The 69,579-nt window shown below is 39.1% G+C and overlaps 2 protein-coding genes across 5 annotated transcripts in view; both read left to right on the forward strand.

Annotated features, from left to right (window-relative positions):
• The first annotated feature begins 11,127 nt into the window (after positions 1 to 11,127).
• On the forward strand, positions 11,128 to 50,896 carry TTK (TTK protein kinase). 2 transcript variants are annotated; one of them, XM_024757442.1, is made up of 21 exons: positions 11,128 to 11,266; positions 13,608 to 13,830; positions 14,201 to 14,307; positions 16,493 to 16,636; positions 17,311 to 17,422; positions 17,586 to 17,658; positions 17,749 to 17,843; positions 19,726 to 19,813; positions 20,894 to 21,014; positions 25,105 to 25,277; positions 32,170 to 32,306; positions 33,671 to 33,797; positions 37,126 to 37,218; positions 40,647 to 40,804; positions 40,938 to 41,089; positions 42,456 to 42,580; positions 44,143 to 44,223; positions 47,275 to 47,451; positions 47,958 to 48,042; positions 48,345 to 48,442; positions 50,468 to 50,896. In XM_024757442.1, exons 1-21 carry the CDS (start codon positions 11,128 to 11,130, stop codon positions 50,552 to 50,554), a joined length of 2,595 nt encoding a protein of 864 aa, XP_024613210.1. In that variant the 3' UTR covers positions 50,555 to 50,896. The 2 variants fall into 2 exon arrangements, with proteins under 2 accessions (XP_024613210.1, XP_024613211.1); XM_024757443.1 differs by having other exon boundaries at positions 25,105 to 25,229.
• Positions 50,897 to 68,929: 18,033 nt separating this feature from the next.
• Positions 68,930 to 69,579, forward strand: part of BCKDHB (branched chain keto acid dehydrogenase E1 subunit beta) — a 231,325-nt gene continuing 230,675 nt past the window's right edge. For all 3 annotated transcript variants that reach the window (XM_024757453.1, XM_024757455.1, XM_024757454.1), the window contains exon 1: positions 68,930 to 69,152. In XM_024757453.1, the coding sequence (XP_024613221.1) occupies positions 68,948 to 69,152 (205 nt within the window). In that variant the 5' untranslated portion in view covers positions 68,930 to 68,947. The remainder of the gene's footprint in view (positions 69,153 to 69,579) is intronic.

The following is a 69,579-nucleotide window of genomic DNA, read 5'->3' on the forward strand; positions in this document are numbered from 1 at the left end:
TTTTTTGCAGTACGCGGACCTCTCACTGTTGCGGCTTCTCCCGTTGCGGAGCACAGGCTCTGGACACGCAGGCTCAGCGGCCATGGCTCACGGGCCCAGCCGCTCCGTGGCATGTGGGATCTTCCCGGACCGGGGCACAAACCCGTGTCCCCTGCATCGGCAGGCGGACTCTCAACCACTGCGCCACCCAGGGAAGCCCCATATGGTATATCTTAAAGAAATAACTACCAAATGTATCTTATGGTAAAATAGGTTGAATAGTACCTAAGCATAAGAATGTTGTGAAGTTTAAATGAGGTCAACCATGTAAAGTAGTATGACTACTCAGTGAATGTTGTTTGCTACTGTTCTTGTTATTACAGAAGCTGACTCTGACTCAGGTTCAATCCTCAAAGAATCAGCAGTGCAGTAGAGAGACAAGTAAGAAGATGAGTATAATAAAGGGTAATAAGTGATGACAAATGACTCTTCCTTTACTAACTATGTGACCTTGTAATCTGAGTTAATCTCAGTGCCTCAGCCTCTGGCACCCAATAAATATAGCAATAATAATGATACTAATCTCAACAATACCACTGATGACAAATTACAACAGAAGTATGATGGGGTGCGATGGAAACAGTAGTATCTCCTAACCTAGACTGGGGATGTCAGTGGCTTACTAGAAAAGGTAATAGCTAAGATATATGTCATGAATACATGTTAACTAATTCATGTATTCATTCAACAAACATTCAATGAGTTTCTACTTTGTTTATCAGGCACTCCCCCATCATTTTTTGAGAATCAAATCAAGAGTGATTTCTCCATCACATTTCAGCCTTCTAATAATTTTTATTTTTCTTTTAAATAATTGACATTAGTCAATTTCATATCTGGGGCTAACAGGCATTCTTTAAAGAAAAATGTCTTTGTAAATTGGACACTGTTGTCCAGAGCATATATAGAATTAGATTGCAGGGGGTTGGCAGTAAATAGGGCCTAAACGGTCATAAAAGTAACCCAAGTTTTAAAGTCAAGCTAGAAAGTGAAAGGAATATTATGCTCTCATGCCCTACTGAGAAGATCATTTTACCAAGAAACTAAATCAAGTCTGTAAGTAATAAGGTCTATCTGGTAGAGCTGGTCTGCAAACTCACAAATTTTAATTGTCAAAGATGAGTTAGATTCAGCAACACTTTTTAAAAATAGATTCAGCAACATTTTTTTAAATTTTTATTTATTTATTTTTGTCTGCACTGGGTCTTTGTTGCTGTGCACAGGCTTTCTCTAATTGTGGCAAGTGGGAGCTACTCTTCGTTGTGGTGCAGGATCTTCTCATTGCAGTGGCTTCTCTTGTTGTGGAGCTTGGGTTCTAGGTGCACGGGCTCAGTAGTTGTGGCGCACGGGCTTAGTTGTTCCGCAGCAAGTGGGATCTTCCCGGACCAGGCTCGAACCCGTGTCCCCTGCATTGCCAGGCAGATTCCTAACATTGCGCCACCAGGGAAGCCCTCAGCAACGTTTCTTATATTACTAGTAAGATTTTGGTCCAGAATAATACAAAAGATGTCCAAATAAAGGATGATATATGAATTAGTGTTGGGCACAAAATCCTCAAAACTGTGAAATAACTGGTTTCTTGGTAAATCTGTGGTGGTATGCATTCATTTATTCTTTTTTGATCTAGAATAAGTAAGAATAAGACCAAAGGAAAACAACATAGTTTGAGCACATTTTATTAGATCCTAACTAGTAGGTTGCTTATTTTACTGATAGAATTTTCCTTTGGCACTTTGTCTGCAACAGATCATAGATTTTTTTTTTTTTTTTTTTTGCGGTACGTGGGCCTCTCACTGTTGTGGCCTCTCCCGTTGCGGAGCACAGGCTCCGGACGCGCAGGCCCAGAGGCCATGGCTCACGGGCCCAGCCGCTCTGCGGCATGTGGGATCTTCCTGGACTAGGGCATGAACCCGTGTCCCCTGCATCAGCAGGCGGACTCTCAACCACTGCGCCACCAGGGAAGCCCCAGATCATAGATTTTAAGAGCAACTAAGGAGATAAATACTATGTTATAATGGAAAACATCCTGGTCCAGGAATCAGGAGACCTCAGTTCTATTTTTATTTCTGGCCCTAACGTGTGTGGGCATGGGCAAATCACTGGTCTCTTTAAGGTTCTCCTTACCTGTTAAATGAAGATAATGCATTCCCTATCTTCTTCATATAATTGTCGTGTGGGTCAAATGAGTTAATGACTATTAAAGTATAGTTAAAGCATGGCATTTTTATTTTTTGGCCAGTGAAAATAGTATAACACCATAATGATGGATATATGCCATTATGCATGTCTAAACCCATAGAATGTATAATACCAAGAATGAACCCTAAGGTGTCTATGGACTTTGGGTGATTATGATGTGTTAACATGGGTTCATCAGTTGTAACAAGCATACCACTCTAGTGGGAGAAGTTGATAATAGAGAAATCTATACATATGTGGGCCCAGGGGGTATATGGGAAATCTCTCTAACCCAAAACTGCTCTAAAACAAAATGAAGTCTTAAAAAAGGAAAAAAAAAAAATTTGTACTTAATTCCAAAGTCCAGGAGGATGGAGTCAGTATTAGATTTAACTTTATTTAGAAAAATATTTTTACATGCCCAAATGTCATGTAATAATTCATGTTGATTATATGTTTTTGCCACTGAAAGAAGAGTAAAACTGAGTGTCTTGTCTTGGCCAAAAAAAAAAAAAAAGCATGGCATTTTAACCACTGAAGTTGTTACCCATAAATTTACTTTAAAGAGAGTAAGTTCTTCAGTGGATATTGAAAAGATTTTTAAAAAGCTTTGTGGGGCTTTCCTGGTGACGCAGTGGTTAAGAATCCATCTGCCAATGCAGGGGACACGGGTTCGAGCCCTGGTCTGGGAAGATCCCACATGCCGCAGAACAACTAAGGCCGTGAGCCACAGCTACTGAGCCTGCGCTCTAGAGCCCACGTGCCACAACTACTGAAGCCCGCATGCCTAGAGCCCATGCTCTGCAACAAGAGAAATCACCTCAATGAGAAGCCCGTGCACCACAATGAAGAGTAGTCCCTGCTCGCCGCAACCAAAGAAAGCCCACATGCAGCAACGAAGACCCAACACTGCCAAAAATAAATAAATACATAAAATGTATTTTTAAAAAAGCTATTGTGATATATCTTTTCATTAATAATTGAATTAAGTAACCATATATAGTGTTCTGAATTTTACTTTGTAAATACAAAAAGGAAATAACCATCGTTATTTCTTCCCATGGGGAAAAATATGGATATTCTATAGTGTATTCTCATGTTGAAAAAACCAACCCCAATACCAAGGTAATTTAAAAGGATTATATAGATTTGGCCACCACAAGTGTAATTTAGATAACTTAGCATTGTTAACTGTTTTTATTGTTCTTAAAAAGAATAACATGAACTATATTCTCTAATCTTTGATTAGATATTTGTTAACATTTTCTCTCTCACAGAGGGATATACTGGGAAAAGACAATATAAGTTTTCTTTAGAATTTTTATCTGTCCCCTCACAACAAATACTTTTCTCCCGAACCTCTGTGAGAAAAGGAAGTTTTACAGTGGAAAACTGGCAGATAGCACCTTAACAAAATGATCATGTTAATATGACCAGTAATGGGACAGACTGATGCCATATGCCTTCTGAAGTGAGGCACTGAAAAGGCCACTGCATATGTAATACTCCATGGCAATGTGTCTCTAGAAGGGCAAGTGGCTCCATGGCTCCTTTTCACTAGGCTCTCAGGCGAACTATTAGGTTGAGTCATAAAACGAAGTGTGGGTGAAAGTTTTAGCAGTGGGCATGAGCAAAATGTACTGACAGCAAGTATTTCTGGGAGACTGTGTGTCCCCTCAGAAAACCAGCATTCATATAGAAACAGTTCTCAGCTGCTGGAGAAGCGGTAGTATGCTACCCCTACATTTCTGCACGGGGCCCATAGCAAAATGTCCATGGGGCTCTGGAGCCAATTCAAATATTTCTGTCTCAGGATGGCCAGAGCCAGGGCCCTGCCCCAAGCGATCATGCTTCTCATCTCCCAACAAAAGCTCACTGATGAGGTCCGTCCTGGTGGTTTTGAACAAGACACCACTTAATCAAGAAATGTATCCCAGGCCAGTGCCTCTCAAACTTTAACTGGTACACAGGCCCCTGGGGATCTTCCAATTCAGTATGTTGGGCGTGGCACCCAAGATTTTGCATTTCTAAGGAGTTCCTAGGTGATGCTGATGTTGGTCTGCAGACCACACTTTTGAGGGTCCTACACATCCCATTTCTGTCCCCACAAACAAAGTGATGACCAGTGATTACTGGTAAAACAGGCCTAATGTAGCCAACTTTTATCAATTGTCATGAAATTAAAATTGTTCTGGCTGAAAGACTTGCATTCAAGTTTTCTTGAATAGCATTTTAACTATAAATTAAACTGATTTTATGCTTATCACTAATGAATATATATAAAACTCTGTAACAGTCTGCTGTATGGCAGATCTTTTCTCCAAATTAGATTGAGGATTTCATTCTGAAAATGGCAGATGGTGGAAAACATTAACATTCTAAATTCTCTTAAGACCTATCTGGACCACATAGCATGGAGCAAAAATTGGGCTTGTTGGGGCTTCCCTGGTGGCGCAGTGGTTGAGAGTCCGCCTGCCGATGCAGGGGACACGGGTTCGTGCCCCGGTCCGGGAAGATCCCACATGCTGCGGAGTGGCTGGGCCCATGAGCAATGGCCACTGGGCCTGCGCGTCTGGAGCCTGTGCTCTGCAACGGGAGAGGCCACAACAGTGAGAGGCCCGCGTACTGCAAAAAAAAAAAAAAAGAAAAGGGCTTGTTATGCTAAAATATTAATTTTATCATTTACTTTTAGTTTGAGCAGTTTGCAAACTGATAGCTCTTGGGCCCAAGTCGATCTATAGATGTGTTTTGTGTGGCATATATAGTTCTTGTTTGTTGCTGTTGTTTGTTTGTCATAGTATTTTACCGTTGGAACCTCATCCATAAAAATACTTCAGAAATATTAACCTTCTTTTGATCTGTTGATATGCTAAACTTTCTTTACTAAAGAAAAAATTTAAAAACACGAAAACACTTGACTCTCCATATAATTGTTATGACTATATTGTTAATTGATTACATTCAAAGAAATCCAGAGCAGAATAATGTGAGAAAAGAAATAGCAATGCTGTTTACAAAAAAAAAATCTATGAATTCAATGAAACACAAAAGGATATTGATAATAAAACGAACTAGTTAAAGGAAGTAATTAAATTCAAATACTAAATATGGAAAATGAAATCCATGCACTGAGGTTGATATCTTTAATTGACAAAATATGCTCCCACTTTAATAATTAAGAAAATTATACATTACAATTTTCAATGATCTTGTGGTGATTGCCACATTAAAGCCCCATGAATCATTCTTCCCAGTATCTGTGCCCTTGTGGATCCCCTTCCGAATCAACTCTGGATTTGACCATGTGTCAGCATTGGCCCATGGGGACATCAGCAGACATGATACAAACAGATGCTTGGTAAGTGTTTTTATGTTGAGGCTTTAGATCGCCAAATAGTACAATTTACTTGAAATGTCACAAATATCTCTAACTGCCAAGTCAGAATCATAATAATAATCACTAAGAGACTCTGCATCTAGATATTTGGCTACTTAAGGAAAATTAGAAGGTTAGCAAAACCTAATGGATTATGTTCATTCCTAGTCACCGTGGTAGGCCAACCATACCCAGGCATTCATGCTCTTAGACCTGGGCTTGCCACTCACCATTCTTAGAATGATGCTATGGTCCCATGAAGGGGCCCATTTAGCTTCTTTTAAGATGAAAGACCGCATGTAAAGAGAAGCTAGTCATCTCGGCCTCCAAGTGAGCCCTGTCACAAGCCTGTGGGCTTTATAGCTGCATTTATAAATGCAGAGACCAAAAGATTTCTTCTACCTCCTTCTCTCTCACTTGTAGGTTAATTAAGTTACTTACGTGGAACAAACCTGTAAATTAAAATATTCTTAATAAACTTATACAAACCTGTAAATTAAAATATTTGTAATAAACAAAACATTGCTGTATTCCATATTCTAAAATGTGAACATAATTATATGTATTAAAATTGTTTGAGTGCCCAGGGAGTGTGGAGAGTGAGGATAAATAAATGAGTAAAGTTAAAGCCAAAGCGTAGTCTATCACATCCAAGATTTTTTTTAAAAGGAGCTAAAAAATGATGACTCACGATAAAAGCAATTTTTATTTTTTGAGTTATTTATTTATTTATTATATCTTTATTGGAGTATAATTGCTTTACAATGTTGTGTTAGTTTCTGTTGTACAACAAAGTGAATCAGCTATAAGTATACATATATCCCCATATCCCCTCCCTCTTGAGCTTCCCTCCCACCCTCCCTATCCCACCCGTCTAGGTCATCACAAAGCACCGAGCTGATCTTCCTGTGCTATGCAGCAGCTTCCCACTAGCCATCCATTTTACATTTGGTAGTGTACATATGTCAATGCTACTCTCTCACTTCGTCCCAGCTTCCCCTTCCCCTCCTGTGTCCTCAAGTCCATTTTCTACATCTGCATCTTTATTCCTGCCATGCCACTAGGTTCATCAGTACCGTTTTTTAGATTCCATATATATGTGTTAGCATACGGTATTTGTTTTTCTCTTTCTGACTTACTTCACTCTGTATGACAGACTCTAGGTCCATCCACCTCACTACAAATAACTCAATTTCGTTTCTTTTTATAGCTGAGTAATATTCCATTGTATATATGTATCACCAGTTTTGAGCAATTTAATTATGTGCCTACATGTAATTTTTGTAAAGTTTCTTGTGATTGGGGTTCGTTAAGATTCTTCAGTCTGTTGGTTTATAGCTTTTACCATATTTGGACAATTTTTGGCCATATTTCCTTCAAACACATTCTTTAGTTCTCCTACCTTTCCTTTGAAAATTCCAAATTTTAAGACATTTTTTATTTTGGAGTAATTTTTGATTACACAAGTGCTGCAAAAATGCAGGGAGTTGATGTGCACTCTTCTCTCACCTTCCCTATTATTAAGATCATATGTACTGTGGTACCTTTGTCAAAATTAAGAAACTAACGCTGGTACATCACTATTAACTAACCCTCTATTACTTGGGTTTCATCAGTTTTTCCATTAATGTTCACTTTTTGTTCCAGGATCCAATCCATGATACTACCTTGCTTTTATTTGTCAAGTCTTAGTCTCTTCTGGTCTGTGACTGGGGATATTAATTTTAATAATATATTTTAACACAATATATCAAAACATCATTTAAAACTGATCAATATTTTAAAAATTATCAATAATGTATTTTACATTATTTTTTCATACTAAGTCTTCAAAATCGAGTGTGTATACTTACAACAGAAATTAAACTCAGACACTTTCATTGGAAGTACTTCATCTGCATTTAGAGCTCACAAAATTTAGTTGAAAAAGTAGATTCACATTCTCCAGTTGTTCCAATATACTTAAAATTCTTCCAATAATTGCACTATCCGTTTTTAAATTTAAATTAACTAATTAAGAAATTCAGTTCTTCAGTTGCAGTAGCCACAGTTCAAGTGCACGATTGCCCTATGTGGCTAATAGCTACCATATTAAATAGTGCAGTTCTAGACCACTGTAAGGACTTTTGACTTTTATTCTGAGCTCTGAAGGGTTTTGAGCAAAGGAATGACATGATCTCATTGAAGATTACTCAGCTGTGCTGGAGAACAAATTGAGGTGAGGGCAGAAGCAAAGAGACCAGCCAGGAGGCTACTGCAATAAGCCAGGTGAGTGAGGAAGGTGCTCGGTACTAGGGCAGTAGCAGTAGAGGTGGAGAAAGGTGGTAGGATTCCAGGACTACCTTGTTGGACCTGACACAATCTGCTTACAGATTAGATGTGGGGTCAGGAATGACACCAAGATTTTGGGCTTAAAAATGGAACAAGGAATGTCTTTTACAGAGAAGATTTTGTAGGAAGTATATTGGGAGTGGGGAGATCAGGGGATGTTTTGAACATTTTGAGTTTAAAATACCTATGAGACAGTTAAGTGGAGACGTTAAGTAGACAGTGGATATTTGAGTCTGGGGTTCAGGAGAGACAGTTCTGCTGGGGTTGTACATTTGGGAATCATTAACACATAGATAGTATTTTATTTTATAAAATATTTATTTATTTTTGGCTGCGTCAGGTGTTGGTCTTGGTTGCGGCACGTGGGACCTTTCGTTGGGGTCCCCCAGCTCTCCAGCTGTAGCGCACTTGTGGCACACAGGCTTAGTTGCCCCGCAGCCTGTGGGATCTTAGTTCCTGCCCAGGGATCAAACCCACATCCCCTGCATTGGAAGGCAGATTCTTAACCTCTGGACCACCAGGGAAGTCCCCAACGATGGTATTTTAAAAGGTAAGATTTGAGGACTTCCCTGGTGGTCTAGTGGTTAAGACTCCCCTGCTTCCAATGCAGGGGGCACAGGTTCGATCTCTGGTGAGGGAAGTTCCGCATGCCACAGAGTGCGGCACCCCCCAAAAAAAGAAAAAAGTAAGATTGGAAGAGCTCACCAAAGGAGTGAGTGTACAGAAAGAAGAGTTAGTAGCAGAATTTTCAGGAAAATGCAATTTTCAAAATGCGTTTCAAAATGCAAGTTTTGAGATCAGGCCCCAAAGAGATCAACAAGAATTGGTGGAATAGTATATTCCTCCAATTAAAAGCAGTGTTAGGCTCAATGATGCAAAGGTAGTGATTAGCCAACCAGGTATAGCAAATCATTTTGCTGTGCTGAAGCAAAAATACAGAGCCAGAAGGTATGGAAAGATGTATTCGGTGAGGAAGGGCTTTCAGGCTGACCGGGGGGCTAGTCAGAGCTGGGAATGCGAGGGTTCTAAGGACAGCTTTGGAGTTAACAAGCGACAGCTGCAGTTAGTTTCCTACACGTACACAAAACTAACCAACCTGTCCTGCCACAGAGCATATGTCATAATGCCGGTACAACAGGCATCTCGTTTCGCAAATGAAGAGAAGCACTGCCTTGGACCACAAAGCCACTTAGCCGCAGAGCTTCGCCCTCGCGTAATTACCAGGGAGGTGCCCTTCCCCCGAGGGCACTTGAGCTCTAAAGTGGGACAGGCCCGGAGGGAGGGGGGCTAACAAGGTGAGTTCAGAAATAGCAATAGTGATGGGCGTGTGAGTTTTGCGCAGAATTCTGACAAAGGGGAGGGCCTTGGCTTGAAGACGAGGCATACGGTCATTTAAGTATAGTGGAAGAACTAAGGCTAGTGGAAGCTCAAGGACAAAAAGCACTGAGATTCTTGAGTTGGCGCTGTGAACGATCCTTCCTGGCCGCATCCTCCCTAAGTCGGGCAGTGAGGAGCCTGAAGAACCGAGGAGTGAGGGGGCGGTGGCGGGGAAGGGCCGACTGACACGGCCCCTTTTAGGTCCTGATGCTGGGAGCAGCGTCCGCACTCCTATTTTCCTTGCACCGGGTCACTCTGCCCGGGAGTGGCTACCTCTCGGGCAAAACTATGGCCTGGTTAAACGGGAAGGTGCAGGAAAGCCAGTCTACCGGCGCCCCGGGGACACCCGCCGACAGCCAGCATCCCTTTGACTCCCGGCGCCGAGCGGGCAGAGTCAGACCGGAAGACCCCGCGGGGCTGGGCTCGTGGGCCGCAGTAGAAGGGGCGGTGCCAGGGAACACGAACCAATCACGGCAGACGTGTTCACGTAGCTAGCACTGGCCAATAGGCGGCCGCGGCGGCCGCGGCGGGGAAATTCAAAAGTGTTTGCGGAGAGGGGCTGGGATTCCACCTTTTGTTCTCAACTCAGCTTTGCGGCGGAGAGTCCGACCTTGCCGGCGCACGGAGGGACGGCGGCGGCCGGTGTGTGAGCTCTTTAGCCGCGCCGCGCGGGCCGGTGAGCGGTGGGGGCGAGGCGGGGAGGGCTCACAGCCTGGCAGAAGACGTAGGGTGCGGCTCAACGGGCTGGAGGGGGAGGGGCGGGCTCTCTGCCCCTCCAATCCTCCCGGTAGTGCCGGAGATTTTTTTTTGTTGAGAACCCGGGAAACGAGAGGTAGATGTGGACTTGGCTGGAGAGAGGGCCTGGCAGGGCATCTGGGGAGATTCCCTCTCTTGTCTGGTGTTTTAGAACAGGGAGAGGAGATGGTGGCCGTGATTCTGACAGTTACCTTTGGAACCTGGCTTCAAGGGGTGATACTTAGCTGCCCGCTTTATCCCCCTTTTTCATTGTTACGCTCGAGATCTGGGGCGCCATTGGTATCAGTGGCCCTGGGTTACTGGATTGATGGGTTTGAGAATCACAAAGATGAGACTGACAGGAAGAAAGACTGCGGACACTTTGCGGACTAAACATCAACACCATGCAGATGAGCAAGTGCTCAGTACTGTACTAATACAGTAGATTCTTGGTATTAGAATGATTAAGGAAGCACGTCATGTTTCTGCCAGATATGCACAAGAACAAGCTGCTGATACCCCATTTATCAATAAAGGGCAGTGATGTTGTATGTATCATGCTTTGAAAGCACTTGCAATGTGCAGGTTTTTCAGTAAATATGCTTTACTGACATAAAGCAGATGAATAAATGAATGGTTATTCTCACTACCAAAAGGGTTTTTTTATGCCTATATGTCACTACCAGAATCCAAGCAAACATACCATCACATTTTTTTTTAAACGACTGAATTTGCAGATGGCCCAGAGAAAATAATTCTGGAAAAAGAGTGAAAGGAAGGCAGAGAAGAAAAATGGAAAGTTTGAAAGGGGGCAGCAACTTCTGTGTTGTGCAATGGCTTCATTGACGTTCTGGTGGAAAGAAGAGGTGGACTTACGTGTTGGAATCCTTGCTGGGCAGATTACAAAGACATGCTGTTGTTTTTATGCACATAGCTTCATAAATACTACCCTGATAATATCTGTGTGGAGATATTCATATTTATAACGCTTTAGTCTCCTGGGTTCTAAAAGGCTAGTTGCAACATTTTTTTCTTTAATGCTAGTAAAAATAGGAATTCTGAATAGTTCGATTTTTTTTTTTTCCTTAGAAATGGAGGCTGAGGATTTAAGTGGCAGAGAATTGACAATTGATTCCATAATGAACAAAGTGAGAGATATTAAAAATAAATTTAAAAACGAAGACCTTACTGATGAGCTAAGCTTGAATAAAGTCTCTGCTGATACTACAGGTGAGTTCCCTTGTTTTGAATACCTCTGCGGTAAAGGAAGGAAGTGTTAACCACTGGGTGTTCACATGGTGTACTTTCCTCAGTAATTGACGCTCACCAGTTAGAGCACAAACATTTTATGTTTTAACCCTTTTGTGTGGAAATATTCCCACAATTTTCCACTTCCTTAAGAAAGGACACTTAACATCACATATTACAGTGTGCTCAGAGGTAATTTTCATAACTCTTCCATTATTGGCAGCTCTCATTTCTGCTGATATGCCTGCCATCAATAGGTATGCCTTTTTTTTTTCCATTCCTTTTTTTGCTGCAAACTGAGAAAACCTCACCAATCTCAATAAAAGGATGTACAGGTTTAAGGTTAAACACTCAGTATTTGATTTGAAGAATCTTCCTGTTACTCTCCTGGCCTTTTCTATTCTCCCTTGCTCACAGCAGCTTCCTTGCTATGCCTCATGTGTGCTGGACCAGCTCCTATCCCAGTGCCTTCGTCCTTGCTCTCTGCCTGGAACACCGCTCCCCAGCTACCTGCCCACTCTTACCTCCTTCAAGTCTTTGTTCAAATGTCATCTCATCGAGGCCTTCCCTAACCCACCTATTTAAAATAGCAACCTGTGGGGTTGGGTGTGTGTCCCCTGTTTCCTTTCCCTGTATTATTTTTCTCTATAGCACTAATCACTTTATATCTCATTTACTCATGTGTTTATTGTCTCTCTCCTCCACTAGAAAGTGAGCTCTCTGAGGGTGTGGCTTTTATCTGTTGTGTTGTGTCTGCAGAACTAAGACTGGTGCCTAGCAAGTAGTAGGTACTTAAATGTTTATTGAATGATGAATGAGTGAAAGTGCCCAAAGTTTAATGAACTAGTGCCCTAGTTTTATGAAAAGTATTAGCTCAGAAGCCGAATTCTTTACTATATTTCAGATTGTTGAGATTTTTGAAAAGTGACCTTTGGATAAGTTTGTTGTATCTGTACTAATCATTAAGTGGAGGAGGGATTGAAAGCAAATGGAAGAACCTATAACTAGTCATGATGGCAGGTCATATGCACCTGAAACCACTTAGAAACTGATCATTTTGGTGTTAAGCAAATTCTTAATATGGTGATATTCTATCACCACACTTTGTGTATTTAAACAGTGGTAACAAAGCTTGTACGCCAAGGTAGATAAGTCCTTATTTAAAATCTTTAGTTGCTCAAAACTGTGAATACTTAACATATATTGATAATTGGGATGTAAGACATGATACTGAGGAAGATTAAAACCGTGGTTTCTAGATGAGAAGAATTTAGTATCTACTATGCTACATTGTAACATATGTTTGACATCGAATGAATACTAACCCAATAAGACAGGATGCTTTAAGGTTTTAACAGAGGGAGAATGGGGTATGAGAAATACGTCTTCAAAGACCTTTTTTTAGACACCTTGAAGGCTAACTTGTTAGGAAGGCGATGGGAGGTAAAACTGAAAATGAAGTTAAGATCAGACCAAATTAAATTTAAGGGTAAAAACAAAGTTATGAATCTGTTTTTTTGGTTTTTGGTTTTTTTTTTTTAGTAAAAAGCAGAAACAGTAATTTTGTTTGTAAAAGCAAATAATTAACCCTTGTTGAAGGTAACTGAAACTAATAGAAGGAACGATAGTTTCTCTGAGAAATCTAAATTTAATAATGTTTAATAAGGACTAAAACATCCTGAACAGGACAACTAGTAACACTAAAGAAGGTTAAAAATAGATTAACAACATGAAAATTTTGGAGAAATGTGGGTAAATTGGAGGGAGAGGAAAATGACCATACTAGTTGCTTATCTTTTGTAAATTGGTTTTGTTTGATCGGTTTAAAACTAAGTTTGAGGAATATGGATATAATGTTGGATCAGTAAGGTTGTAAAGGTTATGTTAGGACTAGGGCAGTAAGTTTCTAAATTTTTAATGAATAGGCATGAAGAATTTTCCAAGAAAGTTGGTACTGGTGGTGGTGAGAGGTTTTCTCTGCATCGTTAGGATGCTAAGATAGAATTATGCTGCTAGAGCATACAATATTCTTAGACTGCATATGGTTTTCTAAAGCTCCTCATAGACATTTATTTCCAAGTTTTTTTTTCCTTCAAAATATATAGCTTTTTGTAGTACAGTATACCATCATAAAAATATATATACAGTAAATAAGTTTGCTTATATTTACATGAGTTGTTAAAGTTTTAAAAAAGTATTTTAGGGAGTTTGTGTATGTTCATACTGAGAGTATCAGTGATTAACTGTAATTTGAAAGAAAAGTGCAATTTGGCATTTGTTTTATGTCTTTCCTCTGTTGTGGTATATTTTGTCCCCTGTTCAGATAACTCGGGAACTGTTAACCAAATTATGATGATGGCAAACAACCCAGAGGACTGGTTGAACTTGTTGCTCAAACTAGAGAAAAACAGTGTCCCTTTAAATGATGCCCTTTTAAATAAATTGATTGGTCGTTACAATCAAGCAATTGAAGCACTTCCTCCAGATAAATATGGCCAAAATGAGAGTTTTGCTAGAATTCAAGTGAGATTTGCTGAATTAAAAGCGTAAGTATTACCATTTTAACTGCATTTAGCTAACTACATTACATAACACATAACTACATCACCACAAGGTAAAATGAAAACATGTTGTCAGAATTACTTGTAAGAAATTTAATATTTTTTCACGAAATCCTTTTGTTTATAATTAACAAGTGAGTAATGTAAACCTTCTTTATCTTTACTATGTGCATATTTCCACAAAGTTACGTCCTCTAGACTCTGCCTAAAAAGATTGTAAAAATTAACTTATTTAATTTTACATACAGAAAAAAGAACAATATGCTGTGTCTTTTGGAAAATAGAATGAGGAGTTATCAAACTTAGGCAAATGTGTCCCTTTTCTTGAAACTTGACTCTGAAATCTTTATTTCAGTATTCAAGAGCCAGATGACGCACGCGACTACTTTCAGATGGCCAGAGCAAACTGCAAGAAGTTTGCTTTCGTGCATATATCTTTTGCACAGTTTGAACTATCACAAGGTAATCTGAAAATGTCAAGTCCGCGTTTTGAGTAGAAGATAACTTCCTACTGTAACGTACATTCGAATATTAAATCATGTGTATGAAATAGAAGTATGAGGCGAAACGTCAGATGAGAATATGGGGGAAGAATGCTACCTAAGTGTACCTGTGGAGAATATTTGTCATACTGGCCCTTCCACTTGTGAGGAGTAACCCAGGAAGATAAGCATGAACATCACGTGTGTGCTATTAGATTCAGGAAACATCTAAAGGAAAGTGGCTTCTTTACTGAGTATTTCTGGGATGAGGATATAAGATATTTAAACCAGAGCTTAGATAAGTTTATCTTGTGCCATGGTGTCATAGCACCAAAATATACAGCAGAATATAATTGTAGCATTAATTGGTAGTTCAATTAAAAAAAAGTAAACTGCTGTAGAAGCTTTTATTTCCTGCTCACTTGGTTCTACCTAGTCTGGACATTTTAGATAGAACAAGGGCAGTCTCTTCCTCAGACATTTTTAGCCTGGCCATTAGCCTTTTCTCTTCATTTTCTGGGGCCTTTGGATCTATCCTGCTGGCCCTCTGGCCACGTTTTCCTGTTTTTCCATTTGCCTTGTTGCTGCTCCAACCCTGATCCCATTTCCCACCAGTAATACACATATTATCACCATTTTTTCTTTTTGGCTCAGCCAGAATCCTTGTAGTCATGTCCAAAGCGGGGCTAACTCCTTAGAGAGTGTTCACCAAGACCGAGGTTGGAGAAAAGCACTGTATAAACTCAAATCCTGAACTTCTACTTATGCAGATGACTTCTGAGTCCTAGTTATCTGAATCATCTTCTCTGATCTATCCTGTGCACTATCAGGTGACTTAAAAAAAAAATCGTCCCTTTCCTGCCTAGGAGAACTGCCTCACTGCTCGTTAGAGTATGGCCAGGCCTTTAAGATCATCTGTCTCTCCTTCATTCTACTTTAAAAAATTTTTGAGGTGTTATGGCCTATCCACAGCAGCTATAAACTTATATCTTTAGAATACAAATTTTGAAAATCTCAAATTATATTATCTGTAAATAAGAAATAAACCTCATTGGTACCACCGGGATGTAGTAGTAACCTCAAGGTCCAAATTGTGATTATTTTGAACAAGGTTGATGAATAGGCTTTCAGGAAAAATGCAAAATTCCCAAAGTCCTATGTGCTTTTGGTGTGTATGTGTATTTTTGTAGGGGTGGAGGACATTCCATAGTTTTTATCGGATTCTCAAAGGGGTCTATGACCTTAGTAAGCTCCCTAGTTACTAGTTCCTGTCCAAGCCTTTCTTCTTTTGCTATCCTGAAATGCTCAATATATGAAATCTCAGTACTCTGAGTAAATACAGTCTTAGTCTCTATCAAATATGTTTATGTTCTTAAATTTTGTAAACTGTGAGAAGGTAGAGGCTGACTCTTAACCATTTTTACACCCAAATGCCAAGTGCATAGTATAGCCTAGTGGCTCCCCAAAATGCTAACGCATTTCATAACATACATGACGTATACATTTAATATTTATAAATGAAATTCTAAACTAAATGTATTGGGTAAGTTTGCAGTTGAAAGAAAATTTGTTTGGTAATTTATCTGTAGTCAAAAGGTGATTTTGGTAGTTTCTCAGTTATTTTGCATTTTGGGGGTGGTGTAGCTAAGTCTGGTAGCTAAAGATTAATCTTTATTGTTACATTTTTTTCACATGAATCCTTTTGATGGGAATTCCCTTTAGCAAAAGATGTCAACCTTAATGACTAAATGTTATAAATGATAACTATTATGCTGTGTTGTAACAGATTGATGCTCTTGAGACTGTTGCAACATCTAAGGCTTAGTTTTCCCTTTTACTAAATTCTCTCAAGTTTCTGTTTGAGTTGACCTTTGCTGCCCCCATTTTGTAACTGCTTTGCTAACATTTCTTTTACTTGTGAAAATGGACCGTGGCAATAAACCAATACATAATCACATCAGTTACATCTTACACAAGTAAACTGTTTGACATGACTTGTTATCAGAAGTGAGAAATTGCTTATTTTTTTATGAGTAATGTGCGTGAGCCTTGGAGTAAACATTTTTGCCTAAGACTTCTAAATTTTTTTCCTAGGTCCTGATGAATACGCCTCTGGGGAGTAAAGGTTGCTGCATTAAAATGACGATTATTTTTTACTTTGTTAGGTAATTTCAAGAAAAGTAAGCAACTTCTTCATAAAGCTGTGGAAAGTGGAGCAGTACCCCTAGAAATGCTGGAAATTGCCATTCGGAATTTAAACCTTCAAAAAAAGCAGCTGCTTTCAGAGGAAGAAAAGAAGAGTTTATCAGGTAAATACGTTAGTGTGTGCTAATACTTTTCTGTGGTGTTTTGTCCTGCAAAAAAGGATTCAGGATAATATTTTATAGAGAAATATCATTTACTTAGAATGATCAAAATCTAAGATTAAGTTTTAGATGTAAAGGAGGTAAGACTTTTAGAAGTAAGAAAGTCATTACTTTCTTGTTGGAATTTTTTTTCCCTAATCAAACTCTAATTGGTAACACATTAAAAACAGCTTGATCTAAAACAATAAGGTCCCACTGTATAGTACAGGGAACTGTATTCAATATCCTGTAATAAACAATAATGGAAAAGAATATGAAAAAGAATATATATATATAAATTACTTTGCTGTACACCAGAAACTATTACAGCATTGTAAATCAACTATACTTCAGTTAAAAACAAACAAACAGAAAAACTTATCTAGGCGAGAGAATGACTTTTTGCTATTAGATATAAGGAATGTGTCTTTACTCTTGAGTAAGCAGTTATATAATTATGGAATAGTTTTCAAGTATAGTTAGAGAATTATCTTCATAACATCTTCACGTCTGCATATCTTATTTGGGGACAAATATTTACTATGAATTGACTTTTAAAACATTCTTATTTATGAGATTACTTTTTTGTGTATTTCTTATGTCCTTATAAATTTAATTACAATTTCAAATGTTTACAGCATCTACAGTATCAAATGTGCAAGAACCGTTCCCCAGTACACTTGGACATTTACCGAATAGGAACATCAGTTGTGATTCCAGAGCACAGACTAAAGCCAGGTTTTTGTATGGGTAAGGAAACTGAATCCATTTTTTAAATGCTCGTCCTACATTTATATTATTTATACATCTGCATATATATTTTCATGTTACAATAACAATGTTTAACAGTTGATGAAAATGCATGTGTCAATATTATTCTTTTAAAAATCAGGAGTATTTTCTTTCTGTTTAGGGAGAACATACCCCCTCAAGATGCAGAGATAGGCCATCGAAATCCTTTGAAACAAACAAACAAAGCTAAACGAGTAAGTTATTTTTAACTCTGATTAAAATGGTAGTGGTGAGGTCTATACTTATTTCCTAGTTAGTTACTTAATCTTTCAAAACATTTTTAGTCATGCCCGTTCGGAAGAGTCCCAGTTAACCTTCTAAGTAGCCCGGATTACCATGAGAAGACAGATGCTTCAGTTGCACCACCTTTTACTAAAAGGTATGTTTGAGTTTTAATTTTTTAATTTGGTTTCAAAACTTGAAGATTGATGGCAGAATGATCTTAGAGTCTTTTACTATGTGAAAGTAATTATGGTTACATTTTTATTTAGTATGAGGAATGAGTGGGAGATATGACTTTATTTTGCTTTAATATCATTAAAATATTCATTAAAAGAACTATTAAAGAATTAGGAAACACCGAGGAAAAAAGATTAAGTCAACACGAAGCTTAAAAAGACTATGCAAACAGCCCTGGGGTAAAAACTCCTGATGTTTGAACATTTCTCCCTTATGGTAGCCTCTCTGGTAAGACTCTTTTTAGTGGGTATGGAAGTCTCCATAGGGGTGAAGGGAGGTCTGGGAACAATTTCTTTTGCAGGTAGTTCAAGGAAAGGGGCAGCTATCAGTGGGAGAGATGATTAATTCACTCACTTGCTCCTTTTTGTTTTTACATGTGCACCTCACTTTACAGTCAGCATAGCCCTTCCTTTTTTTTTTTAAATTTATTTATTTTGGCTGCGCTGGGTCTTCATTGCGGCATGCAGGCTTCCCTAGTTGCAGCGCATGGGCTCAGTAGTTGTGGCGTGCAGGCTTAGTTACAGTATGTGGGATCTTAGTTCCCTGACCAGGGATTGAACCCTTGCATTGGGAGGGAGTCTTAACCGCTGGCCCACCAGGGAAGTCCCCACTCATTTGCTTCTGAGCCTAGGGCTTCAAGAAGTGGGGCAGGGTAGGTAGAGATGAAGTATTGTTCACCACATCTAATGTGTTCTCCTTCCTTCAACTTGAAAACTGAGAATCTCGTATTCCAGCTTAGCTAAGGGACCTCATTTTTCTACTCTATTTTTAACTATAACCACTATTCATTACATTATTTCTAATGGGAAAGGCTCCTTGGATGCTAGAAAATCATTTTGCAAGTAAACTTTAGAAATATAACCGTTTGTTTTTAGCTGGTGTCTTCTATACTTAAATTCTTATTATACTTAGGGCTTGACTGAACATTGATATTAAAGAGCATTTTGGATGTCAAGGTTAAGCTCCAAAATCTTATGACTATTTTCTTGTCATCTCCATTTCAAGTGCTAGCTTAGGAGATTTTCTCCCACTCAAAAAAATAAACAAACCAGCCATTTTCTTGGTGCTTGTTTTGATAGATTGTGAGCTAGGCAGTCTCCCATAGGAGGGCCTACACGCTAGTTCTTATCCTTAAGCTATTTGCAACCTGAAGTGTAGTTTGATCTACATACTGCTGTTCCCTTGTCCTTTCCCACATTCATACCTTGACTCCAGCTGTTACTTATTACATAACAGGGTAGGCAATCACCTACTTACTACTCATCTCTCTCACTTTTATCACTGCCCAGCACTTTAGTCACGTTTATACTGGAATCTTGTTATTTTTAAAAATATCTTTCCAGGGGACTTCCCTGATGGCGCAGTGGTTAAGAATCCTCCCGCCAGTGCAGGGGACACGGGTTTGAGCCCTGGTCCGGGAAGATCCCACGTGCCGCGGAGCAACTAAGCCCGTGTGCCACAGCTACTGAGCCCGTGTGCCACAACTACTGAAGACTGCATCCCTAGGGCCCGTGCTATGCAACAAAGAGAAGCCACCGCAATGAGAAGCCCACGCACCACAATGAAGGGTAGCCCCCGCTCGCCGCAACTAGAGAAAGTCTGCACGCAGCAACGAAGACCCAACACAGCCAAAAATACATACATACATACATACATTTATTTAAAAAAATCTTTCCAAGTGATTTTTCCAATTAAAAGGTGTACATATTGTTAAAATGTCAACTTTAAAATTGAAAAAATAATTCGTTGAAATGATTGATTTCAGGTTAAACATTACAATTGTTTTGTTTCATGGGTAACAGACAGATCTCTGGATCAGAATGCCGAGATACAGTCGTTTCTGGATCTAAGTCAAGTGGAAATGATTCCAGTGACTTGAGACATTTAACGGTATGTCCATTTTTAAATCTTTCCATGAAGCAAGGGTTCCTGACCCAGGGTCCATGGAGCTTTTTCCGGGAAAGGAGTCCATGATTTATGTATCTCCAGCAGTGCTCCTGAAGCCCCAAGATATGTCGGACCACTGACGGGAAGTAGCACATAATTCCTAAACTGTTTCTCCTCAGTTGAGGTGGTAGGGCGATGATCAGCGATCTTCTGGGGTAACTCTGAATTAGCAATTATTATATAGTGTTTTAGCAGGTTAGTTGGCCTGGATTTGGGAATAGCGGGGCGAGCCATGCCCCCCAGCTTTTGTTTCTTGGTGTGTTTAATCATATGACCTGGCAGGGCATCTTAGACAAAAATGATGGAGTGGCTTTGTGATGGGGCAGAGGTGAGGGCTCAGATAATCCTGGCGTCCTGATATGGCAGATGTGTGAACTTCAAAGACAGGAAACAGCTTTAATCCCTGGTGCACTGATTTTTAGGGGTTACACTATTGTTACTATAGTTGAGTTAAACCCCTGGATCGCAATGTAGGTCTTTCTGATTTTCGATTCCTTGTAATTTATCTCTGCCTTTCATGGTCTTTGCTTTTAAATAATGAGTTTAACTGGTTTACAGCTATCTTAGAGAATAGTGCATAGTTGTGTCAAAAGTTTATTTTCTGGATTTAGAATAATACTGTCTTAGACTTATGCAAATCTTAATTTTGACCAGTGCTGTCATTTTTGGTGATAAAATATGATCACAGTAACAAAATAATGAAGTGTGTTTTATGTTAGATTCAAATTTTCCAGCCTCTCTTTTTGAGTGACTAAATTTTATCATTTGATTAATATGTCTATTGAAAGTAAATTGGCCAGTTTGATGGTTGTGGCCATTCCCGTTGCTCTGCTCTGCTCAGTAATTCAAGAAGTTATCTTCCTGGCAGTTTGTGAGTCCACGTGCAAGTATAATAGATAATCTTCCTAGCAGTCTTTTCATATAGGCGAGACTTCAGTATACTGAACACTAAGACAGATTAGTACTACTTCTGTTGATGAGACTTTATATAAAATAAAATCAAATCTTATTCTTTTTATGTAGTCTGTTAAAAATATTCGTTCCAAGGAACCTCCGATGTCAGATGAGAAGAGTTCTGAACTTATTACTGATTCAGTCACCCTGAAGAATAAAAGTGAATCAAGCCTTCTAACAAAATTAGAAGGTAAGAGTGACAAAACAGACTACTTCTTTAATTAAGAGAATCACTTTGTACTTGTGAAAGTTGACCAGCCACCTAACAATTGCCATGTAAGACTATGACTGTGTCCCTTTATCTTGTATTTCAGTTAAATTGTATAGATTGTATGAAAAGTATTCAATTCTATAGCAAAGAACGTTTATTTGCCTAAAAGGTGCATTAAAGGAAGGTTGGAGGGAAAATACCGTGGCACGGAGTTATTGTTCTCAGTTGGCCTGATAAATACTTTCTGGAAAGGACGCAGAGGCTGTATTTCTATGATAATTCTCCCTTTCCTCTTCTGTCAAACATTTGCTTTTCCAATATATGAGTACTATGGTGCATGTTCTAAGGATATATACATGAATGAGACAGGGTCCCAAGGAGATTGCCAAGCAGTGTGGGACCTCTGCTGATAAACACAATGCTGGGTAGAATATGGAGTATCATGAGAACCACATCAATAAAATGCTCTGAGGATTCCGTGCAAGGAGAAATCTGAGGAACTAATTTGGTTTAGGGGAAATAAGGAAATAGTTTGTGGAGGAGAAGAAACGTGAAGCATTGTTAGCATTTAAATAGGAAGAAATGGCAGTGATAGAGTATTTCAGATGGAGGGAGTAACATAAGCAAAAGAAAAAACTATTCTAGGAGCAAAGATGGTCAATTATACTGAAAACTGTAACACAGGTAAGTATAGAAATGGGAGATAAGACTAGTTAGACTTAGAATGTCAGGCTTAAATTTTTTATTTGTTTAGATGTCAGAGTACCATCAGATTTTTGAATGGGGTCATGAATTGGATGACCATTGTCCAAACAAAGTTTGCCAGATTGGGTGTAATTCTTTCTTTTGATTGGACTGAAGAGGAACACTGGGACTTTTCTGGTTTTAGCCCGGAAAATCCTATGTCACAGGAAAGCCCTCCGTCCCTGCAAACTGGGCGGCCATTATTTTGATTGGGAACATCAGCGTCCCTTCGCATCCGCGGGGCATTGTTTCCAGGATCCCCCTCGGCTGCCCAAATCCTCGGTTGCTCAAGTCCCTTCTGTAAATTGATGTGGTATAGTCAGCCCTGTGGAACCTGCGGATACGGAGGGCCAACTATAGATTCCTCTTGCTAGTAATTGGGGGAAACTCATATTCTATATTTTCATGGCACCTATTACAAACTGATATGATTGAAAAATCATCTTTACCAAAAATTCTTGTTTATAGTACTGACCTGGCCCCTAATTTAATGCTTTCATTTCTTTCACACACACTTCCGTCAGGTGTATTCCGAGTGGGGCTGTGGGGTCACAGGATGTTGTATATATTCGGCTCATCGATAGTGCTGGACGGTTTTCCAAAGTGTTGTGTATCACCAGCACTTATGTTACTCTTGCTCCACATTCTTCCCAAGAGTTTTTATTGTTGGTTTTTAATGTTAAACATTCTGATTCTGCTAAGTGATCTCTCGCTGCGGTTTTAATTCGCATTTCCCTGATGTCTAATGATGCTGAAGGCTTTTTTGTGTTTATCGGCCATATGGGTATCCTCTTGTGAAGTACTTGTTCAAGCCTCCCCAGTTTTTCCATTGGGTTTCCTTTCTTTCTCGCATTGATGTTAGGAGACATTAATATGGTCTAGATACAGCTCCTTTGTTGGGTATATATTTTACAAGTAACTTCTATTATGTGGTGAAGACTTGATGAAATTGTTAATTATCATGCATTTTAATTTATCAGTCTTTTCCTTTGTGGTGAGTGTATTCTGTGACTTTAAACAAATCTTTTCCTCCTCCAAGATCATAAAGATATTTTCATATATTTTATTTATTTTTTTATATATTTATTTATTTATTTTTGGCTGCGTTGGGTCTTCGTTGCTGCGGGCGGGCTTTCTCTAATTGTGGCGAGTGGGGGCTGCTCTCCGTTGCAGTGCGCGGGCTTCTCATCGCGGTGGCTTCTCTTGTTGCAGAGTTTGGGCTCTAGGCGTGCGGGCTTTAGTATTGTGGCGCACGGGCTGCATAGTTGTGGCTCGTGGGCTCTAGAGCACAGGCTCAGTAGTTGAGGCACACGGGCTTAGTTGCTCCGTGGCATGTGTGATCTTCCCGGACCAGGGCTCGAACCCATGTCCCCTGCGTTAAGCAGGCGGATTCCTAACCACTGAGCCACCAGGGAAGAAGCCCTTTCCATATATTGCAGAAGACATTTTACGTTTCACATTTAGAGTTATATTCTACTTGAATTTAATATTTGTGTATAGCTAAGATCAAGTGTCTGGATTCATTTTTTTCTCCCCATGTGGATATCCAGTAGATCCAGCAGCATTTATTGAAAAGACCCTTTTTCCCCTCAGTGATTTGTTATAAATTAGATGAGTCTGTGTTTGATGTCTGGTCTTGAATTCTTCTCTGTTCCATAGTCCTTTGTGTCTTTGTGCTAATACTGACATAATTACTGCAGTTAAGTCTTCATATCTGTCAGTGTAAATTCCACCTTTGTTCTTTGTCAAAGCTATTTTAGTTATTCTAAGCCTTTTGGATTTCCATATAAATATTAGAATCTGTCAGATTTCCTTTTTTTTTTTTTTTCCGGTACGCGGGCCTCTCACTGTTGTGGCCTCTCCCGTTGCGGAGCACAGGCTCCGGACGCGCAGGCTCAGCGGCCATGGCTCACGGGCCCAGCCGCTCTGCGGCATGTGGGACCTTCCTGGACCAGGGCACGAACCCGTGTCCCCTGCATCGGCAGGCGAACTCTCAACCCCTGCACCACCAGGGAAGCCCCATTTTTTTTTTTTTTTTAAATGGGATTTTGATTGAGATCTAGTGGGACAGGTTGACATCTTAACAGATGAATTTTCTAGTCCACTAACCTGGCATATCCCTTCATTCATTTAAGTAATCTTTAAAAGATTATTGAAGAAATACTTTTCTGTGTAGAGAGTTTGCTTATCTTTTGCTAGAGATGTACTTAGAGATCTGATTTTTTTTTGATATGATAATGAATGGGATCTTTTTTTAAAAAAATACTTATCCTCTACTTTGTTGCTGGTATGTAAAAATACAACTGATTTTTCGCTATTTATCATATTTACAGTGACATTGCTAAAGTTACTGAATAATTCTAATATTTTCCTATAAATTCTTTCATGTTGTTTGAAAATAATATAACATTTTTTGCCTTCCAGTCCTTTAACTTTCTTTTCTTTGCTGTATTGCACTTATAACCTCTAGCATAATGGTGAATAGAAGGAATGATAGGTGGCGTTTTTGTTCACTCCTTATTTTAGAGAGCCACTTTCATTATTTTACCCTCACATGATAATTGCCTTAGAGTCTTACAGCTATTCTTTATCAAATATCAAAACAGGGTGAGTTTTGCTTTATACCTAGACTAAAAGTTTTTTTGTGACTGGGTATTGAATTTTATGAAATGCCTTTTCCGCATTTTTGGAGTTGACCACAGACTCTTCCCCTCTATTATTATGGCAAATTGAATTAACTTTCAAGTGTTAAGCAACTTTGCATTTAGGAATAAACACAACTTGGTCATAATTTATTATATATTTTGTATATCAGTTGCAAATATTTTGTTTAGAATTTTTGCATCTGTTATGATAGGGACAGAATATTGACATTCATAAAATAGTCAATGTTATTGTTGAGGCTCTTTTGTTCAGACGCTTAAGAAAGTAAATTACAGGCTAGTTTAAGGTAAAAATTTTGTTAAAAAGCTAGAGGTCTATGAAAAGTGGTGAACTAGCTTCTCTTTATTAGTAAGACATACATGTTTTTAAATTTTTACTTATTTATTTCCTTGTTTTCTGGTAAAGACCAGAAGCATTTAAATTCAGAATGGTCTTTGGTAAAGCTCTAGGTAACAACCTAGGAAGATGGCTGTTGCAGCTTTGAAAAATTAACTTGCCAAAAAAGCAAATTGTCAGCAGCTGGCTTAAAGTTTTTAGTTTCTTTGTTTTTTAAGAACAAAATGCTAATACAGTTTTTTAACATGTTCTATCATTTAGGTTTATTTTGTTATTATCAAATATTCTTGCCTTTTAATGACAATAGCAACAAATACAATTTCAGAAACTAAAGAACATCAAGAACCAAAGGTTCCAGAAAGTAACCAGAAACAATGGCCATCTAAGAGAAAGTCAGAATGTGTAAACCAGAATCCTGCTGCATCTTCAAATCAGTGGCACATTTCAGAGGTAATCTCAAAAGTTGATACTTTCCTTTTCAAGTGTAGGATTGCTATTGTTCATAACGTGATGATCATGTTAAATGTTTTCTTCTTTTATTAAATTCTTGTGTACCATATTTAGTGGAGCAGTTTGCTCAAGTGTGTGGTTTTTTGTTTTTTTTTGCTTTTAATTCACAAAACAATGATCAGTAATAAAGGTTTAGTTTAGTAAGAATATATGTCAAGCTGAATTCTTTTCTGTTTTCAGTAGTATTTTTGGATGCTGGTAGACTGGGGCAGGGGTCAGCAAACTACAGCCTAGGAGCCAAATCTAGTTCCCAGCCTGTCTGTAAACAACATTTTATTGAAATACAGCCATACCTGTTTATTTACTTACTGTCTGTGCTTGCTTTTGAACTGTAACAGCAGAGCTGAGTAACTGCAGCAGAGACCACCTGGCCTGCAGAGCTGAAAATGTTTACTATCTTACCTTTTACAGAAAACAGTATGCAGATGGCTGAACCAGTGCAGTGCTGTATCAAGCATTTGACAATTTCCTATTGTCATCCTCATGGATAAAATAGAAAAATATAGACTAGATAATGTGAATTCATAATAGGTTGAATGATCATTCCCACTGGCTGGGCTCCATTTCAGAAGCAAGGATCTGGTAGAGAGCCGTACCTGTATGTAGTCCATGGCCATACTCTTGTCATTATTACTTTTCAGTTGTATTCTAATTCAGCAGTTCTCAAATATTTTGGTCTTGGTGCCTTCTTTTATACTCTTAATTATCAAGGTTCCTAAAGAGCTTTGGGGGAATTCCCTGGCAATCCAGTTGTTAGGAGTCCGTACTTTCACTGCCAAGGGCCCAGGTTCAATCCCTGGTCGGGGAACTAAGATCCCACAAGCTGCACGACGTGGCCAAAAATGGGGAGAAAAAGAGCTTTGGTTTACGTAGGCTATGTTTATCTGTATTTGCTATATTAGAAAGTAAAGCCAATACATTTTTAAAATATTTACTAATTTATTAAAAATAACAAGAATAAATTTTTTACATGTGAATGTAGATACACTTAAAAATAAGTATTTTGTTTTATTGAGATATAATTGATATACAACATATTAGTTTTAGGTGTACAACATAATGATTCGATATTTGTATATACAGTTGACCCTTGTACAACATGGGTTAGAACTGTGTGGGTCCACTTATGCATGGATTTTTTTCAATAAATATGTACTATAGTACTACATGATATTTGGTTGGTTGATTCCGAGAATGTGGAACTGTGGATACATAGCGCCAACTGTAAACTTATATGTGGATTTTTGACTTCATGGGAGGTTGGTGCCCCTAATCTCCCAGTTGTTCAAAGATCAACTCTATTGCAAAATGATCACCACAATAAGTCTAGTTAATATTCGTTTCCATACATAGCTACAAATTTTTTTTCTTGTGATGAGAATTTTTAAGGTCTACTCACTTAGCAACTTTCAAATATGCAATTCAGTATTATTAACTGTTGTCACCACGTTTTTCATTACATCCCCATGATTTATTTATCTTGTAACTGGAAGTTTGTACCTTTTGATCCTCTTCACCCAGCCCCGCTCCCACCCACCCATCCCCACCCCCAGCAAGCACCAAACTATCTGTGAGCTTGGTGTTTTGTTGTTGTTGGTTTTTTTTTTCCCCATGTAAGATTTTACATGTAAGTGATACTATGCAGTATTCGTTTTTCTCTAGCTATTTCACTTAGTATAATGCCCTCAGGGTCCATTGGTGTTGTCACAAATGGCAAGATTTCATACCTTTTTATGGCTGAATAATATTCCGTTGTATTTATGTATTGCATTTTCTTTGTCCATTCGGCCATCAATGGATATTTAAGTTGTTTCCATTTCTTGGCTATTGTAAATAATGATGCTTTGAACATGAGGGTACAGATATCTTTCCAAGTTAGTGTTTTCCTTTTCTTTGGATAAATACCCAGAAGTAGAATTGCTAGGTCATATGGTAGTTCTATTTACATTTTCACCAACACTGCACAAGACTTCCATTTTCTCCACATCCTTGTCAACACTTCTTATTTCTTCTCTTTTTGATAATAGGCACTCTGACAGGTGTGAGGTGATAATCTCATTGTGATTTTGATTTGCATTTCCCTAATGATTTCCCTAATGTTGAGCATCTTTTCATATATCTGTTGGCTATTTATCTGTATGTCTTCTATGGAAAAATATCTAATCACCTCCACTGTCCATTTATAAGTTGGTTATTTGATTTTTGGTATTGAGTTGTAATGAGTTCCCTGTGGTGGTTTTTTTTTTTTTGGCTGTGTTGGGTCTTTGTTGCTGTGCACAGGCTTTTCTCTAGTTTGCAGCGAGCAGGGGCTGCTCTTTGTTGCTGTGCGTGGGCTTCTCATTGTGGTGGCTTCTCTTGTCGCGGAGCACGGGCTCTAGGTGCATGGGCCTCAGTAGTTGTAGCACACAGGCTCTAGAGTGCGGCTCAGTAGTTGTGACGCATGGGCTTAGTTGTTCCATGGCATGTGGGATCTTCCTGGGCCAGGGGTCGAACCCATGTGCCCTGCATTGACAGGCAGATTCTTAACCACTGTGCTACCAGGGAAGCCCCTCCTTGTGTATTTTGGATATTAACCTCTTATTGGATATGTGGTTTGCAAATATTTTTTCCCATTCCATGGATTGTCTTTTCATTCTGTTGATGGTTTCCTTTGCTGTGCAGAAGCTTTTTAGTTTGATGTAGTCCTACTTGTTTATTTTTGCTTTTGTCTTTACTTTAGGTGTCAGATCTAAAAATTCATTGCCAAGACCTGTGTTAAGGAGCTTACCACCTATGTTTTCTTCTAGAATTTTTATATTTTAAGGTCTTATATTCAGGTCTTTAATTTATTTTGAGTTAATTTTTGTGTATGGTATGAGAAAGTAGTCCAGTTTCATTCTTTTGCATGTGGCTGTCCAGTTTTCCCAAAACCATTGATCTGTGTGTCTGTTTTTATGACAGTGTCATACTGTCTTGAATACTATAGCTTTGTGATGTGGTTTGAAATCAGAGAGCGTGATGCCTCCAGCTTTGTTCTTCTTTCTCAAGGTTGCTTTGTCTATTCATGATCTTTTGTGGTTCCATATGAATTTTAGGGTTGTTCTATTTCTGTGAGAAATGCCATTGGAATTTTGATAGGGATTGCATTGAATCTGTAGATTGCTTTGGGTAGTTATGGTCATTTTAACAATATTCTTCCAATCCATGAACACAGAATATCTTTCCATTTATTTGTGTCTTCAGTTTCTTTCACTGGTGTCTTATAGTTTTCAGTATACAAGTGTTTCACTTACTTGGTTAAATTTGTTCCTAGGTATTTTATTGTTTTTAATGGGATTGTTTCTAACAGGTGTTTTTGGTGGAGTCTTTAGGGCTTTCTGTATATAATATCATGTCTGCAAATAGTAACAGTTTTACCTCTTCCTTTTCAATTTGGATACCTTTTATTTCTGTTTCTTGTCTAATTCCTGTGGCTAGGACTTCCAATACCATGTTAAGTAACAGTGTGAAAAGTGGGCATCCTTGTCTTGTTCCTGATTTTAGAGGAAAGCTTTCACCGTTGAGTATGATGTCCGCTGTGGGCTTGTCATACATGGATTTATTATGTTGAGCTATGTTCCTTCTGAAAAATAAGTATTTTTCAAAACAAAATAATTACAGTGAAGAGAGTGATATTGTTTTATAATTTTTACAATTTCTATAATGGTTGGCTTAACAGAAGACTGGATTTCTTGTATCCACTTTTTTTTTTTTTTTTTTTTTTTTTTTTTTTTTTAGGGAAGCCCCTTGTATCCACTTTTGCATTCAATCTATTTCACTATCACATGCCTTCTAGCCTTGGGAAAACTCTAGTTTACATTCATGAAAGAATGAAAGTGAAAAAGGCAAATAATGTCCTAGTATGATCATGAAAATAGTTTTAACCTCTCAGACTCCAGGAAAAGATCTTGGGAACCCCTCTCTTTCTGCTATTTCTAGATCACTCTTTGAGAACTGTTGATCTAAGTAATGGAGTAGGTAACAAATGTTAGTTGAGAAGAATCCTGACAGGTTGAACCTTGGACAAACAGCATCTCCTCTTTTTTTCTTTTTAAAACTTGTAAACCGGTAGAATGGTAAAGGGACTTAAAACTGTTTATCTGTCATTAGGGAAATGCAAATCAAAACTGCAGTGAGACACCATTTCACACGCACCAAGGTGGCTGTAACTAAAAAGAGCCAGTAATAAGTGTTGATGAAGATGTGGATAAATGAACCCTCATACACTGCTGGTGAGAACGTAGAATGGTGCAGTCACTTGAAATGGTATGGCATAGCAGTATAACTCACCTCCACTGCTTCTTCTTGGGTCAAGGCAGAAGAGGACCATTCTGAGACCTAAATAAATGGTGATCACCTTACCAGAGTTGTTATGAGGTGCTAGTTGAGAAAATTTATACTTAAGAAAAAAATCTAAACGTGCCTTCTTAAAAGAGATTTCCTACTAGTAATTTTCTGCCTTTTACTCCTGGTTGCATGTGAGGTCTAGTTTTCCTCTGCCTGCTAGTTGCCCTCCAGGTTTGTATCTATATGCTGCTTCATTAACCACCAACTTGCATTGTTTCGCTATTCATAAAAATTGCTTTGTTCGCTTAGTTATTTTATGTTTATTCATGCATTTTTTTATGATTGTATCAATTATAGTGCTCATTATAACATATTTAATTCCTAAGAATTTTGGGGGGAAGATATTAAAAAGTAAAGCACCTATCATAATTACTAATTGTGCTTAATTTGAAATTAGAATGTCCTGAATTTAAAAAAAAAAATGGTATGGTAGTTCCTCAAAAGGTTACATACAGTTACCATATGATCCAGCAATTCTACTGCTAGGTATATACTCAAGGGAATTGAAAATATATATCCACACAAAAACTTGTACATGAATGTTCATGGCAGCATTATTCATAATTGTAAAAAAGTAGAAATAACCCAAATATCTATCACCTGGTGAGTCAATAAGCAAATGTGTTACTCTGATTTTATTATTTCATTTTTTTATTCAATAATAAAAGTAATGAAGTATTGATAAATGCTATAGCATGGATGAACCTTGAAAACATGCTAAATGATGGAAACCTGTCACAAAAGGCCATATATTTTGTGATCCCTTTTATAAGAAATGTCTAGAATAGGCAAATCCATAGAGACAGAAAGTAAATTAGTGGTCGCCAGAGCCCAGGAGGAGTGGGGAATGAGAGCGACTGCTAATACAGAGCTTCTTCTCAGGATGATGAAAACGTTCTGTAATTAAATAGTGGTGATGATTGCCTACTCTTGTGAATATATTAAAAACCACTGAATTGTACCCTTAGGTAAAGAGGAAAAAACTAGGCAGTTTCTTGAGGTTGCTACTTCTCCAGCAGTCCTCAAGTAGAGGCTGTTTTTTTCTCCCATCTCACTTACCTACAAGCTCCCCGAAGCTATGTCCAGACCACTTCTTCTCTTGCCAAAACCCTGTCCTTTTGAGGCGCCTGCCTTCTGGATATGCTCTCCTGTCTTGCTCGTTGCCATCATCTCTGAACATCCTAGTGACTCCCCATCATTCTTTGAAAATATTACGTTCTGGATCACTTCTTTCAACTTCAACCCAACATCTATCATCACTTTTTGTTAGCTTCTTACCCCTATGTATCATTAGTCCTACACCTGGCCTCCAGATTCATAACTTCTTCCTCCCTCATGCCCGTTTTCTTAATGTCACCTTAGCTACCCATTCCTATATTCTCAATTCTGATCTCCAAAATCTCAAATGCAAACATCCCGGTCTATGAGTACAACCTTTCCACTTTCCTTGCTTAATAATCTTACTATCACAGATTCTTAATACCATCCTGACCACTAATCCAGATATATATATGAGGAAGTCTTAAAGGAAGTGGAAAATTTACCCAGGAAAAGAGATACAGTGGCCATGCTAGCTATCTTCAAAAACTCAAAGGATTGAAATGCAGAAAACAGTATAGATTTATCCACTGTGGATCTCCAGAGCATAATGTGGACCCAGTGGGTTGAAATTATAATATAGAAGCTGATTTAACCTAAATATCTGTGAATACTTGCTAACAGCTAAAGCTGTCCCCAAATTGAAGTAGAGGTAGTGAGCGCTCACTAATAGCGTTCAAGCAAAATGTGGTTTGCAGGAGTTGGCAAGCTTTTTCTGCAAAAGCTTAGTAAGCTTTGCAGGCCAGATGGTCACTGCTGCAACTCTTGAACTCTGTCATTATCTCATGAAAACAGCCACAGACAAGATGTAGGCAAATAGACATTGCTGTGTTCCAATAAAAGTTTATTTGCAAAAACAAGCAGCAGGCCAGATCCAGCCAATCTCTACTGTAGAGGATGTTCATTATTGCTTTGGGATTTGTATGAGATAAATTCTACAAGCTCTATGTCTTTTACAAGGGAGAAAGAAGAACACTAGATAGGTATTTGCCATTTCAAAGTTTGCTAAGTAATTAGTATTTGGTTATTTTCCCTCCAAACATAAAAGTAGGGAATGATCTTACTGATTAAAGACTAGTTTTCTGAAGCACAGAATTACTTACTTAGATTATAAAAGTTCAATGCTAGTGATAGTAGCCCTAATGGGAGAGGATATTAGATCCTGTTTTGTTAAACAATGCTGTGTGCCTTCCCTCTACTTGTAGTCCCTTTGAGGAAAATATAACAGGCTTCAAAATTTAGAGTAAAAGAGCTGTACTAAAAAGTTATTGAAAGTCTGGAACACATACGTCTACCTATTTTAGCATGCTTTTGTATTTCGTATGTTAATTTTCTTTTAGAAGTTATGTTTGTGAAACTGTTGAACAGGTGACTAATTTAAAAACCCGAAATCGTGATGTTTTTTATTTTGGTCTAGCAGAAACAAACCAGTTTTGAGCAACCTGCCCTTTCGGTTTCAAAGCAGTCGCCACCGATATCAACACCTAAATGGATTGACCCAAAATCTATTTGTAAGACACCCAGCAACAGTGTCTTGGATGATTATATGAACTGGTAATTACTTTTGGTTCTTTGCTTGGTACAATAGAAATAGCATGGGCTTCGGGGCCAAACAGATCTAGAGGTGGATCCCGCTCTTTTACTTTAAAGACTTTCCAAATTCATATTATTTTTCTCAGCATCAGTTTTTTCATCTGTAAAAGGGGAGGGGAAGGTGGCTACGATATATTTTTAAGGATTGTAATGAAAGTCTCTGTCATATTGTAATCTGTACCTACTACATATACTCTATACTTTTTATACTTACCTATAGGCAGTACCTTTAAATACTCCAAGTATGCAAAACTTCTTGATAATCATGCATTGCCACACGGATAACTCTCTGTAATTGAGAGAGAGATTTTAAAGGTTAGCATTCTTAGAGCGGGTAAAGTGTGGATACATTACATAGCAAAGGAGGTGTTAACTGGAGTGTGCTGGTCTCTGCTGGTGGTGCAGCTCATACAGTTCTGGTGGTGTTCAAGACCGGAGCGGCGGGCAGTGAGGGATGAGTGAAGAAGTTGGTCGGTGTTGATTGACAGGAAACACAAGGGATGTTGAAAGGCAAATCAATGGCATTTCTAAGAAAAGAAAGAAAGGGATGTGGCATATCCTATAACTAGGGGCTATATTTTTAATGTCTTAGAGGATAACGGAAGTCCATGATGCCTTTTGCTTTTCATTTTCATAATGTAATCTTTGATCTTAATTAGAACTGGCCTTGGGGTTTTATAACCGAGTCTCTTTCCTACTTAATACAATTTTGCTATATATTACCTAATTTTATTATACTTAGAATATTTTAAAGAATGACCGCTAACTAAACAAGGTATATAGTTATTTCTTGTGAGACTATTTATTGTCAACAAATACTTGTAGAATTCCTTTGTGCCAAGCACCATTCTTGGTGTTGAGAATACAACAGTGGACAAGACAAGCAAAGCATGAACGTGAGCTGAGCTGCTTTATGCTCAAAGGCCCAACTCCTCTGATGTAATTGGCTTTCACATACTTCCAGGAGGCTGTGTAGAACATTATTGTTAAGAAGCACTCATAAAATCTGTGATCAGCCATAGGCTGAGATTTGCCTTGGCTAAATTTTATAAAATAACCCCAACTCTGTATTTTAAATGACATCTTATTTATTTTAATAAGGATTTCTTGTCTGGGGACAAAAAATTACTTTCAGAAAGAACTGCCCCAAAATGAAATTTCTGGTGATGGTGTCTCTAGGATAAATAATTCAGATGTACTAGGAAAACTCATTTGGATTCTGTTTGATGTAACACATTTAAATGTATATCCACCATGCAAAATCTGAGTCAGAATCTTGTTTTCAAAGCTTTAATGTTTTAAATTTTGAAAAATACCTTTCCCAGTTTCAGGACTCCAGTTGTAAAGAACGACTTTCTACCTGCTTGTCAGTTGTCAACACCGTATAGCCACCTTCCCTATTTCCAGCAGCAACAGCAGCAGATACCCGTTACTCCACTTCAAAATTTGCAGGTTTGATAAGCTTTATTTATAATGATACATGTTAAGGTATGATCAGTTTCAAAGGTTTTATTTTTGCAGGATCTAGTTTTTAAGAATGGTGTTAAAGACTTGTCCATCCTTAGTCCCATTAGGCAAAACTCTTTTCTGCTATTCTCATAAAGGTGCCTTATGACTTTGAGAGGTTAGTTATTGAAGAAGCTAATGAAGCTTTTTTCACTAACTAGCCCGAAGTATCTAGTTTGGGTAGCTAGATAAAATTTCTTCTGTAATCTAGGCTATTTTTTATTCTGTTTAACAATGTAAACCAGCTGTTAGTAAGCAGCTTCATTTCACTGGCTGTTTAATATACAAGTAAATTTTTAAGAATATCAGAATAGCAATATGAGATACTACTAGAATATATTATAAAGTAGTTATAAAGTATTGACAAGGTAAAAAATTTTTTGCTGGTAAGGTATTGCCATCTGGGAAAAAAATTATTTAGAGACTCTCTCAACATCAATACTAAAATTTGTTTCTAATAACTATCTGAAAAACAGCTTAATATTGGTAGAAAGAATAGGCTTTGAAGGGAGACTGCCTGTCCTTGACTCTCGGCCTCACTACTTACCAGCTATGTGACCTTTTACAAGTTAAATAAACTCTTGTGCTCATTTCATCATCTTTAAAATGGGGGTAATAAACCTATCTACCCCATGGGATGATTGTGAAGATTAAATTAGTTAATATATACGTAGTTCTTACAACAGAGCCTGGTGCTTAGTAAATAATAAAATTTAGCAGCAATTGTTTAAATAAAACAGCAAAAAAAAAACAACCCCAAATAAACCACAAGTGATTAACTAAACAAATCAAGAGATTAAAAAACTAGACGACAGAAAGTAGAACAATGGGTACCAGGGGCTAGAGGGAGAGAGGAATGGGGAGTTACTGTTTGAGGGGTGCAGGGCTTTTTCAGTATGAGGTGATGAGAAGTCCTGGAGGCAGGTGGTGGTAATGGCTGCACAACTGTGAACGTACTCAACCCCACTGAAGAGTATACTTAAAAATGGTTAAGATGTTACATTTTGTGCTATGTAAATTTTACCATAATTTTCAAAGTAATGGAATAAAAAATTTAGCCAACAGTAGAGTATACTAACTGTGGAAAGAGGTAATAGTGCTTTGAGGATTGACTCAGCAGTATAATAACTATAAAGGAGACAGAGCAGGTTGACCGGGTTTGCCCACACGTTCATTCAAAAAGCATTCGTTGAGCTACTAGTCATGCAGTAGTAGTTCAGCCTGTTTTGAGCTGAACTCTGAAAGCCAAGCAGACATGACCGAGTGAAGGGTCGAGGAGCCTTCTAGAAGAGGCCAGTGTCGGGAGGAAACTAAAGGAGGCCAGAGTGTGGCTAGAGCTCCCCAAGGGGCAGGGGTGACCCTGAGGGATCTGCTGGGCCCTTTAAGTTTTGCCCCAAGAGGGATAGATAGGAAGCCGTGGCACAGGTTGGAGAAGGGAAGTGAAGTGACCTTAGATTAAGCGCCTTGCGGGATGTCCGGTGTAGGAAACTGAATGTCACATCGGCATTGAATCCGAAATAGGTCAGAATTACTTTATCTAATAACCTTCAGCAACTAGGGGGAAAGGCTATTGAAGGGCTTCCTTTCCTCTCAGAAATTTTCAGTTTAAGTAGGAGAGGAAGCTCCAAAAGCAAGAGAGGGGAGGGAGCAGTGAAGACTTGTGATGAAGTTACAACTCAATGACAAATAATGGGTACATGTTTCAAAGCCTGACACTTTCTTACAGAAAACATACTTCATGACTCAGCAGTGTTGTTCAGCCCTAGATTAAAGAAATTAGAGACCGTATCTTTTATTATTTTCTTAACACCTTTATTGGAGTATAATTGCTTTACAATGTTGTGTTAGTTTCTGCTGTATAACACAGTGAATCAGCTATATGTATACATACATCCCCATATCCCCTCCCTCTTGAGCCTCCCTCCCACCCTCCCTACCCCACCCCTCTAGGTGGTCACAAAGCACCGAGCTGATCTCCCTGTGCTCTGTGGCTGCTTCCCACTAGCTATCTATTTTACGTTTGGTAGTGTATATGTGTCCATGCCACTCTCTCACTTCGTCCCAGCTTACCCTTCCCCCTCCCCGTGTCCTCAGGTCCATTCTCTATGTCTGCGTCTTTATTCCTGTCCTAAAATGGTTCATCAGAACCATTTTTTTTTTAGATTCCATATATATGTGTTAGCATACGGTATTTGTCTTTGTCTTTCTGACTTTCTTCACTCTGTATGACAGACTCTAGGTCCATCCACCTCACTACAAATAACTCAATTTCATTTCCTTTTATGGCTGAGTAATATTCCATTGTATATATGTGCCCCATCTTCTTTATCCATTCATCTGTCGATGAGCACTTAGGGTGCTTCCATGTCCTGGCTCTTGTGAATAGTGCTGCAGTGAACATTGGGGTACATACATGACTGTTTTTGAATTCTGAGAAGGCTTATCTTTTATGTTATGTAGAAGGAGGGCACGTGAGAAAGATTCTACCATTTGGGCTGTAAAGCAGGACTTAGTTGAATTGAGGTTTATTCAGACCTTGTTTCAACTTGGTTAATCGGCTAATCAGGCACTCTGTGTCTCCAGCTTCCTTGTCAGCTCAGAGTAAGTCCTCACACACTCCATCTGTTCAGAGCGTTTATAGGTCCACAGATGGTCTAGCATCAGGGAAGAGAGGGGAGGCGTGTTGTATATAGTACATCGGTTGAGAGTTTGCTGAGGAAGATGCTCAAGTTCAAAATAAGCAGCTTGTTGAATATCACCCAGCCTAAAGGGGGCATCACTAAAACCTGCATTTGTCTGATTGACTCTGGAACTCTTAGCACCTCAGCATGCTGCTCCCTTTATAATGTAATGCCCCAGGAGAAAAAAATATATAGATAAAGCTGTGTGTTTATATACGTAAGTATGTAAGTAAAAAGGTTTGTGTAAGAAAAAAAAACAGGTAAGAAAGATGAAAAGCGATAGCTTGTGAGTTTGTGTGTTGGACATTAAGAGGGTTTTTTTCCCCCTTAGATTTTCTATTTATGTATTATGTTAAGAAGTAAAGGCAAGTTGGAAGGGGAGACTTTGGAACTTTGCCTATATATTAATTTAATAAGTTTATTTTTTTGACTAAAGTATGTAAATTGCTTCTTTAAGATATTGAACTATTGTGACATCTAATTAAGAGTTCAGATAGTTTCAGAATTGGAAGCATTTCACTGTACTAAATGCAAGCTAGTTTCTCAGGCATGTTCTCTGAACATTTGAATCCTTATCTATTTTAATGGTTTAGATTTCAGCATCGTCTTCAGCAAATGAATGCATTTCAGTTAACGGAAAAATGTATTCCATCCTGAAGCAGCTAGGAAGTGGAGGTTCAAGTAAGGTAGGTGTCCTGAATATTTAAGGAACGGGTAAAAATATTTTAAACTTCCCTCTCTTTGTCTTTTTACCTTTTGAGGCCTTTTTTCTTAACTTCTAGGGGCCTGTATTTCCCTTGAGCCAAAAACTCCTTCTCATCCCCTTCTCCCCATCCCTTCCCCCCATCCCCTCCCCTCAACAAATGGCATATTTCTTTAGACCCACGTCTTAATTTCAGTTCCCTGCTCTTCCCTCCAATGTCCTATGATTCCATATTTCTTCTCTAAATAACATTAACGTTGACTTGGGGGTGGCAAATGACAGCTTCGTATTATCACCAGAGTCTTTCTAAAAGTGAGTCAGACTGTGATGTGAATAACTGCTATGCCTAGGATGATTCAGCAAGGTATTTGATTAATGGGTTTTGTTTTGTTCTGAGTTTTTCTTTTCAGAAACAGAATGTAGCAACACATGAATTTCTAGATTTGGAGTAGATCATTTCCTAAATTTATCTGAGTTCTAAATGTATGTGGTTCTAATTCTCTGGCTGGAAGGGATCTCAAAAGAGTTGTCTAAACTTCCTATCTTCAATTCTTCTCATTTTGTTCACTTAAATCCACTTAAATCAGATTTTTACTTTTACCTTCATTATTCACCAAACAATTGTTATCAAAATCACTAATGACCTCCATGTTTTTGCCAAAACTAATTGTTAGCCTTGAGTGTGGGTTACCTAGCAATTGGCACAGTTGGTTTTTCTTTCCTCACTGAAGCTTTTTTTCCCACTCGGCCTCTTTCAGTGTTCCTCCTGGCCAGCGACCGTTCCTTCTCTGTCCTCCTCATATCCCTGATCTGAATGGTGCAGAGCCCCTGAGCTCAGTTCTTGGCCTCTTTTCTTCTCTCTCTAAACTCACTCACTCCCTTGGTGTTTTCATCCAGTCTCGTGGTTTCATGTACCATGTACATGCTGACAATTCCCAAATCTGCATTTCCAGCTCAGACTTCTCCTTTGAATTCCAGGCTTACGTATCCAATTTGACTGCTCAGCATCTCTTCTTGGGTGTCTATAGATACTTAAAACTTAATATGTCCCAAGCCTAACTGCTGCTTCATAGTCTTTCCCATTTCAGTAAACGGCAGCTTCATCCTTCCAGTTGCTGGACCAAGCAGCCTGGGGTCGTCACTGACTGCACTTTCTCTCGACATTCACCCAGCCAATCATCAGTCTTACTGGTTCTACCTCAAAGTCTGTCCACAATCTGACTGTTCCTCACCACCTCCACTATTACCCCTTCGGCCAAAGTAGCTTCATCTTTTCACCTGAACTGTTACAGTCGCCCTCTAACTAGTCTCGCTGACTCAGTCCTTGCTCTCCTGGCCTATTTTAGCATAAGAGTCGATTTTCCTCGATACCCTCACATCTTTGCTGTAGTGTCTTCTCAATCAGTGCTTCCTTGACCATGCTCTACAACCCTAACTCCTACCTTCCAGTTGCCAGCAAGCTCCGTTCCCCTCTCCAGCTTTATTTTTCTCTGTAGCTCATCTGCTAATATGCTCTGTAATTGACTTATTTGGTTTTGTTGTTTGTGTCCCCTTGCACTTGAATGTGAGTTCCATCAGCGTAGGGATGTTTGTCTGATTTGCTCACCAATGTTTGCTCCGTTATCTAGAACAGTGGCTGGAAAAATAGCAAACACTGACGTGTTTGTTGAATGAAAAGCCCTCCTCAGCTGTTTTGCTACTCTTAAGTTGTTAAGGATGATACATGAAACACAGCCTGTTTGGTTCATTTTAAGTTTTATTATAATTTTTTAAGCCAGCTGACAATAACTAGACTTGCTTAAGATGTCTTGTTAACTTACTATAAATAAGGTGTATGCATTACCGTGTTTAGCAGTTGTTCAATAATATTAATTTCTGTGTACATTTCCTTTGTTCTCTTCCTTGCCTTACATTTTAGGCATGGGAATAAAAGGACGATGGAATTGATTTTTACCAACATATTTATTTATTTAGTAGCTGTTTTCAGAAGATGTACAATAATCTTAACAGTGTTTTAAACATTTTTTTCCTTGGAGGATAATGAAAATGTAAGCTTACTTAAGTCAAGGGCCAAGTGATAAAGCTATAACTGACCCATATTTTCTTAGTGCGATTGAATTATTATTTAATTATTATGACGGCGTTGTTGACAAAATCATCCCGCCTCAGGGAAAAGAGGGTAACATGCTTTATGAAACTAACATCGTTCATGCTGTCTATGCTAGAGTTTAGACAGTGACCAACTTATACCCTATTAAGAGCATTTAGAAAATTCATGGGGCTAGTGGGAATGTTCAAAGCACTAACCTTTCTAGTTCTTTCATTAACTTTCCATGAAACTGACAGATTCTAACTCTGACACTATAAGGCTGTTTACCTCACACAAAATGGCTTTCTGCTGTTTTAAAATTACTTTTCTTCCTTGCTACTTTCTGCCGCTTCTTGCCCTATCACTGTTTTATGCCCCTCCTCCTCTAATTTGCTTTCTGTGCAAGTAAAACTAGTAATACTTTGTTAGAGTTTTGTATTTAAAATGCAGGTAACTCAGCTGTACCTGACAGACTCTGCTTAACAGTGCACTTGAAATGCATGAACCTCATCTACGCTTTGGCTCTTTTCTCACTTCTTGCCAGTATCTGCTGGACAGTCATGGTTAATGGCTTTTAAATAAATGATGTTTTACTTCGGTGGGTGCAAGGAGATAAATGAATGCAATTTTTCTTGCTTACACTAGCATTTTGTATCTGAATTCTTGCATTTTAGAAGCCCCATCCCTGTTGCACGTTTGCTGAAAGTTAGACACATTAGAAGTGTTTTCGAAATGTACGATCTACCTCATCAATACTGCTTAGAAGTTGACTGTCATTATAGCCAGAGCAATTTGACCTGGACCTCAATATGCTGACAGGAGCATCTTGTTCCTGTCAACTTGATTTTGAAAATTGGACCTGATCTACTTTTTACAGCCGAGTATACTGATAGCTTACAATTAGTACCTATTTTAAAATATTCTCGACCACATGAATGAAATTGTCAACTCCAGGCACAATGGAATAAACACCATCTGTGCAATGAATTATCTTTATTACAGCCCTTAGTCTTCCTTAGCAGTTTTTAATGTCTTTTTCTGGTTGCAACATCTAACAGAGTGTTATGAATGTATATGAAATTTAAATTACCTTTCTTATACTTAGATAGGGCAACTACCTATGCCCATTGTCATAGGTAGTTGAGAATGTACTTTTACTCTCCTAACATGCTTTTTTTCCTTCTATACTCAAAATAAGCCCAGACATTTTAAATTATTCACATCAATAATCCTTAATCTAAGATTTTATCTGTTAATGTAGAAATATTGTGGCAGTATGTAAATAGTGTATTCTAACCTTTTTCATTTGTTCTACTCTATAGGTATTTCAGGTGTTGAATGGAAAGAAACAGATACATGCTATAAAGTATGTGAACTTAGAAGAAGCAGATAGCCAAACAATTGATAGTTACCGGAATGAAATTGCTTATCTGAATAAACTACAACAACACAGTGATAAAATCATCCGACTTTATGATTAGTAAGATTTTTTTTTTTTCACTTAAAAAGAAGACTTTTTTTGGCTCTAATTCTTAAGATAAATACTTCGTAAATCTTAGTAGTATAACCTAACCATTTATTGTTTTGTTGTTTTTGTTTGTTTTTAATGGCAGTGAAATCACAGATCAGTACATCTACATGGTAATGGAATGTGGAAATATTGATCTTAATACTTGGCTTAAAAAGAAAAAATCCATCAATCCATGGGAACGCAAGAGTTACTGGAAAAATATGTTGGAGGCAGTTCACACGATTCATCAACATGGTATTTTAAAATCTCTTCGTGTGTAAAATTAAACTATTCATTAGTGGTGCTATCTTAGAGAAATACACCTATAATTTTAAGGTATTGGTTATTGGCGCCTTTAGGCTAGATAAACTAAATATTTGGAAGTTTAATAAAGATGAAGGGACAAAACCATTTCTTTAAAATGTTGTTAACAGGGACTTCCCTTGGGGCGCAGTGGTTGAGAATCGCCTGCCAATGCAGGGGACACGGGTTCCAGCCCTGGTCCGGGAAGATCCCACATGCTGCGGAACAACTGAACCCGTGCGCCACAACTACTGAGTCCACACACCGCAACTACTAAAACCCGTGCGCTCTAGGGCCCGTGCTCCGCAACAAGAGAAGCCACCGCAATGAGAAGCCCGCGCACCGCAACAAAGAGTAGCCCCCGCTCGCGGCAACTAGAGAAAGCCCGCGCGCAGCAACGAAGACCCAACACAGCCAAAAATAAATTAATTAATTAAAAAAAAATGCTGTTAATGAGAGGATATAGTGCATGAACTCAAATCCCCACATCCATAAAGCATGCATAATAGGAAATGTATCTTTGTCAGTATTAACATAGTCCATAATCCTGGGTCTCCAAATACTTGGATTATAGCAGATATGAGACTGGGGTTCAGGTATCCTAAAAATCTGAGATTTTTTTTCACTTATTCTCCTAGTTGTTTTGTACTGTGTACCTTGTATGAGAGTTGGTTTTACTTTTTGTTTTTAACTGTTAGCCCTACATTCTGGGTTGGCTTTCACCTTACTTGGCCTTGGTTCTTTTTATGGCTTCTTTGCCTTTACCTTTTCCTTATTTTAAATAACTGATAATGTAGGTAATTGTAAATCGTCTCCTTGTGTCTCCCGTGCTATAAGTTAAAAGATAATTCACCAGTGTTGAAGATCAGGCTGTAGGGATGGATATGTGAGGAGCATTAGGGTCCTACCACCTGGCTGTGTAATTTACCGTGCTCTCTCGTGGGCAGTGAATCACAGTGGTTGTTAAGAGCATAAACTCTGAAGCCAGACTGCCTGGGTTCAACTCATGACACTGTTACTTAGGCTGTGTGACCTTGAACAGATTGCTTAAACTCTGCCTTAGTTTCCTCAGCTAAAAGTGGGGATAATAATAGTACTTAACCTCAGCATTGGTATGAGGGTTCAATGATTCAATACAAGTGACAAACTTCAAATAGTGCCTGGCACGTAGCAAGTGCTGTACGTTTGTAGTATACATTAAAAGTGAATATTTAATTTGATTGACTAATTAAAGGAATCAACTCAGCAGATTGTGAAATTTTTTTGTACTTAGGATGTTTAACATGGTCTAATATTATCATGGATTTTTATTTTGAAGGTATTGTTCACAGTGATCTGAAACCTGCTAACTTTCTGATAGTTGATGGAATGCTAAAGCTAATTGATTTTGGAATTGCAAACCAAATGCAACCAGATACAACAAGTATTGTTAAAGACTCTCAGGTAATGAATGGCTGGTTACCACACAGTAGAGTTCAATTCCTTTTCACCTTTGAGGTATTATTTTGCTAACGAGGATTTTATTTTTCCCTACTTCATTTTTCAAAGGATTTGAAGCCTTTTTACAAGAACAGATATTATAACTATAAAGAACAAATTAATCACATGATTAAGACAATTTTAGTATAGAAAGTCAAGATCCGGTAGAAATATATCCGGCAATTTGGAATGATTTTCCTATAGCTGAGGTAGAGAAGCAGTGACACCTGCCTTGGAAATCATCTCGGTCATTATCTAAAGTTCACCTGAAACTTTGTCTCAGTTTCCTGGTAGCAACCAAAGAGAGAATTGCAGTTTCATGTTTTTCATTGTCCATGAGGTAGAATGATTTCACTCTTCCAGAGAAGTAAAGCTTTCCCTATCACTTACATTTGGAAGAAAATTCTTAATTGGGCCTTCATATTGGAGACACCATAATAAATATACTCACTGCGTTTTTATAATAGGATATGCAATAGCAATCTTAATAAATTTGTCCCCATAAAAACTGAGGTGATGACAACCAAAGAATGACTAAAAATAATCCTGCTTGGGGCCAAGACGGCGTGTTTCATGTATACAGATTGCTGACGTGGATCTTCCTTAATCCTAGCAGTAAAACTGGATTCTTTTAGGAGTAGATGGGCAGCATGCCCTTCAAACAATTCTATTTGACAATCGCTTCTTTCTATATCAAAAATATGGCTGAACATTTAGTTGTAAATCAGCTTGACGATATCGTCTATGGTGAGGCTCTAAAGTATAGGTATTCTGTGTTTGAAAGCAGAATCATTTTAGAATAAAATGAATGCAGTGTAAGGTTGGCATACTCCTGCTGTGGAAAATCTTGCATAATGCAGACACCCATCTCATCTCTATTTGGACATGGGCCCAGGGAGACAAAGCTAGATTTTTGGTTGGTTGTTTGGTTTATTTAAAAATGTGTTCTGGGGCTTCTCTGGTGGCGCAGTGGTTGAGAGTCCGCCTGCCGATGCAGGGGACACGGGTTTGTGCCCCGGTCCGGGAAGATCCCACATGCCGCGGAGCGGCTGGGCCCGTGAGCCATGGCCGCTGAGCCTGGGCGTCCGGAGCCTGTGCTCCGCAACGGGAGAGGCCACAACAGTGAGAGGCCCACTTAGCGCAAAAAAAATAAATTAAAAAAAAAAAAAAAAAGTGTTCTGGGTCTATTCCAGCACAGAAATGAGCAACTGATCAATTCCTTCAAAGTTTATGGGCATTAATATAATTTTATCCTGGAAAGATTTATGGTTGCTGCCCACCATAAGAAATAGCTCAGCATTCTGTAAGGAGTCAATTATTTTTATTATGAATCTAATTTATTTTGCTGGAATTGTGAAGAAATTTATGTCTTAATATTTTTCTCAGTTATTAGAGTTTCTCAAATATATTAACTGAAACCTGTAACTATCCAAGTTGCCAAAAATCTGGCATTCGTGTTTTAAAAAATCTAAAGCAGAATGAAGTATTTTCATTGATTTCTGTGTTTTCTGTGATTTGGCAAGTAGGTTGGTACGGTTAATTATATGCCACCAGAAGCAATCAAAGATATGTCTTCCTCAAGAGAAAATGGGAAATCCAAATCGAAGGTACTGTAAGGTTATTTACATACCATTTCTCTGGCGCAAATAGGGAATGGGCTAGTCTCTGAATGAAATTAACGGATAACTGAAAAGTTATTTCTTTAAGTTCTAAAACTTTTTAGGCCATTACAGAGACCTTGCTTTATTAAGCAAACTGTCATGGGATTCAGTTTCACTTTTCTTTATTGATTTGATATTGTTCTTTTAATATTGTGCTTTTAATATGGTGATGCCTCACAATGTGCTCCTATAAGAAATGCACACAGGATGTTTTTTGAGTTTTAAAAATAAAGAAAAAAAATAAGACTAAATTAGCTCTGATACGGGCACCTTAAATTAAATAACAGTGAACTGATAACCTTTGTTTCCTTTCTGATTCTTAAATTTTATTTACCATTTCTTCATTTGTTAATTTTCTGTTTCCAAGAGCAACTCTAGTAGGTAATATTCCCAGGTACCTTCCCACTTTTCTTATTTCACCACCTCTGTGAGCTTTTGTGTTAGCCTCGTTGGTGCCCCTTGCTGGGTCCATTCTGCCTGCCATGGTGCCTCTGGCTCCCAAGCTAATCCTTCTTTCTCTATACCAGTGTCTTCAAATGGATGCAAGCACACACCGCTGTGCAGTACCTGCGTTCAAGTCATAGATCTGCCTCTTTATCAACTGTCTTTGTGACTTAACTTGCCTAGTTTCTTCATCTGCAAGTTAGGCTTGCACACAGTACCTATTTTAAAAGTAATCGAGGATTAAATGAGAAAGAATATAGAGCACTTAGTACATTGTCCAGCTTGAAACAATTGCTTAATAAATGTGCTTTCATTTACTAAATTATATTTTCCTTCCTAGGAAATTGTGGCTTCTAAATATCTTTTCAAATAGCTGGCATAAAATTATGCCAAATAGTCTTATAAAAATTCTTTTTATACCTCTTTAGCTTCTCCTTTTCTTTTAATACTTAGATTTGTCTTTCTCTTTTTCTTGATTAGACTTGCCAGGGTTTTGTTAATTTTAAAGAACCAGGTCTTCATTTCATTTATTAATTCTATTTTCATTTGTCTTCTAATTAATTTCTGCTTTTATCTTTGTTATTTATATTCCCTTTAGGTTTCTCCTCCCAGCTTCTGCATTTAAATAATTGCTAATTTAATTTTAGTATTCTTCCTTATAATTAAAACATTAAAACTGAATTTTACTTTGAGTTTTACTTTAGCTGCTACTTCTAGCTTTTATGGTAGTGTTTATTTTCATTAATTTCCAAAATTTCTAATTTCAGTTTTAAAATTGTTTCATTCTTTGTTACTTTAAAATAAAATTTACTTTGAACTACATGTAGTGTTCAGATTCTTTTCAGTTATCAACTCAGTTCTTAAATAGGTAGTATTGGTCAATCTCAACTAGTGATTCTGAATAGAAGATAAATTTTTATCCCAACATGGGAGGTAATCCTTGTTATGGAAGAGTTCAAAGCCCCTCCCAGTCTCACTCTGTTCTCGAATTGCTTTCCGGTGAACAGGCTTGGCCATCTGGGGCTCCTGTTCTGAGGTCTGCTGGGCCCATTCATTACTCCTCTCTCCTCTCTGCTTCAAATGCCTCTACCACGCACGACCTGTGGCTGTGGGTAGTTTGTCTCCATTCACGTTCCGCTTTTATTTTAAATATTTTCCATATGTTTACGGTTTCGCTACCAGGTTGCTCTGTCTGTCTTATCTGGGGCTTTGGAGAGTTTGAAAACTACACGGCCACAGCCATTTTTCCAGAATCTGAAATTTTTTCTAATTCATGATTTAGTATCTAGAAATGGACTTATATTTCCAAGTGGTTAAATTGGAGGAAGAGGAGGTTATTTTTTATTAATTTTCAGTTTTCTTTGTGTTCAGATAACGGGATCTATTCTATCTGTCATGTTCTGAATGGCATGTTTAAATCTGCCCTCCTTCAAAGAATTTAATACAATATTTGCTTTATGTAGTTCTATTAAATGTAGTTTCAGTGCATAGAAGTTCATAACTGTCATCTCTTCTTGGTTGATTGTACCTTTTATCACTGTAAAATGGCTTTCTCTCTTCTGTTAGGAGCATGTTGCCATGTTCTCTTTTTCTAATATTAATGTTGCTGTCTCTGCTTTCGTTTCCTTTTTTTTCTTTCTTTCTTGCATTTGGTTATAGATGTCCATTTCTTTTTTCCTTGTACCTTTCTGTGTCATTAGGTTTAGATTAATCCTTTGTGTAGAGCATGTGGTTACATTTTGTTTTAATGCATATTGAGTATCTTTTAAAAGAGGAATTTAGCCATTCTCATTTATTATGCTCACTTCTGCGTTTGGTCTTAATCATGTTCTTTTAAAAGTCAAAAGCATAATTATGTTATAGTATCACATTATTTCTAATGAGATTATTTAATACAAAGAATATTTAATAATAAGTAATACTTATTGAGTACTTACTATATCAGAAACTATTCTCTATGCCTACCCATATCTCATGGTTACATCATTTAAGGCCCATGACAACGTACTTTTGTTATTTCTGTTTTAGAGATGAGGAAACAGAGACATGTAGAATTACTAGCTAGTGATAAGACCAGCATTCAAGCCCAGCCCAGCCCAGTCTGGCTCTATAGTTTGTGTTCTTAAGTGTAGGATAGCTCAACTTAAATAACCTTTTTAAAATCTATACGTATTTATATATTATGAATTTATATAAAAACTTATTTTAATTCAGTAATTTTGGGGAAAACATGTAAATTTAAAATGTGCACTTAGGGTTTTTAGTTTTGTGTTTGCACGGGCTGACAAGAATGTAATATTTTGTTTCGGTTGAAATATTTTGATTATGAGTTTGTTGAAAGATTTAAACGGAAGTTCATTTCTTTTGATAAAATAACCAAGTGTAATCAAAATGAGAAGAGGATGTTTTGTCATGAACATAGTCTAATGCTTGGACATTTATTGAGGTTTAGTTATGCTTTTAAATATTAGGGTGTGTGTGTATAATATTTTAATTTTATGTTAAAATAACAATAACTTCTTCTTCTTCTTTTTTTTTTTTTTTTAAACTTAGATAAGCCCCAGAAGTGATGTTTGGTCCTTAGGTTGCATTTTGTACTACATGACTTACGGGAAAACACCGTTTCAGCATATCATTAATCAGATTTCTAAGTTACATGCCATAATTGACCCTAATCATGAAATTGAATTTCCTGATATTCCAGAGAAAGATCTTCAAGATGTGTTAAAGGTAACATTAATAGTATATACATATAGAAGAACTATATTTCATGTAGTACTTAATTGTTTACTTAAAGAAATAGCTGAGGAAGTTCTCTGGCAGTCCAGTGGTTAGGACTCAGCACTTTCACTGCCATGGCCCGGGTTCAATCCCTGGTCAGGGAACTAAGATCCCACAAGCCGCATGGCACACCCAGAAAAGAAAAAAGAAAGAAAAAGAAATAGTTGAAATGATTGGAATTATGTAACTGGCTTAGATATAACTGAGAGGTCTATTGAGAGGAATTGCTTACTGAGTTAGTTTTTAAAGATGTGTTAAGTTCACTTTGAAGGTTTTTAAAACTTATGAATACTTGGAGATTTTGCAAAAATGACGTGTAAAATAATTTTGTCATTTCTAAGTAGGCTCTCTAGAAAGCAACTTCTGTAATATGATGCAGTCTGGGAAAATACTGTATCAGTATTGCATAAGAAAACTTGCTTCGTCTTTTAAAAAATTTATCTTTATTTTTGTAGTGTTGTTTAATAAGGGACCCTAAACAGAGGATCTCCATTCCTGAGCTCCTGGCACATCCATATGTTCAGATTCAAACTCATCCAGGTACTTCTTTAAAAATAAGTTTATTACCAGATTGCTAATATAAACAGCCTTCTGGCTGCTCTCCTCCTGCCTGCCTCCTTCCTTAAGGATATTCCTTAATGCTAAATACTAAAATAAATGAGATCACCTTTCTCTACCTGCTGGCATTCATTTTTACCTATCCTAGGTAAGGGGCTATGATCAGTGATAAGTTACAAGAATGCCAGTTATTGTGCTTTTAAACAGAATACATATTTATATATGAACTTATATTTTTCTTATTTGATACCAGTGTGCTATTGATTATATATATTATTTTACAGGGAACCAGATGGCTAAGGGAACCACTGAAGAAATGAAATATGTTCTGGGCCAACTTGTTGGCCTGAATTCTCCTAACTCCATTTTGAAAACTGCTAAAGTATGTCTATTCTTTGTCTACACTAATTTTAATCGTTTTGTATAATTTAGTGAGTTAGACACTTAAACAGGTAATGCAAAGGAAAGTTGGCCCAATCATCAGATCAGCTATGAAGTGTGGTTCTGTATTTATATACTTAACGTGTACTTTTTGACAAATACAGATTTATTTGATTTATATTCTTATGGTGCAGACAGCACAATTGAAAATGGATTGTCATATAGGGTGCACTGAGAAGACTGCTGTTGCGTCTCAACTGCAATAAATTCAATAAGGAATCTTAAATCGACACCATTTTTAACACAGCTTTTGGATTGTCATATAGGGTGCACTGAGAAGACTGCTGTTGGGTCTCAACTGGAATAAATTCAATAAGGAATCTTAAATCGACACCATTTTTAACACAGCTTTTGGATTGTCATATAGGGTGCACTGAGAAGACTGCTGTTGCGTCTCAACTGCAATAAATTCAATAAGGAATCTTAAATCGACACCATTTTTAACACAGCTTTTGGATTGTCATATAGGGTGCACTGAGAAGACTGCTGTTGCGTCTCAACTGGAATAAATTCAATAAGGAATCTTAAATCGACACCATTTTTAACACAGCTTTTGAATTCATTTTTTTCTAGCCAACTTTATTTTTAAACCATCGTAGAGAAATCACAGTACTTGTCACATGTAATGACTTCTGTGAGGCTGTATATAGCAGTCAGTACATTTCTCAAAGCAAATGTCTCAACTCTTTTAGTCTTCCAATGCCTCTTTATATCTATATCATAATTTTTTGGATCTCACTGACATCAAACACCTAGTCATTTCCAGAACACTAGGTATGCTTATTGACTTCAGTTACTAGTTATATATTTCAGTTATAACATTATTGTAAAATTATGGGAGCTTAAATTAAAATCACTGTTAGCTCTATGGATAGGGATAACACCAATCTAAGATGTTAAGAACTTGGATACAGTTTTGGAGGAATTTACTATATATTCACCATTATATTTGTATCCATATGATATAAGGTAAATTTTTTCTTAAATTTTCTCAAGTTCTGATAGCTAAATCAATGGCTTTAGGAATTGAAATTGGACAAAATTTGTTTTGTAATTTTTCTCTATGTTTCGTATCTCTATGTTTTAAATTTCTACCAGTGTATTGTTTAAAGCCTTTTATAAATAAAACTGAGGTGGGTTACCTTTATCACTAAGGTTATGTGTTCCTTGATGGCAAAGATATCTTTCATCTTCATAAATTAGATGTTGGCTTAGCCTTAAGTCCTTTACTAAATATGTAGATTTTAATATAGCTAATTATACTTATTTGTATAGCAGTTGTATTTTTTTTTTAATGTCTTCCATTCTTTAGTTTAAATATCAGCTGAAAGTATATTTCCTGATGAGTGTATTTTACAGTATAGGAATTTATCTAAGACTGGCTTTATTTAAGAAAAAGTAAGGTATCTTGTAATAACCTATAATGAAAAAGCACATGAAAAACAATATATAGAGAGAGGGATAGATAGATACAGATACAGATACAGATATAGATATAGATATAATCTGAATCACTTTGCTCTACACCAGACAGTAACACAATATTATAAATCAGCTGTACTTCAATTTTTAAAAAAAGAGTTTTGCTATGCAATATTGTACATCAACTATACTTCGATAAAAATAAACAATTTAAAAAGAGGTTTGTTGAAACAGAGAAGAAAAAGAAAAAGTAAGGGAGATTCAGAAGGCCTTGAGGATGCATATATATGCTTATAAATAGCTATGTTACATTTTTCTTACAGAAAGATTGATCTGCATCGCATGATTGCTGATTCTTAGGCCAAGCCAGCTGTTTAAAAATTTTTCATTATCTCCAATAGTGTATAAAATAATTTCCTAATTATAAGAACAAGGGAGAAATTTGTTACATATTAGAAGATGTGGAGTTAAACCTTTGTTAATCTGATATGGTAATACATTGAATTTTAAAAGCTTTACATCGGATGTGTGTTTTTAATTTCAGACTTTATATGAGCACTATAGTGGTGGTGAGAGTCATGATTCCTGTCCATCATCCAAGACTTTGGAAAAAAAATGGGGAAAAAAATGATTTGCAGCTCATAAACTCATGAACTGTCAGGTATCACCTGTAAAATACATTGGACTGTCATACTCTTGATTCTGTGTGGAAATCTACTCCTGAAGACAACTTCACTCTGAAATGTCATTGGCAGAAAAATTCAGTGGATTATCCTCAAAAGACAACTGTAAAAAACCACTAGTGACACTGTATGTATTAAATTGTAGAATTGTTTTCTCTTTTGTGCTTCCCTGTAAATCTAATCTATTTGGTATCATTTTCACACTTGGAATACTGGGTGAAAAGTGGAAATATTTTCTGAAGAACTATGTAAATAGGCTTTGTATAGTATAAAATGACACTAAAATGTCAAAGTTGTAGAACTGTTTTCTTCAAGCAAACATATTGTTGGTGAGGCAACAGAATTCTTAATAAAAATGGATTAAGGGGAAACATGAGAGTAGACCTTAGTAAATTAACTTTGGGGGAAAAAAATTCCAAAGTGTTCAAATTCTAAAATAGATTTCCAGTTGTTTTATGGCACTGATAATACTCCAGCATTTTAGGGCTTCACTTGGCTCTCTTAATTCTCCGTTTAATTCTTCATAATATCTATTGTTTTGGGTGTTCAGAGTATCATGCTGGATTCTAAGATGTAGGCTGTATAGGGCATGACCTCAATTGTACGACTTGCTTGGTAATGAGTAATTACAAATGTGGTCCCAGAATTTCTGAGTCTGAATCGAACAGATTACTTAAGGATATTACCATGTAGTATTCTTTTCCCCAATTTTTTCTTTAGCTTTTAAAACAGTGTTAGAGTCTCAGCAAAATTGAGGGGAAGGTGCAGAGATTTCCCATTTGAGCCCTGCCCCACACATGCACAGCCTCCCCCATACCACCAGAGTGGTACTTTAGTTACACGGAAGGGACCTACGTTGACGCACTGTGATAATCACCCGAAGCCTATAGTATACACATACCTAGTTCACGCTTGGCGGCGCGTGTTCTAGGGGTGTGGACAAATGTATGATAACATGTACCCATCATTATACTACTGTAAGAATATCTTCACTGCCTGAAAAATTCACTGTGCTCCACCTATTCATCCCTCCCCTACCCCCAACCCCCGAGAACCACTGATCTTTTTGCTGTTTCCATAGTTTTGCCCTTTCTAGAATGTCATACAGCTGGAATTATGCAGTACGTAGCCTTTCAGATTAGCTTCTTTCACTTAGCAATGTGCACTTAGTAGCATGCCCCCCCATGTCTTTTCATGGCTCGAGAGCTCATTTCTTTTTAGTGCCTAGTGGTATTCCATTGTCTGGATGGACCACAGTCTATCCATTCACCTCCCGAAGGACATCTTGGTTGCTTCCGGTTTTTGGCAATTATGAATAAAGCTGCTGTAAACATCTGTGTGCAGGGCTTTGTGTGGTGTTCAGCTTCAGAGGAGTTGACTTCCAAGGAGCATGACTGATGGATTATATGGTAAGAGTATGTCTAGCTCTGTAAGAAACTGCCCAACGGTCTTGCACCGTGGCTGCGCCGTTGTGCGTTCTCTCCCGCAGTGAGTGAGCGTTCCTGTTGCTCCGCGTCCTCGCCAGCATTTGGTGTTGTCAGATTTGGGTCACTCTAGTAGATGTGTTGTGGTATCTCATTGTTTTTTGTTTTCTGCAGTACGTGGGCCTCTCACTGCCGTGGCCTCCTCCGTTGCGGAGCACAGGCTCCGGAGGCGCAGGCTCAGCGACCATGGCTCACGGGCCCAGCTGCTCCGCGGCATGTGGGATCTTCCCGGACCGGGGCACGAACCCGTGTCCCCTGCATCGGCAGGCGGACTCTGAACCGCTGCGCCACCAGGGAAGCCCCCTCATTGTTGTTTTAATTTGCATTTCCCTGATGACAGCTGATGTGTGGAGCATTGTTTCATATACTTACGTGCCATCCACCTGATACCTTCTTTAGTGAGATCTTTACTTCTTTGTCAAAGATCTGTTAACTATATTTATGGAGTTCTCTTTCTGGGCCGTCCATTCTGTTCCATTGATCAGTTTAGCTTTTCCTTCACCAATACCACGCTGTCTTGATTACTGTCACTTTACAGTAAGTCTGGAAGTCAGGTGGTGTCAATCCTCCAACTTTGTTCTCCTCCTTCAGTAGTGTGTTGGCTGTTCTGGGGGGTTTTGCCATTTCACATAGAGTTAAAATCTGTTTGTCAATATCCCCAAGTAACTTGCTGGAATTTTGATTGGGATTATATTGAATCCCAACTGTAGATCAAATTGGGAAGAACTGACATCTTGACAGTATTGAGTCTTCCTGTCCAAGAACATGGACTATTTCTCCATTTATTTAGTTCTTCCTTGATTTCATTCTTCAGAGTTTTGTAGCTTTCCTCATATAGACCTTGTACATACGTTGTTAGATCTGTACATGAGTATTTCATTTTGGGGGCTGCTAATGTAAATGGCACTGTGTTTTTCATTTCAAATTCCACTTCTTCTTTGCTGTTATATAGGAAAATGATTGACATTTATATATGAACCTTGTATCCTGCAGTGTTGCTATAGTTGCTTATTTGTTCCAGGAGTGGTTTTATGGATTCTTTTGGATTTTCTACATACATGATAACGTCATCTGCAAACAGGACAGTTTTATTTCTTCCTTCCCAATCTGTATACCTTTTATTTCTTCTTATTACAGTAGGTAATACTTCCAGTATGATGTTGGAAGGAGTGACGCCAAGTCTTTGCCTTGTTTTTGGTCTTAGTGGGAAAACCTCAAGTTTTTATTAAGTATGATGTTTGCTGTATGTTTTTTACAGATATTCTTTATCAAATTAAGAAAGTTCTCTGTTTCTAGCTTGCTGAAAGTTTTTATCGTGAATGGGTGTTGGATTTTGTCAAATGCTTTTTCCGCAGCGATCAATAATGGTCACGTGATTTTTCTTAGCCTGTTGATGTGATGGATTATTGTGTGTTATTATAACTGACACCATCTTGGGCCCTTCTGGTTTCTCCTGTCCTTCTGCTGACCCTGCACAGGATTGTACTCTGTCTTGTTTCCAAGCAGCTACCCCCCATACCCTAAGTTAACTATAAAATTGTCCCAGTGGCCCCTCGGCGTGCCGAGTGCAGCTGTGAATGCTTCCAGGTCATTATCGGTCCAATCCCAATCCCACCCTATGATTAAATTACCATAAAATAAACGGATCCGCTGATTGTACGGATCAGTTTGTCCGTCTCAAGATGCCTTTCCAGCTCAGTAGGCACTTTTCATTTCTTCCGTCCTCTAGCAATTACATTCATTGATTTTTGAATGTTGAACCAGTCTTGCATATCTGAGATAAATCCCACTTGGTTGTGGTTTATCATTTTTTTATACATTCTCTCTTAAAATTACCCCTTGAAAGTGACACCCTTTACTTCCACTCACAATTCATTGGCTAAAGAATTTACATGGTTAAATGTAATAACCATGTGTTCAAAAGAAAAAGAAAAAAAGAGCTAGAAATATATGATGAACAGCACCAATTAAAATTTATCAGAAGATATAGCAATACTCTTTTATTTTGCTTCAATCAAGGGTTCCTGCCCTGTAGTTCAGGGCCTCCCAGGACTACTGGGTATTGAGTGGCACAAAGAGAATAGAAGTATTCTATTTTCTTACAATGTTGAACCAGTCTTGCATATCTGAGATAAATCCCACTTGGTTGTGGTTTATCATTTTTTTATACATTCTCTCTTAAAATTACCCCTTGAAAGTGACACCCTTTACTTCCACTCACAATTCATTGGCTAAAGAATTTACATGGTTAAATGTAATAACCATGTGTTCAAAAATAAAGAGCTAGAAATATATGATGAACAGCACCAATTAAAATTTATCAGAAGATATAGCAATACTCTTTTATTTTGCTTCAATCAAGGGTTCCTGCCCTGTAGTTCAGGGCCTCCCAGGACTACTGGGTATTGAGTGGCACAAAGAGAATAGAAGTATTCTATTTTCTTACGTCACTTTGGAGGGGTTTTATTTTACGCTACTTTCCCGAAGTAGTTACAAACAACTTGGGGATGCTCTCCATGATTCTTCTCCTTTCTCTTCCTTCTTTTCTTTCTTCCTTCCTTCCTCTCTCCTCTACTTCTCCACTTTTACCTTTGGAGAAAGTGTATTGTACCGAAGAGGAAAATGTATGAGTAATTACACTACTTAGTTGCTTAATAGTTAAAGTAAGAAATAACCTTTATTGGGTTACAATGTTTGTAGAGCTATAATAATGTAAAAATTATGTATAGAATACATATAATATATACATAATTTGTATGCTGTGTTATTAGAAATATACTAAATTAGTGCATTTGAGAGAATAAGGTCAGAAAGGCCCCTATAGGCACAGATAGGGTAAGGAGGAGGTGATTGTGGATGGCCGTTCACATTCTGGCTACAACTTCACTAGTGAAGTAAGGCAAGAACACAGTTGGCACTCAAGCAAGTGAAGCGCAGCGCCCAGCCCACTCTCTGTTACAAAGTCTCCTTGGCACTGGAGCAAGTGAAGCAGAGGGCCCAGCCCAAACTCTGTTACAAAGTCTCCACTTAGTTTAAGGCTACTATATGTTATGTCCTTATAGGATATCTAATATGTCGGAGGTACAACATGCTTTTTTCAAAGCATGTGCCAATGAAGAAAAATGATAACTAGTCACAGAGCAATGGTGGGTTAGCTAACTCTAGCTGGGAGAAAAGTCTAGTGGAGTCTGTGGTGATGGTGGGGCTGGGTGGGGGGTATTGAAAGCAGGGAGAGGAGTGAGATTCTTTGGAGAAGGGTTAGGAGCCATATCTGGGGAGGCTCGAGCATGCTGCCTCTCTTCTCTTCCGTGGGACCGATCATCCCAAATAAACCTGGGACGTTGCCTCCTCCAGTTCATTTCTTTTGATAAATGGAAAGCAGTCATAGATGGAGGCTTTTCCTTGTGCATCTGTCATTTAGTGGGTTGGTTTTTCTTTTTAATTTTTAGTTTATAGTGGAGTCTAGTTGATTTACAATGCTGTGTTAGTTTCAGGTGTACAGCACAGTGACTCAGTTATACACATACATGCATCTATTCTTTTTCAGATTCCTTTCCCATATAGGTTATTATATTGAATAGAGTTCCCTGTGCTCTACAGTAGGTCCTTGTGGACTATCTAGTTTATTCATTTAGTGTGTTTTTTTGTTTTGTTTTGTTTTTTTGCGGTACGCGGGCCTCTCACTATTGTGGCCTCTCCCGTTGCGGAGCACAGGCTCCGGACGCACAGGCTCAGCGGCCATGGCTCACGGGCCCAGCCGCTCCGCGGCATGTGGGATCTTCCCGGACCGGGGCACGAACCCGTGTCCTCTGCATCGGCAGGCAGACTCTCAACCACTGCGCCACCAGGGAAGCCCCATTTAGTGTGTTTTTTAATGTTATTATAAAAGGAAAAAGGTCTCCTCTTTTTTTTGCGGGGGGGGCGTACCACAGTTTGTGGGATCTTAGTTCCCCCACCAGGGATTGAACCCAGGCCCTCAGTACTGAGGGCGTGGAGTCCTAACCACTGGACCGCCAGGGAATTCCTTTTTTTTTTTTTCCTTGAAAATAGTCTCATCTTAATCTAGTTGAAAAGTAAAGTAGAAAGAAGCATAAGTTACGCCTAATCCCATCACCCTGAGTTAGTTACTGATAACATTTGGCATATTTGCACAATTGAGATAATATGTTAATAACTTTATACTCCTGTTTTTTCACCTTTCTCATAGGCATTTTCCTAAGTCATTTAAACCTTTCATAAATATAATTTTGATTCCTATGAAATATCCTATCACGTGAATATACAAACATAGTTCCTTATTTTTTATTTTGTGTAAAATAATTCAGAATAAACCTTAACAAAGCTGTTTTGTTTTTAAAGAATGGAAGTTAATGTTTGTCCAAAAGCATAACTAATAATATAAATCCACAAATAAATAAACATCGTGACACCATCTTTGTTCAAATGTCAGTTTGCTAATGAGACCCTCCTTAAACAGCATATTTAAAATCATAATCCCCCTGTTCCCTGTACTCCATAATCCCCTTACTTTCTTTATTACTTATAATAGTATTTATCCTTCTGACATTCTCTATAATTGATTTTTTACTGTTCATCTCCCTCCATTGTAATACCAGTCCCAGAATGCAAACCTTTTTATTGGTTTTGTTCACTCCTGTATCCCCAGCGCTGAACACAGTGTCTGGCCTGTAGTTGCCACTTGATACATCCTGGTTGGAAACATGAATAAAAGCTTTTCTTCCTGGAAAGGGAGAATTATAAGACATTTCTTATGGAGGATATACAATAGGAGCCATTTTAGCAAACCGTGGCTAGCCCAGCAGACTGCTGTAATAACCCCTAGAGCGCTAGACAAGATGAGATGTCCTTGATGGCGATCAACTATTCAACGTGACCTGGTTTGCGACACCGGTATGAGGAGCAAAGGATGTTCACAGGGGCAGACCCTTCTTCCAGGCGTGCCCTTGACTGATAGGATTGTACACAGAATCAGGATCTGCCTTTCCACAGAGGCGTTACAGGACATGGTCCCAGATGCAGTATTTCTGTGTTCAGATAAATGAAGTAAACTGACGTCTCTGCCCCTGGGTGCTTATTTCTGTGTTTCTCCTCTTCCTAAGATATAAAGGGAATTTTTTTTTTTTTTTGCTGTAGCCCAGATGTCCTGGCATTGACTTTCTAGTCCGCGCTGACGCCACAGGAGAGCAAACGCTTGGAAGTTTGACAGAAACAAGGGGCAAGCAGTGAGCCTGTGTGTGCCCACAGCTCTGGGAAGCAGGTGAGGGCGGGGGCCATCCCTCCCCGACTCTGAGGGGCTCCCTGGCTCTCCCTCACATGCAGACTCCCCAGAACTGACTGCTTGTCACCCCCAGATGCTCTCCCCACCCCAGGCTGAGGCTCGCTCTGCTCCACGCGCTTGGCTGGCTGGAGAGGGCCCCCTTGTGGTAGGAGCGGGGATGCCGCTCACCCCAGAAATTTGGAAGCCAGGCTTAGTGCGTCAAAGTTCACAGCCCCCAGGCCGGTGTGGCATAGCAGCGACAGCAGTTTTGGTTCTGGTCCTGGGCAAGAGTTTCTGGTTTGGGTGTGAGTCTGCACAAATGACTCACTTGAAACAATGCTGTAGGGCTCAGCCAGGGACTGGCTTGCTAAGTGGGTCAGGTCAGGTTGAAAGACATTAGCAATCACAGGTTACCCAATCTGTCTGGGTCACTGCCCAGACCACTTTCCTTGCATTCTTGCAAATCTTTGCGTTTATTTTGTCCTCATCAGCTGGTCCGTGCTGCTTAATCATCTGTGACTGGGGGCAACGGAACAAGCAGGAAGGGATCAATTCAAGCAGCCACTGCTTATAACAAAGACTGATTTTTTATCTTCTGATAATCAGAACAGCTCTATGTCCAACATTCTCCTTTTTTTTTTGTTTTTCCTTGCCATTTCAGTCCACAGATTGAAAGTCTAAACAGTTTTGTCTCCCTTTTTCCCTGCTTTTCCCATACTTATCCCAACCATGTGCCGATTTCTTTCCTGATTCCCTCCTATTGTTTCACTCCTCACTTTGTAAGCTGAGTGATTCTGGCATTCGTGAACCTCCAGGAGCCGGGGAATTGCTCCCTCCCTGAGTTCATCTTCTTAGAATGGTATCATTCAGGCCACTCTGTGTCACTCTGTAGATGAAGAAACTGAGTCCTGAAAGTTAACAACTTGCCCAGTGATGCACTGCTGTTCATTTTCACAGTGGAAACTAGAATCCAGATCTGACTCGACCATCCTAGGCCTCTTATTTTTTCTCTACAGCTTTAAAAAATAATAACTACTAATTTTTAAGAGTCTACATTGTATGAATCTTTATTTTATCTAGGTGAGAATAATTAATACCTAACTTGATCCCAAATTTTCAGAAGTGAGACCTAATTCTAAAAAATGTTTAATAACAGATGAACCGAAATAATGATGTAAAAGCAATTGTCACACTGACTAGCATAGGCTTGGTCTTTAATGCCGGTCTGTTCTTCTGAACAATTTCAGAAGTGAGACCTAATTCTAAAAAATGTTTAATAACTGAGATGAACCGAAATAATGATGTAAAAGCAATTGTCACACTGACTAGCATAGGCTTGGTCTTTAATGCCGGTCTGTTCTTCTGAACTTTGAAGTATAATTCTGATCCTCACCTGAAAGTTTCTCCATATCCTTTGTTTGCATCATTAAGGGCACTGGCTTTGAAGTTATTCAGATCTGAATTTGAACCCCAGCTGTGTCATGTACTGTGTAATTTCCCCCTAGCTGTTTAAATCTCTGCAAGCCTTGGTTTTTCTACCTACAAAATGCAACTCATAAAACTGTGCGTGATTGCTCTGAGCAGTAAATGTCATGATGCTTCAAAGCACTTAGCACAATGTCAGACATTTAATAAGTGCTTAATAAATATGGGTTATTTTTATTATTGACATGCAATGAAACTTTAGTCCAGTCTGTACCTTCTCACGAAGACGCAGTCATGGAAAGAGAATGGGGTCTGAGGCAACTACCTGAGTCTGAATCTTGGCCCCAGCACTTACTGCTTGTGTGAGCTTGGATTTGTTACTTAACTGTCCCAGGCCACAGTTATTATAACACCCCATTTAACAGATGAAGACCCTGTACCTAATTCACAGGGTCATTGTGGGCAACGAATGAGTTAATCTATGAAAAGTGCTTAGAACAGTGCTTGGTACAGCAGAAATATTCAATAAATATTAGCCGGCATTAAAATATTTCTTCCTATACTTATTGGTCTTGAGATTTTTCTGTCTTCGAAAAGATCTTTTCCTCTTGGCAAGGCTGAAGTTGAAAAACTTTTTCCTTTTCATCTATCTCTATGTGAGTGTTTGCACCTGATGGCCTACACCTCCCATGTCTGTTATTCCCTACATTTCTCTGTGATCAGAAAATAACCAATTATGCGTGAAAGAAATGGTCAACGGTAAAGGAACAAGAAGAGTGCTGACAATGCGTTAGATGTTTAGAGTAATTAAAAAAAACCCAAAATTTTCGGAGATACTAAAAAGTAAATTAATGATCTAGACAGAATAGAAGCTATGCTAAACTATTTCCCTTGAAATTAACCCTATTTAGTTGGCACTCAAGGGAAATAATACAGCATCTTTCTGTTTGCCCAAAGATACGTTCTTTTCTCCATTCCTTTCTTCCCTCTGTATTTTCTACAAGTAGCCCTGAAAATTCTTCTGGTCTGCTTGCCTGCTGATCCAATCCTGTCACCATTTAGTACTTAATGTGAAGTTCTTGCTGGTCAGCTTCTAGAGTGTAGCCACCTCCGTATCTGGTGTATATACTGCAGCCATGCTAACTGCCGGCTCCCACATCTTCCCCCTGCTGCCTGGCGTCAGGGCTCTGGGTCCACAGAGGTGTCCAGCCCTCCCCCAAGGGAAGACGAGTGGCTCTATCCCTAACTCTAGGGATCAATCCTGATTGGTTGAAGCCCATCTCGGTGGTCTCATTGTTCTGCTAGTGACTGCTTTAGGCCTGGGCACATACCCTAATTCTGGCAAATGAAACACGAAGGGAGGTCTGCTGGGGGACTTGAGGACATACATCCTGATTTAAAAAAATAAACTCGTGGAAAGGGGCAGTACCTATCCTTCTTCTGGATGTAGTCATGTCTGCATTTACTGTAAACATGGGTTCTCGGTGATGTTCTGGAACATGAGGTTAACCCTGAAGCCATGTCACTTTGGGAGTTATTGTTATATAAGACAATAAAATTTCCTTAAGATTTAAGCCAAGTTGTATGTTGTCTGTTATATGTAGCTGGAAGCATCCGACGTAATATACATGCCCTTTTTCTGTGTAGACAAAGATTTTCTCTGGACCTCATCACTTCTCTAAGTTCTACTGCCTCTGTGAATGTCCTAGCCCGGATAACAATCCTCTCCTTTGAACTCCTTTATCCACTCAGTTTGGTCTCTCCGTCTCCATCTCTTCCGATAAATGCAAGACCGCATGATACATTTTTGGTGTTCCCAATTTCCAGCACACCACCTGAAAATCACAGACACTACTATATCGCCGGTGGTACTTAGGATGGAAAGAGAACAATTTTGGCCTTTGCTTTCTACACCTCGGTTGGCACTCATTTGCATGGTCTGCAGTAGGTTTTAATGTAAAGAGTGTAGATTTGGGGACTGATCAACTTGAGTCCCAGCTTCATCACTTACTAACTGCAGGTTCTCATGCAACTTGCTTAACCTCTAAATTCCTGTTTTCTCTTATGTACAATATGGTTAATAATACCTCACAACATTATTTTGAGGATTAAGTTGAGCAAGGAATATAAAATACCCACGACATAGCGGACCTTTGATGCCATCATGTATAATAGCTCTCTCTCTGTGTCTAGATACACAACTAGGGCTTCCCTGGTGGCGCAGTGGTTGAGAGTCCGCCTGCCGATGCAGAGGACACGGGTTCGTGCCCCGGTCCGGGAAGATCCCACATGCCGCGGAGGGGCTGGGTCCGTGAGCCATGGCCGCTGAGCCTGCGCATCCGGAGCCTGTGCTCCGCAACGGGAGAGGCCACAACAGTGAGAGGCCTGCGTACCGCAAAAAAAAAAAAAAAAATTTGTAGATACACAACTTTTCCATAATTTATTTGTGACTGCTGAAGAAGACAGCTCAAGCACAGAGAGCAGTCAGCAGTGGGCAGTGGAAGAAGTGGAGAACTAGATATTTATTTAGATATAATCACACTGATATTCTCATTGTACAAATGAGGAAACAGGGGCCCAGAACTGTTCTAAGACTTACCCAAAGTCTTACTGCTCGTGGGTGCATTTTTTTTTTAATTGATGTTTATTATTAATTTTTTTTGGTGGTACGCGGGCCCCTCACTGTTGTGGCCTCTCCCGTTGTGGAGCACAGGCTCCGGACGCTCAGCCTCAGCGGCCACGGCTCACAGGCCCAGCCACTCCGCGGCATGTGGGATCCTCCCGGACCGGGGCACGAACCCGCGTTCCCTGCATCGGCAGACGGACTCTCAACCACTGCGCCACCAGGGAAGCCCGTCATGGGTGCATTTTAATATACACAAATGAGCTTCTTGCCCCAGATCATGTGATTCTGATGATTAGATAGTGCATCTATTCCTTGACTTTGCCCCATCTTGTGAGACTAAACAAATATTCACAGAGAAGCATTCAAGGATGTTCATGACAGCACACTTATGGGCAAGGAATTGGAGGCAATCTGGGTGTCTGTCACAGGGGAAATGGAATCAAAGGGGTAAATGCCAGCAACAATAGACTAGGTGTCCATGGGCCACCATGCACAGATCTTGAAAACAGTGCGAAGAAAGTGAGAAACAGAAAGAACTCTTGGGCAAAAAAGCATTTAATTAAAACTAAGGGCACACAGAACAATACATATTTTATAAGGAAATGTACAAATAAAATGATACATGTCAAAAATTAAAATAGGTGCATATTTGGGGAAAGGCAATGGTAGTGGAGAAAGGAAAAAGGCATCAACTTATACAAAAATCAAGGGAAGATATTTACACGTATTAGCGATGAGCCTGTGCCATAAATGGGACAAGAATATGAGTATGGGTTAACTCTCTACACTGGAGGGTCCAAATAAGTATATAAATAAATAGCAAAAGAGGGGATTATCTATAGTGGGAGGGTTGAGAGATGTTTCTGAATGCCGTTTCCATAAAGAGGCAGACTTGATATGTCCCAGATATTGGGACATCTAAAGCCAGGCTAATGACAGTCCTGTGGGATGCTAGAGTTTGATTTACTTGGTAAGATGATGTGACTGTCAACATGAGTATCCTACTGGCAGGGATGAGCGCTGAGAGCCATGGAATTTGCCTCATTGCCAATAGATAGCAAAAACCTCGAAGGCAATTTTCTCAGCGTTCTGTTAGACATAATAATACCTTACATTTGTATGGCATTTAATATTATTCAAAGCACTTCTGTGTTTACAGTTTCATTTGATTTTCCTAAGAGAGGCTAAGTGAATTATTATAACTTTCACAGATGAGGACTCTGAAACATGGAGTGTGTTCAGTTACTATTCCAAGGTCACAAAAGCTAGTAGAAAACCTGGTCTAGAAGCCATGTCTCCTGAGCAAATGGTGTGCTTCTGTTCCTTCTCCTGGTGAAAATAGAGAGCTGACTGGGGCATACCCTTTTTGACTTCTGATACTCCCCCCATGAGCAGGACACAATATCATTTCTTGGCCATCCTTGCCCCAGAAAATGCATAACCTGAATTTAATCATGAACGAATGCCAATTAAACCCAAACTCTATGAATGATTATAGAAGCTACCCCACTCTGAGTTTCGCTCTGAATCACGAAAAAAACTTACACTAATCCTCCAAATTACAGAATAGGCTTCAACCTATGTGTCAGAAGTGGATGTCAGCTTCTACCCAGGTGGACTCAAGGACAGCACTGGGAAGGATACTTACACTGAGAAGGGTGAAAGGAGGAAGAGGAACCTCTGAAGGAAGTAACAGAGTGGTAGGGGAAAGAGAAGTGGCAGACGAAAAGAGGGAAAATGGCTGGTCAGGAGTGTCCAATGTTTCCTATCAGTCTAGAGAGATGAGTGCTGGGAAGGGGCTAATGAATGTCACTCCTTACTTCCTTTAAGATGACTGTTTCAGAGGCGGGTATGTCTAGGCAGAAGCCAAATAGGTATGAGGAAGAGTGTCATGGTGGATGGCCCCATTTGCTTGTTCTTATTGACCTGCTTCTTTTTTTTTTTTTTTGGGGGACCCGGGCCTTTCCCCGTGGCGGCCTCTCCCGCTGCGGAGCACAGGCTCCGGACGCGCAGGCTCAGCGGCCATGGCTCACGGGCCCAGCCGCTCCACGGCATGTGGGATCTTCCCGGACCGGGGCACGAACCCGTGTCCCCTGCATCGGCAGGCGGACTCTCAACCACTGCACCACCAGGGAAGGCCCTGCCAACACTTTTATCTTGGACTTCTAGCCTCAGAACTGTGGCACAAAAAAATTCTGTACCGTGAGTGGTACTTTGTTACAGAGAAGCCTTGGGAAAATAATACATTGACTTTATATTTTGGACTTTCTTTTCAGATTGATCCCAATAGGATCATTCCTTGTGGTAACTAGCAAAGCAAGAAAAATCATGGAGCTCTTCCATCTAAGCATGCCCAGTCCTGAGTCGAAACAAATTTCAAACAGTCTGTGAACTAACATACATGTTATCGAACACATGCTGTAGGGGAATGGATCTCCTAACCCACATATTTTGGTGTACAAATGTATTTTTCTATGATTCGAGTTTTAAGCAACAGCTTTGCTGAGATATAATTAAAAACTATCACTGTTATTTACTTTTAGAACATTTTCATCTCCCCTAAAAGAAACTCCGTATTCAGTAGCAGCCCTTCCCCACTATTCCTTTACCCCAGTCCCTGGAACCACAACTTTCTCTTTCCATTGATTTGTCTATTCTCGACATTTCATACAAATGAAATTGTATAGTATGTGGTCTTCTGTGCCTGGCTTCTTTCACTGAGCATAATGTTTTCAAGGTTCATCCATGTAGCAGTACTTCATTTATTTTTATTGCCAAATAATATTCTGCCCTCTAGATATATGATACTTTGTTTACCCATATCAGTTGCTGGACACTTGGATTGTTTCCACCATTTGGCTATTATGAACAATGATGCTATGAACATTTGTGTACAGGTTTTTGTGTGTACATATGTTTTCATTTCTCTTAGGAGTGGAATTGCTAGGTCATATAATAAAACCATGTTTAACATTTTGAGGGATGGTTAAGCTATTTTCCATAGCAGCTGGACCATTTTACACATGTTACATTCTCTCCATCAATGTAAAAGGGTTCCAATTGCTCCGTATCCTACCAATACTTGCTATAGATGTCTTATTTTAGCCATTCTAGTGGATGTGAAGTGAAACCTCATGGTTTTGTCTGCATTTCCCTAATGAATAATGATGTTGACCATCTTTTGATGTGTTTATTGGCCATCTGTATATCTTCTTTGGAGAAATGTCTATTCAAAACCATTGCCTGTTTTAAAAAAAATAGACTTTATTTTTAGAGCAGCTTAAGTTCACAGCAATATTGAGTGGAAAGTACAGAGTTTCTATATACCCCTGGCCCTCACACAAACACAGGTGCCCCCATTATCAACACTTCACACCAGAGTAGTGCTTTTGTTATGTCTGATTAACCTACACACGTCATCATCACCCAAAGTCCATAGTTTGCATTAAGGTTCACTCTTGGTATGTACAATGGGTTTTGACAAATGTATAATGACATTTACCCCCGTTATAGTATCATACAGAACAGTTTCACTGTCCTGAAAATCCTTTGTGCTCTGCCTATTCATCCCTCCGCCACTCCCAACCCCTGGCAACCACAGATCTTTTTATTGCCTCCATAGTTTTGCCTCTTCCAGAATGTCATATGGTCGGAATTATACAGTATGTAGCCTTTTCAGATTGGCTTCTTTCACTTAGTAATATGCATTTAAGTTTCCTCCATATCTTTTCATGACTTGATAGCTCATTTATTTTCAGTGCTAAATAGTATTCCACTGTGTGGATGTACCAGAGTTTATTTATCCAATAAGCTACTGAAGGACATCTTGGTTGCATCCAAACTTTGGCAATTATGAATAAAGCTGCAATGAAAATTTGTGGACAGGTTTTTGTTGGGCATAATTTTCCAGTTCCTTTGGGAAAATACCAAAGAGTGTGATTACTGGATTATATGGTAAGAATATGTCTAGTTAAAAAAAAACCCCAAACTGCCCGATTGTCTTCCAAACCATTCTGCATTCCCACTGTCAATGAATGCGAATTCTTTGCCTATTTTTTAGCTGGGTAATTTATCAGTTTATTGTTAAGAATTTTTAAAAAGTATATTCCAGATATAAGTTCCGTATCATTCTGACTGCTGGGCCTCCTCAAGTTCCCTAGACCATATCTGCATCTGGGTTGGCCATACAGAAGAAACATTCTGCTATTCCAAATGCCATGCCCTGGAGGGGTGTTTGAGGACCGTGTGATGCTCCTCCAGGGCCATCCACAGTTCTTCGCGTTCTATGGCTCTACCTCCATGGAAGGTGGGAAAGACTGGCTCTTAAATTAGCAGGCTACTTATAATCTTTTGTTTAGGTCATAAATTTTGTTCCCTAAGTCATTCAGGTTCTTGAGGTTTAATACTCAGAAACCAGTCTTTAAAACTCACACTCTTTTCTCAAATGATTATTTTGGCCATCAGCATTACAATCTATTTTAAAATTCTAAAGCAAGAGTTTTGAGTCCTTGGCTACTTGCCTCCCTGATGCCTCTGGTTGAGTTTGAATAGGAGCAGGGGCCAGGATATAAGGCTGTATCACTATGAAATATTATGTTGCTATAAATGATGGGTGTCCAAAAGCATGCTGAGTTCAAACAGGTACAGGCTGCAAAGTAGTTCAGCTCAGGGACAGAAATTAAGTCAAGAGTCATTCTGAAGAACGGCCAGCAACTTTGAACTCTGGCTCCCCAGGGCTCTGTATGTGTCCAGGGAGGTTACGGTGTCAGAAATGCAACTGGAAGTAGCTTAAGCAAGAAGAATCTATTTTGAGAATATCACGGCATCTCACAGAACTTCAGCACCAGAAAGTGTTTAGGCTTCAAGAACAAACAGAGTTAGGAACTCAAATACAGTCACATTCTTCACCTTTTCTGGTCCACGAGATTGCTGAAAACTGTCTTTGCATCTCCCAGTGGCATTGAAAGATAGCCTATCTTTCTTTCTCAAGTACTTTTCCAAAATTCCCAGAAAATAGCAGTTTCCCAATTTAGTATCAATGAAATGTGGCCAGGGTGGGTCCCACTTTAATAACATAGACATTTCCATGGTTACTGGGTAAATAGTGTGGTGGAGGGTAGGAGAAATTCCACCCCCCACCCCCCCAAAAGTGATTTGCTGGCGGACACATCTGTTAGGTGCTCTCTTTGTTGCTCCTGACTGAATACAGCTGGAAATGCAAACTTCTTAGACCAGCATATGAAGACCTCCAAAATCTCCCTCTAGTCTTTTTTTCCCTACTTCTGTCAATTCCTGTATCTTTCCCTATACCCTGAGTCTGATAGTACCAAGTTGTTTCCTCTTCCTGGAAGGCACTATGTTTTTTTCACCTGTTCACATTTTTTTTCTTGGTTTGGAATGCCTTCTCCTCCCTAGTTTGCCTGGTAACTTCTACTCATCTTTTGGGTGCAGCTCAGTGTTACTTCTGGAAGCATTCTTGACTTAACAAAAGCAGAGTTTATTGCTCTTTGTATGTTTCATTTTATTTACATTGTCCTAGGGCCCCATCACATTGGATTATACTTGTCATGTAATCTGTCTCCTTTCTTTGCCACCTGGGACATTCTTAAAGGCAAGACTATATCTTGAACATATTTGTCTCAATGGCAGCTTGTTTCCAGCTGGTATACATAGCAGAGGTTCAATAAATTCTCACCAGTCCTTTTATTATTTTTCTTTTTTTCCCCCAGGCCTACATCATCTCAGCACCCCAGCTCCCCAGACTATCAGCAAACTGAGAAAATGCAGATTGATTGGTTTTTATCCTTGCTTTTTATCCTCTTTTTTAAAAAAATTAATTAATTTATTTGTGGCTGTGTTGGGTCTTCGTTGCTGTGCACGGGCTTTCTCTAGTTGTGGCGAGCGGGGGCTACTCTTTGTTGAGGTGCACAGGCTTCTCATTGCAGTGGCTTCTCTTGTTGCGGAGCACAGGCTCTAGGCGCACAGGCTTCAGTAGCTGTGGCACGTGGGTTCAGTAGTTGTGGCTCCCGGGCTCTAGAGATCAGGTTCAGTAGTTGTGGTGCACGGGCTTGGTTGCTCCGCAGCATGTGGGATCTTCCTGGACCAGGGCTTGAACCCGTGCCCCTGCATTGGCAGGCGGATTCTTAACCACTGCACCACCAGGGAAGCCCTTTATCCTCTTTTTTAAAAATTAAATTTTGACTATGTAAATGTAATTTAATTTTGTTACCCCCTCCTTCATTAAAATTAAATAAAAAAATCCTTCACTCACATAAAAATAAAAGACATAATACAGCACGCATGCACGCGCACGTGTACACATGCACACACACACACCATGAAACAGAAGAGGTGAACAAAACAAAAGACAAGATTAAAAATCCCCGAAATGTTAAATTTTGGGGCTTACATGGGAGTAGGAATAATGGAGACAGAATTCTGATTCTCCTTTGGGCAGTTTTAAATTCCTGTCCCTTAATCCCAATCAGAAAACAGGCAGCTGGTGCATCTCTTTGTCTCTCCTTTCACCCCATTTCTTCTCTCTTGTCCTTTGCCTCCTTGTAAAACCAAGTATGGATTGGGAGGCCAGGAATAGCAGAAGGGAGACAATCTTTCCCCCTCTTCCTTCTTCATATTGTTTTGGGCCTGTCTTTTCCCACCTTCATCTGATGGAAACACTTTCACTCTTGTTTCTATCATATTTTGCTATAATTTGTAAATTCATGGGCAGAGTAGGTATCCTTTTAAACATCTGAATTTTTAAAAGGAAAATTTACAAAGTTGATTATTTTAAACGTAAATTAATGAATTCTCAAATTCTCCAGGTTTCTAAGCTAATCAGGTATTTTCACTGTACCTGGGCAAAAATGCATCCGAATTCGTATTAAGTGGATTTGCAGGATGAAATCTAAATTTACCTCTTTCACTCTCATTTAAATCCTGAAAAACAAAATCAATAAAAATCTATACAAAATTATTAAACACTCAGGGAGGGTTTGACTAAAGAGCGCAGGTTTAGAGCAGCGATTCCCGCAGTGTTCTGAAACTCAAAGCCAGTAACCAATGCCAATCGGTAACCCTTTCCATCCCTTAATTACAGGATAATAAAGGTAAAGAACAGGAGAGGATAAAAAAGGGTTACATTTCAAAAGAAAATATAAGTCTTAAAATGGAAAAGCCATCGGAACCTCACAACGCAGATGACGTTGGAAAAGAACAAACCCAGGTAGAGCGTGGAACTCTGCAGAACCACGTCGCGCTCCCGGACCCTGGCAGCAGACACTGGGAGGACTCCGCCTCCAGGAACAATCTCATTGGAGCGCACCTGCCCCTTTTCCGCATGCGCACAATGGGCAAACACTGCAGGCTCTTCTCGTCGCCTTTCCCACCCCCGAATTCCGAGCTCCGATTGGTTCGCTTCACGGGGCCGCCCCTTCGGTCCACCCAATGTGGAAGCCGCCTCGGCGCTCCGCCCTCCCTGCCGGCAGCGGGCCGCGGCGCAGCCTGTAAACCCCGGCGGCGTGTGGGGATGGCGGCGACGGCGGCGACGGCGGTCACGGCTGGCAGGCTACTGCGGCTCCGCGCGGCCGGGGCCGAGGGACACTGGCGTCGGCTGCGTGGCGCGGGGCTGCCGGGGGGCTTCCTGCAGCCCGCCTCGGCCGACGGGGATGCGGCCCAGAGGCGGCAGGTGGCTCACTTCACTTTCCAGCCTGACCCGGAGCCACTGGAGTACGGTGAGCTAGGGACTGCCCTGTCCGCTCCCGCGCTACCCAGACTCCCACGCCCGCGGGAGGTCATAACGGGTGCCGCCCTGCCTGTTCTGGGCGGGGTCCGTCGGGCTGACCTCCTTGCATCCCGGCATAATCCCTGCCCTGCCCTCCGGAGCCTTGTTCTACCTTAGGGTGTGACTGTGATTTCTTCCTTGCTCCATTTTTGTGACTGCTCAACCCTCGAGAGGCAGCCCCTCGGCACCCTCGAGATGGGTGACAAGGCACACCAGGTGTGCAAGGGCCTGGGGGTGGAGGGGTTGTGCCAGGGACAGCCTCCCTTTCTCCACTCTCTATCCTTGCTTTCCCAAGTGCCCCCCGCCCCGCAGAGTTGTCCCAGCTTGCCCATTGCTGGGCCACAAACTACAGGCATCGGTATGTTAAAAAAAAAAAA

The sequence above is a fragment of the Neophocaena asiaeorientalis genome, unplaced genomic scaffold (assembly GCF_003031525.2).
Source record: "Neophocaena asiaeorientalis asiaeorientalis breed wild unplaced genomic scaffold, Neophocaena_asiaeorientalis_V1.1 scaffold253, whole genome shotgun sequence".
Lineage (NCBI taxonomy): Eukaryota > Metazoa > Chordata > Mammalia > Artiodactyla > Phocoenidae > Neophocaena > Neophocaena asiaeorientalis.

Bases quoted from the DNA above. Each gene is read 5' to 3' on its own strand.
- TTK (XM_024757442.1), top strand. From the start codon at position 11,128: ATGGAGGCTGAGGATTTAAGTGGCAGAGAATTGACAATTGATTCCATA. The intron at 47,452-47,957 runs GTAACATTAATA...TTATTTTTGTAG, and splicing joins ATCTTCAAGATGTGTTAAAG to TGTTGTTTAATAAGGGACCC. The intron at 48,443-50,467 runs GTATGTCTATTC...TTTTAATTTCAG, and splicing joins CCATTTTGAAAACTGCTAAA to ACTTTATATGAGCACTATAG.